The 54,369-nt window shown below is 43.5% G+C and overlaps 1 protein-coding gene and 1 long non-coding RNA gene across 2 annotated transcripts; both read right to left on the bottom strand.

Moving 5' to 3' along the window:
• Positions 1 to 20,385: 20,385 nt before the first annotated feature.
• On the bottom strand, positions 20,386 to 29,753 carry LOC127018060 (uncharacterized). The gene is made up of 4 exons (XR_007766696.1): positions 29,706 to 29,753; positions 22,402 to 22,483; positions 20,972 to 21,056; positions 20,386 to 20,464 (listed from the first exon to the last, which is right to left on the bottom strand). It is a non-coding gene; the product is annotated as an uncharacterized LOC127018060 (long non-coding RNA).
• A 16,293-nt stretch (positions 29,754 to 46,046) lies between these two features.
• On the bottom strand, positions 46,047 to 51,429 carry HHEX (hematopoietically expressed homeobox). The gene is made up of 4 exons (XM_050899077.1): positions 51,048 to 51,429; positions 49,237 to 49,415; positions 48,930 to 48,980; positions 46,047 to 47,292 (listed from the first exon to the last, which is right to left on the bottom strand). The coding sequence occupies exons 1-4, from the start codon at positions 51,427 to 51,429 to the stop codon at positions 47,059 to 47,061; spliced, it is 846 nt and encodes a 281-aa protein (XP_050755034.1). The 3' UTR covers positions 46,047 to 47,058.
• Positions 51,430 to 54,369: the final 2,940 nt, after the last annotated feature.

Below are 54,369 nucleotides of genomic sequence, written 5' to 3'. Positions count from 1 at the left end.
GATCAGGACAAAATGATTTTTCTCAAATATACCATTGAAAGTTTGGAATGGGAAGCTCAGACTAATATAGTGCTCAAGGCTATGCTGCCAAGAATCAGACACCTTTGCCCAAGCAAATATAGCAAGAGTAGCTATGCAGGAACAGATAATTCAGTGTAACCTATGCAGTAATAGCCTATGTACAACATAGGCTGGGCTGAATGGAGTACTTAAGAGAGTATCAGCTTGAGCTGGCAGCAACACATTGAAGACAGCAATCTTTTCTCTATAAAAAGGGACTTCTGGTACTTTTCTAGGCCTCTTCATTCATTATACACAAAAAAATTATTCTTGGAATTTTTCATTTTTTGAGATAAAACCATGCAATTGTATATAAAATAGTTTAAAAATAATTTTAATAAAAGGTACAGTGGTTACCTACTTCTTATGCCTTGATCTTTATAATCTACTGCTTTTTCAGATTAAATACATCTTGGACATATTAATAAATTTGATATTAAACTTTAGAAACTATAAGATAACCTTTCCCAGATTAGGTAGAAGGTCTCTGTGTATGATTCACAGCCATTTGTTGCAAAGGAGTATGCTTTTTAATTGTCCCAAATGAACTTCATTATATTAAGGGTTTGCAGGACAAACTGTACTTTAGGTTATTGCATATAAAATTGTTATTTCTATTTAAAAATAGCATTTATTGTCAGGTATTACATACATACATACACACCATAAGCCAAGGGAAATGTTTTAGGAATTGTTTTAGTGCTCAAAGCACTACCATGAGTAAAAATCTGACTTCCTGAGGACTGAATTGCTACTGTCTCTCTACAATGCATTACTACTAAAACATCTCTTTAGCAAGCATCTGATCAAATGTATTCTTTTAAGGTTGCTGACTTTCCTGATCACTCCGTACTGACAGTATATTACATACCAGCAGGGAAATGACTTTGTTTTTTCAGAGCGTTTAAGTGAATTATGCTTCCTGAATTGTAATCAAAATCTGTAAATACATTGCTTTTTGTTTCAATTACACTGGATTTAAGAATCAGACAGTGTATATAACAATCTTCACCAAAAGACTGAGGAAATAACATTCTATTGCACATTTACACCTGTTATTTTTATAGTAAATTGCTCAAAACAACACACATCTCTCCCATTAGGAGGGCAGCGCATCCCTAACTACTTTCGACATTTTGTTGGCATCTTACAAGTGCCTAAAAATATCAGGAGAGATCCTCAGCTGGTGCTGATGTTATCTTTGTAAAAGTCAATAAAGCCATCGAGACTACTGGCTGAACAGAGCCACTTCTGTCTGGCAGCAGCGGGAATGAGAAGAGAATCACTCTCATCATACGTGTTTATATAATGCTCGGTGCCATTGAGGAACAAGTACTATTTCATTTTCATTGCAACATACAGACCATGAAATAATGCTTAGCCCCAGCTCTGGTCACATGTAAGAAGTAATTAACAGTTCAGACTAAATAAATACATCTACTATATTTTAACTATTTAAATTTCAGATTTGAAGGAGACACTGCTTAATAACATTGGATAACAGCTTACAAAGTAGCTTCTTTATCGTTCTCCAGAACAAAACACTGATGCATAAAAAATTTTCTCTCTGCTTACTAGTGCTTTTAAGGAACAGGCATCGATTAAAACCCTGAGTCAAGGATGTGCCCCAGGAGCCTGAGGTCTTTGCTTCCTTGTAGGCAGTGAGGAGCTGTATTACAGATGCTGCCCTGGAGTACATTGCTTTTCTGGAACAGGAGGGCTTTTTTTCTCCCCGCATTAAGATCATCTAGTCATAGCTAGCTACAGTGTTTAAATTCCTTATGTAACCCAGGAGAACCTTTCTGAGAAAACCAGCCCCTGTTCTAGTCTGGGGTATGAGCGAGTCAGAAATTAAAATTACTTTTGAGGTTAGGACGACTGTATGATGGACATCTGACTGGCTATGGCCAAGTGACCCCAGCTTGGCGAGTTGCTCTGTCAGCTGTGTCAGCACAGTGACTGACAGACACCATGCCCGCTCTGAGCTAGTTTGCCTCACTGCAAACTAAAATGCTTTAATTGAAACCACCACGAACAATACACTCAGAAGTTTGATCATTTTTATCATGGCCTATATTCTTTAAATGCTTTTGGGAAAAAAAAAATCCCTTGTCTGAATATAAGCTTGGATCACTTCAGCTAACAGTTAATTAAACTAAATGTCTCCATAGGCATTTTCAGTCTCTCAGGTTTTTATTTCAGTTTAGTTAGAACTCCACCTAATTGACTTAAGTGAAATAACTCTGCCTTAAAAGAAGGAATATTATCAGATCGCTTTTTGCACCAGTTCTCTGCAGGTCAGGCTTATGCTTCTGCTACATTCTCCACTCGTGCTTCACTGAAGTTTGCAAGAGGCGATAATTAACATTAGCTTACCACTGCGTGATGGTTGGTATTTTAATTATCCTGCTAGTCAGACCTGGCCAGAGGAAATCTTCAGAATTAATTTCGCTGAAAAGCCCATGCCTAACTATTTAGTAGTGTTAACAACAATAAGAAAATTTAGAGGAAGCATCTTGACAATATCTCCTGCTTAGATAACCTGGGTTTTATTACTGTGAAAGATCAAAAAAAAACCCCATTGCCAAACAGTACTATACTTCAACAAAAAAATATTTTTTCCAGTAAATGAATGCAGGAATCATTACTTACAGTATCACACCATACTAGCTGCTTTTTGGTAATATTTCCTAGCTATATTCAATTAACATAGCAGGTTAGACCTTGTAAATCAACACTAATAGCTCTGAAAGGAACTGCTTGCTTTTTGAGAACATTCCAGTCCACAAACACTTTTTCCAGTGAAAACTGAACAATTACAATAAGACTCTGTTTTGGTAAGAAAATAGGAAATGATGCTAAACAAAAGGGAATGTTTATTTAGAAATTCCAAGGCCATTAATTTATATTAAGAAACTGTTTGTGCTCTGAGACTATAATCAAAAGGTGATGTGAATCATTGATCACAAAAGGACTTCATAGATAAGGAGCAAGTGCGGTCCTGGGTGATTGTATTATATATTAACAAGTTTCATGAGCAGCTTTTGCTGATTCATTTGGCAGGAAGTGAGCTGCCAAGAGAGATTTCTAGGGGAGGAACAATCAACAATATTTTCATATAAAATAACCTCCAGTTACTGTATTGTTCTCACAACATTTGATAATGAATGCTTTCCTGTTTAAGAAAAAAAACATAAATCACAAAAACAAAGGCAGATCTGGTTTAGTGTTACATGGCTATAAATACACATGCAGTCTGGCAAAGTAAGGGAAGGGTCTGATCAATTAAAAAATTGGAAAGCTGGTAAGTACTTCTTGTGAAATTGCTGCAGAGTTGGGAATTAAAGATATGGTAACTGCTATTCTTTTTGGAGGAAAAAAAGTCTGTGCCTTTATCTGCCTTCTCAGTAGGAAGCTCACTGGCCGTGGCACGGCTGAGATTTCCCCCAGAAAGCAGTACCTGCCTTCCATTCAGGAGACCAGGACCTCCATGGACACCAAAGCTGAGCCACACTGGGGGCTAGCACCATGCTGGGAAGCTGTTACAAATGATAGGGCAGCTCAATGCTTCAAAAACTGAAACTGAATCACCATAAGCAGATCCAACACAACAGGACAGATCCAACACCCCGGGACACGGATGTCACCAAGCCAGCCCCAAGCCCACCAGCATGCTCCCAGAGCACACACCATGGCACAGTGGCAGCTTGGCCCTACAAGCGAGACAGCTACAACGGCAGCACAGCAAGCCCTGCTGCTCTGCCAGGCTGAGGACAAGTTGGTGGGGTTGCGGTATATATATTGCATTATAGCTAGTCCACAGCGGGTGAACATGGTGAGCCCACAAGTCCGGTGCCATCTCACCCATGCCAAGGATGCTTTGCTCACAATGCCAGCAGGGGTCATTCAGCTTTCTTAAACTCTTTCATTGCTATCACTGGTACAAACAGACCAAAAAAATACAAATGCCTATAACTAATCTTACTTATAACTTGATCTGTGATGGGACTGCCCAAACAACGCATTTGGGAGCATGTGGTGGAGAAAAGAGGATGAGAGAGAGAGCATGTACCAAGGAGCCCGTGAGAGTAAAAGATGCTGCAGTATATCTTACAGGCACTTGTTGTAGGCTCTGCTCTAACTGGATACCAATTAGATGTTCTTTCCGACCAGTTGTGTAGCTCTTTAACACAGACTTTCCTATTATAAAATTTTCTACAGTACTTGTCCTTAAATGTGTAGTAACTAAACAGGGGCAGATTTAGGAAGCAATCTATTAGAATGACTAATAAAGGTTTTGAAGAAATTAAGAAGGAAAAAAACAGAATCCAAATAAGTTAGCAGTCGTGGATTTTCATTCAGCACAGCACCTGGCAGGGTTCTGGTTCAGCATCTTTCTTTTTTTCATTATAAAACACATAGCCCTTCTCTGACTCAGGAAATACTAATTAGGCAACTATGGAAATATACTATTGCAAAGGAAAAGTGCCATGAGATAAAGTGCCATGAAGTTCCACTAATTTAACCGCAAATGACCACCAGAGAAAGTACGGGTTATCAAAATCCTGTCAGTCAAACTTATAAAAAAAGATTCTAAAGAAAGCATTTTGAGATTTTTTTTTTATTAGAAGATCTTGAATTGTTGTGATAAGTCAGCAAAATTAGTTAGCATAACTAGAGCCTGAAATCAAGATACAGCTTGTGTACAGTTCATGTAAATACAGACTTCAGAAAATGGTTTAAAATATCAGACATTGATGCCAAATAAATACTCACACTCTCACTTCTGCTGGTTGATCTCATCCTGAGAACACGGACATCACATCTCTCAATAACAATCCATTATAAGATTTAGGCTGTCCTGATAATATAGCTCATCCGAGTGACAACTTAGCCAACAAGCAACTGTAGTCTGCCCAGCCAGCACTGCAGGAAAGACAAGCTTAAATAATTAATCATGGCAAAACACAGATAGTGGGAACCTCAGAAATTTCTGACTTGAGAATCAGTTGTTAATAACGTAAAATATTTGAAACCATTCACATGCAAATACTGTAACTTGCCAAAACAATGAGGATACCTTAAGCAAAAAAAATTTACAAAATTGCAGAACAACAAATTGCATTCAACAATGTAAACAGGTTTTGGTAACTAACAATCTATTATTTAAACTCCAAATGATGATTTAAATTGTATTTTCCCCTTTGCCTACAGCAATCTACCTGAGATACAGAGAGGCATCAAAAAGATCTCAGGAAATATTATCTATTCAGTGGAATTAATTAATAACAAATGCAGAGATTTAACACAACTTATCTTCAATTACCCAGGAAAGACAATAAAGATATCTGGGTCATGTTAAGAATAAAACCAAAGCATTTGTCATGTCAGGCTTTACATTAGGCAGCAAGAGGGATGCATTGAAAAGGTTACAATGGATTAATTCCTCCATTCATTAGCCAGAGAGGTGCATTTATAAGACAAACCAATAAAAGAGACATGGAAGATGGAATCCATGGAAAACAGGGTAATACTGAACCTTCCTCAGTACTGGGAGGATTCACATTTGCACTGCACATAGCGATTCTAAAGAAGTTAAAAAGCAAACAATTATCTGACTCAGAAGAATTGATAATGATTAAGGATATTTTATTTTCTCTCCTCTTACTTTATTACTAGTAGAAGAAACAGTCCTGCAGCCAGATGGTCCTATTATTTGTTTAAAAAATTGTCAAGATGAAATAAGGAGTGATTTAATATATTTATATGCTCATCTATTTTTATATGTTTATATTTTATAATTTTAGGTAGTTGTCAAATAAACATATATCTCTTTTCTCTCTATTAACAGGCATTAGAGAAATGTTTAACTGTGGTGGGTGTCACTTTATAAAACAAGTCTTGACCTGCTTCATAGATTTCAAGTAAAGGAGAATTGTGCCTTCCATGATTAATCTTCTCAGTGACTAATTATGCCTGCAGATGCTGTCCCACAAGAAACTTGTATATTAGCCATTGCCTGCCACCCTTCGCCTCTATCTCTCAGTCTAATGTAAGCTTTACTTTCACGGTTCCCTTTTCCTCTTAAAGGTCACATGTCATTTTCAGAGGTTATGAGCCCAGCAGTGTAAATACTGTCACCTGAAATGTAGCGTATAACATTGTCTCCCATGTCTTCTTCAAAACTGTAGGGGAAACTTTGCTCAATAAAGACACAAAGTAATTAAGGCTTCAGCTTTTTTTTTTTTTTTTTTTTTTTTAATGCTCTGACTACAAACTTGCTTTCAAAAGGCACACAGGTGTTTTCCTTGCCCAAGACAATCTACCAACAGACTCAGAGCCCACCACAGACCACTGCCCAGGCACAATGGGAAGGAAAACCAGCCTTAACTCTAAATTTTGCTATGTGTTTAAATCAAATGCTTAATGATTTTTTTTTTTTTTTTTAAATGTAGGACTTGAGTTTGAATAGTACTTTAAGCACTAAACTGTCTCCTTAATGTTTGGAGGGGATTAAGTTCAGAGTTCATTGTGTTGTCTGTCATTTTAAAAAGATTAGATAGTTTAGTTCGGCTCCTACTGGCAATGTAAAAGTCTCTGTATTTATTGACTGTCTGGAGTCATTATCAAAGCTTCTAAAACCAATCGACACCTTGTAAACAAAAGTCCCATTATTTTAGCGATCCTGATAAGATTTACATGGTATCGACATTTTTGTTATGATTGATTAAACTGTTAGAGATATTCATACTGTAACAGGTTATGTGATAAATGATTACAAATTCAATTAGCAAATTAAGCTTTACACTGGTTTGGAAAACATGAATGAATGTAACCCATCCTAGTCTATGTCAGATATAACTTGTAGTTTTGGGTTTGGCTCAGGAAAATTCTGAAAGGTTTCAAATATTCTTCCAGGAAAAAAAGATCCTTTCAAAGGGAGGAAATGATATTTTAAACGTGGGGATTTTTCTAGTGACTATTAGTAAACTGAAAAACAATATCATGTGGAAGAGTTTGACTTACGAAAATAGTAGATTATGGTCATGTACTAGGAAAGCTGTACACCACTAGACTACTACTACATAATTGTTAAATTTATGAACTATTTATTTTTCAAATACTCATACAAAAATCAAGTCGAATTAGAGGCCCAGACTCTGAAGAATCATTCTCAAGAAATGACTGAAGGGTTTTTAGTTGGTTTATAAGGTGGCAAAGCTAAATTACAGGGCTGTCAACTGAACAATCACATTGTAAATATTACCGACATAAGCAGTCCTGTTGACAATGCCCCAGGACTTGCATTTGTAAGTCAGATGCTATAAACACAGCAATGCATTGCAGTGTATTTCTGAAATAGAATGATGCATTTCACTGTAATTATTTAGAAGAAGATGGATTATTAAATTATAAAGCATAACTGACAGACTAAGCAAGTTCAATTTGATTTGAGAATTTTGGCATAATTTTTATAACCATACTGTCACAGCAATGTTCTTTTCACCATGATCATCTAAGGAGGTAAGTTAAGGTACTCCAGGAGAGGTAAGAGCTTTTCTTAGACCTGATGACATAATCGGTTAAAAAAACCCCAAATTTTCTGAACACCCAAGTTATTCTGAGCACATCATGTAGGGCTCTGACATAAACTGGTTTTAAGGAAAGCCTGTTCCTATTGAACTTCAGCTCACATTGTGCAACAAGTCATTTTTTGTGGTGATCCTTCTGCTGAACTTTTGTTTGCTGACGTTTGATAAATACTTGCTACTGCAGATGTTAATCAAATGGTGTTAATAAATCAAATCCGTTTGTTAAAACCTCGTGTGTTGGCAGTGCCAAGGTATCCTGTAATCTATGACAAAAGGATCAATAGAAGCACATGAAAACATTACCACTCTGGGACAATATTGATTTTTGTCTTAGAAATACTTACTTAGCTCCTGAACCAAATCATTAAAATCAATGGAAAGTCTCCCATTGACTTCACTGGGCTTTGGGTCAGGTTTTTAGACTGACAATTCTTGATTCAGGTACTGCTTTTTAAGTTTTCAGGTGTAGAGCAGAATGAGGTCCTGATCCTTAATGCGAGTTCCAGGCATGCCTGTGATGCAAATAACAAGAAGTATCCCTGGGGACGGTTCCATTGCATGGTTTCTTAGGAAATAAAAGTTTAGAAGGTTTGTATGCTAGGCAAAAATTTAATCTCCCTCCATTATTACTACTACAGTTTGTGTGACTTGGTTTTTCAAACTTAAAGCATCCCCTTTTTCATCATATTTAAACACAATGCTTTAAGTAATGCCCCTTCCCATTAGAATAATTTCTCAAAGAATTTATAGCCTTCAAGGTAAAGGTCTGTGTAATGGGATTATAACCATAACAACTACACAATAGCATCATTAAGGGTACTTCAGTTCCATTTACTTTCCCAGTGCTTGAATTTATTGCTACACTGTAAAGTCTCTATTCAGAAGAAAATACATTTAGCTCAATTTATAGAGCTGCCCTTGCCTGAGAGAGATTAGAACGAAAATGATTTGAGATAGAATCAAAGAATTCCATCTTTTTAATTAGTCTGTTAAAGGCAGGAGCACCTAATACAAATATTTAACTCTGTTGTTGAACACTGCTGCCAAAGTCATGAAGAGGAAATTTATAGGGAGCTCTAAAGTCACTTGACAATTATTTTCTTGGGTTATGACTTCTCAAATTGCTGTTTATTGCCAATAGCACTACATTTCGACATAAATAGGATTCATGGGATTAGTGCACTGTCCTGGTAAAGATGTTTAATCTTCACTTTAAATGAGATATGGTAATTGAACCCCTTTCTTGTTGTGTAAGAAGTGCCTTTAAACAAGGTTAGCTATTTTTATACACACAAATGAATCCGTAGCTAAAAAACTTTTTTGGTCAGATGCCAGGCTTGCCTTGTTACCTGCTGTTCTCAGTAAATATAAAGCATAAGGTGAAGAGGGGGAAGACGAAAGGAAATTACTACTTAATGTTCTAATAAGAAAGAAGACATGAACCAATACTGCTTACAATACTTCAGCATCAATGGGATTAAAAATGAGAAAGAAAAAAAATCCCTTGGCCACTAAGTAGCTAGTTCAAATCCAGCCAGTTTAGTGTTTAAAAAAGTCATTTGAACATTTTGGTTTTTTTTTTTTTTTTAATAAGTTTGATAAACTCCCTATTTTTTTGTGACTGGACTGAAGCACAGCAAACTTTAGCAGAGAGCTAGAGACAGGATTACCTCTCAGTTTTAGGAGGAGCCCTCTCAAGCAGCGTTAAAGAATGCTCATGATTCACAATGGGATTTGCTTTGTCAGAGCCCAAACAATTCCAAAACTTCCAGAAAAATAAGGGACCCAGGCTCCTTGCCTGTTACTTCATCATTCCTACTGGTTGCAAGACAGCAGGCGTTTTAAGATCACTTCAAATAGTTGAGTACAACACAGAGCTGCTTATTGTTGGAGTCTTTTAAAATCCCATGCCATAGGCAGTCAACATCTTTGATATAGTCTCAGGAGCACTCTTTACTGAGCCTTTCAATTCTCCTTCCTTAGCTACAGGGGTTATTCCAGCACCATTTGCAGGATGAACATACCATACCTGGGCATTCCCAGCACAAATTTTCCATTTAGGTAGGTATACATTTGTGGGGGGAGACACACATGGTGGTGTTTTAACATTTGCTGGTTTCAGCTAGTGAATTATGGCACCCTATTTTTGCCTCTGGCTTCCCTCACTGTCAGGGTACAGTTGACTTCTATTTCTATAAGGCATCAGAGGCTGCACTTAGGCTAGGAAACTAATCAGGGTTGGGACCTCTTCTGTGGCTCTGTGGGCAAATGGCACAGCACAGCGCCCATCCATGCGTCTAGAAAATCTCCCACTGTACAACAGTATGGCCTCATTCTTTCTGACTGCTAGGAACCAAGTAGTGGCTTCTGCCATGCCCTGAGACATGCCTGGGCATTGCAATGAGGAAAGCTGGTTGTTGCAGGTGACAACTGCCAATAAAACAAAACATCACAGGCCTGTGCCCTGTCCCAGTGTTCACCCATATGGATGCAGCCAGACAGATGACCATGGGCTCTGTGATCCACCCTGAGACCCAACTGCACCCAGGATAGCAGTGTGACCACTGTCCCCCACAAATACAAATTTTCAAAGGGTCAGAAAGTCAGAAATCCATTGACAGGCACCATTTCCCAAAGGGTGAAGCGGGAAGGATTCGCTGAGGATGCACCCTCACAACCCCAGGCCCTAAATATCCCACCGGGTCAAGAACTTTCCCAGGGTCCCAGCACAAAGTAACTGGGTTCTCCTCCCTCAAAAACATTGCAGAGTCCAGCCACGCAAAAAAAGAAAAGATTTGCCCAACAATAGTTAAAATCCCCCCTCCCCACAGTGAGAGATGCCTGTGAGGCAGGGGCAGGAAAGGGAAGTGGCAGCAGAAGCGCAGCCCCCTCCCGTGCAGTGGAGAAGCCAAACCTCCAAGGTGGCCACCCATGACACATCGCTGCGGCCTGGGCAGGAGGTGCCTTGGAGCTGGATTTGGGGATCGTGTGGTTTTCCCAGGCTGAAGGACTCAGCAATACAGAAAGCACTCTCCCTGCTGGGTCTCTTCCTAGACATTCTCATTTTGTACATAAGGACAAGCTCTTGTTTTTCATACTGAAAAAATGAATTTTTGGTCACTTCTGATTTCTGTCATGAGGAACAATGATGTAATGCCTTCTGATTTTGTGTGACTGCCAGGAAGCTGCTAAATGACTTCTCGGTGCCTTAGAAGCGTGCCTTCTCACGTCTGATGTTCCCAAAAGTTAACATGCAAATTCATCAATGTTATTAGGGCACCAAATGCAAAGAAACATATTCATCATCTGGCCCTTCTTTTGGAGAATGATCTCATCTGCTTCTCCCTTTTTTAACTTAGATTTTGAGACAGTGGAATTCACATTTGTAGGCCACTGGTATGTTCTGGTTAATTCTTATTAATGTTAATTCTTAAATTTCTTAGGAGGGCAACATAGAAGCACTTTGTCAAATTCAGAAATGCCTGGTTAAGAAAGTAGAAACGTCATATTTCTCCTCTCCACTCCCGCTATGCTCCCTTGTGAGAGCCCCAACTATATTAGACTGTAGCTGTGATCTTCTTTGCCAAAACAATGTAGCAACATTTCCAAAAACTGGTGAACAATTGTTAAAATTCATCCAAATTGTTAAAATTCATTTTGCAAATACAGAAATAATTTCAAGATAAAACATTCAGCTTGCATTAATAATATAACTAGTATCAAACACTATTCTTCACCTATTTTAACTGTCTTTTTTGTATAAAAATTCTTTAAAAAAATTAGAAGTCGTCCTATCTAGTTTTATGACGCCTGAATCAGTGATGTCCTAGCAACAATTCATGCAACAATGAAGTCATGCCAGCAGATCCCATATTTTTCAGGATTCTTCAAATCATTCTTTCTGCACATGGAGTTTTCATCATTCTTCCTCCCCTATATACCACAGTGTATGGAACGATGAATCACAAACTCCAAAAATTAAAGTTCATACATGTTTTCAAATGTACTAAGGCACCTGTCATTAAAAATGAAGATGTTCAACTCTCTACAGGTTAGAAGGCAGTGGAGTTTAGCAAACAGGCTAGCGTATGTACATAGAGCTGACATCTTTTAGACAAGACCAGAACTATTCCACTCTGCTAAAGTCCCTTACAGGTAACCCCTGAGCATATTTTAATTAGATTATTTTGATGTCATACTTGAGCACAGTTGTGCAAGGGGACACAGCTGGTATCTCATAGCTGGAGGGAAAAAATAAAGTCCTACATGGAATATAATGAAGTATAGCAAAAGACAATTACATCATTCTGGCCGGTGCACTTGTATTTACCTTCTGCTAATGGCACGGTACAGCAGACCTGGTGAGATATTCCTCATTGCACTTGCTGGTTAGTTTAAGAGTCAATCACTCATTGACTAGTGCCAAGAATTCAGAGTTGAGGATCGTGAGTTGTCTCTCCCTATGGCATTTATGTGGTTAACCGAGGCCTATAGCCATATGTTCAGCCACCAGTTGTTAAATTGCTAAGAGGTCACTAGACACTCCCAATTTCTAGAAGTCTAGACAGGCTGTAAAGAAGGCAGCATTTAGCAGAGTCCTGACTTTTATAGACTCAGGAGCATCCCAGTCACAAGCTGAAAGTAGAGAGATCTACTCCAACATGAGAAGAACCCTCAAAAACCAAACCAACCTCCCATCCCAATCCCTCAAAACAGCTTTACAAGAAGATTTTGAAACAATGATTGGTGTGAAGAACATTTGTGTGTTACTCGAAGAAACTCTTAACATAAACACCCACATTTTCATAAATCAGATTCTACACAACCATACAGACATAGGTCTCCTTCTTTCTATCAGTCCTTTAAAACAGAACTGGCCTATGTAAATCAAATACACAGTTTACCAGGGAAGGACTTAAAGACATGAACTTACTCAGATAAGGACTACTGTCAAGTTCTTTAAAACTGTGCAACTAATTTTCAACTCCTTAAAGTTGGTTTATATTCAATATTGAATCCAATCTTAGAACCTCATCCACTACTTTGTTAATCCAGTGCAACTGTTCAGAAAACTGTGCCAACATAACATATCCAATCATACCCCAAACCAGCTTGCATATGTTTTCAAAAGTCTTGTGTCAATTATATACAATGACATGTGTCCTGGTTCCGGCTAGGATAGAGTTAATTTTCTTCCTAGTAGCTGGTATAGTGCTGTGTTTTGGATTTAGTAGGAAAATAATGTTGATAACACACTGATGTTTTTAGTTGTTGCTAAGTAGTGTTTATACTAAGTCAAGGATTTTTCAGCTTCTCATACCCAGCCAGCAAGAAGGCTGGAGGGGCACAAGAAGCTGGGAGGGGACACAGCCAGGACAGCTGACCCAAACTGGCCAAAGGAATATTCCATACCATATGACCTCATGGCCAGTATATACACTGGGGGTAGCTGGCTGGGAGGGGTGCATCACTGCTCAGGAACTGACTGGGCATCGGTCAGTGAGTGGTGAGCAATTGAATTGTGCATCACTTGTTTTGTATATTCTAATTCTTTTAGTATTATTAGTGTCATTCATTATTATCATTATTTTCTTCCTTTCTGTCCTATTAAACTGTCTTTATCTCAACCCACGAGTTCCCCCCACACACACACCCCCGATTCTCTCCCCCATCCCACTGGGTGGGGGGAGTGAGTGAGCAGCTGTGTGATGCTTAGCTGCTGGCTGGGGTTAAACCACCACACATAACACCACAGTAACCAATAACCATACCTGTCTTTAGCAAACATTCATCCAAGAACGATAAATGTGGAAACACTGAAAGCTACATCTTCTTACTCTTACTTACTCAGCTTCCGGATTTTTTAGTACTTCTGAAGCAGCTACCAACAATTCGAGTTTCCAGTTTTTGCATCTATAACAAAAGATACTTAATTTTGGATGTCCAATTGACCTCAAGTTCGAAGTAATCTTTCATTCATCCTTAAAGCATACTGCAATGAAGATGCCTTTGAGTTCAACTTCAGTCTATCTAAACTCACATGTGCATACAGATGTTCTTTCTGATTGTAGATAGTCTTTTCAAAGACCACTTAATATAAAAGCAGAAAATACTATAAAAATTAAAAATAGAATAGCATAGTATCTGTATCATGGTAATATATTTACATAGGTATATAGCTATGATTCAAAAGACAGCTTACTCATTGTGTAATGGCAAAGACAAATGACTATCTGAGTACAGCAGCTACTTAATAAAGAGCTTAGTCATTTGCTTGAGAATAATTTTAAAAGTCTGTGTTCCTATTAAGCACAATGGAAAAGCCAGTATGTAAACCATTACTCAGTAATATTGTAATAAACTTTAATACTTGTCTTTTTTGAACTGGCATCTGACAGCTGCTGAGGCAGCTGTGATGAAACTTTTCCTGCAAATCTAATTACTTGTAAGGCTTTCTTTTGCAATGTGTTTTGCTGAGTAGTTTGCTGCAAATAGTTTTGTTTGTATGGTTTGCATTTCTAACTAATGGCACATACGCCAAATCCAGGATTAAATATTTTAATTTTTGTACTTATTTAACCCCTTCAAAAAATTGACTCGCAGTATATTCAAAGTGCTAAGTCATCAAAAGGGGTAATATGTTAATAATTCGTTATTCATACCTACTATCTATAATGATATGGTAAGCTACATCATTGCCTCCTAATATCTTTTGAGCAAAGAAGGACCATGGGACTTGATGTGGTCTTAATGTAATAGCTGAGGATTCTTGTAGCATTGAAGATCCTTGTCAACACCTGGCTCTGTGCTACACTTATTCTATCCATTTTTGTAAATAAAGGATCTAGAGAGCAAAAAATCCTTCATTAAAACTGGCAAGCGAATTGATTCACCATTCCCCAGCCTAACAAGCATAACCTTCAGATCATTAACTGGAGCCAAGGTTGGTTAGACCCGTGGCTACCCTTCAGATAAAGTCATTTATGTCCCATCTTTCAAATGCACCATCCTCTTGTGCATCTGCGAATACAGTTCTCTGTGCAGAAGAGTCAGAGTGGGTCATCAGAAACTGAGTATGTGAGATGCTGAGTTGATTTACAGAGCCAGGATCTCTAAGCTTAGGGTCAAATCCTTCCCTCCCTGCTTAAATACAGAGCCAGACATATAATATATACATGCACTGCCCAGTAAGTCACACTGCTAGATAAAAGCATGACTATGCTTATTGCTCAAGATTTGCTAACCTTTAGGTCTCAAAAGACAAAACCCATTTTATGAATGCCTTACTGAAAATAGTACGTCTTCAGTAACTCCCTATAAGAGCCGCGCTGAAGATGGGCTGACTAGCACATCTCATTCCAGGTTAGCTGGCTGGGAGTGACACTGCCACAACAGACACACACAGAGCTGCTTAGGACTGGGATAACATATGTCTCCAGAAACAAACACAACAGCTTGTTCTCCAGCAGGTTAAAACAAGATAAAAATAATGTTCTGGGAAACAAAAACAAATCCTATGTTTATTTAAATGTGAGAGCATTTTGTTGTTATTCTAAAAGAGCCTCTCTGGGCTCACAAATGGCTCTAATCACCACAGCATCAGAGCATCGCAGCACCACAAATGAACTTATTGTGCTCCTTTGAGGTAAGGAGATACCAGCTGTTTCACAGATGGGAGTCTGAAGCGTAGACTGATTTTACTAAAAAACTTACCCAACATTAAACTGCAAATGAGTGGCAAAGCAGAAAATTGAATCCAGATTTCCCAAATCCCAGCCCAGGACCTTCAGCGCAAGATGACCTATGCTTTGCAAAAATGGGTGCCTCTGGTTTATTTCTGGTACTTCTAGGTTCTGATGGGGCTGGAAGTATTCCAGCAAAAGAAGGAAGTGGAGAAGAGTGTGACAAATGAAACAAATACAAGCATAACCAAATTTTTTTGCAACCTCAAGCTGGGTTTAAGTTGAGGACAAATCTTAGGAATTTTTTTTCCAAAGAAAATCAATCTCTCAAAGTCAATCTGTGACTTGTGATCTGAATTTCCTTTTAGATCAGGTTAATAACTGTACCTAAAAATACAAAAGAGAATAAAGCAATTTAGAAAGTCAGACATTTGAGGTTCAATCTTAACTTACTGCTGAACATAGTGTTATGGAGCATTGTTGCCCCAGAGGTTGGATCTGCTGCCCAGGATACAAGTTTCCTGACCTCTCCCCAAACTGGATCAAGGAATGAGAATGGCAGAAAATAAACTGGTTTTCTGATAGAATTAGTTTTCTTCTCGTTTGGCTCTCTTAACTGGCTGACTGCCAGGTCAGACAACCACTGCTCCTGGTGCAAGAAAAGGGGCAGAAAACTATGGCACAGAGAGAGAAGTGGGACTGTGCTTTTCAGCAACAGAGAGCTGCCACAGCAAAGCTAATCTAACACCAAACCACATTAAGTGAGGAAAATTTGGTCACAGATTAAGGTAGCCATTTATTTTGGACTGAGAGGAAGAAGGGCCTCTCTCCTTTGCTCTTACTTGCTTGGAGTACTTTTCCAGACTGTTACCACCATGACTGTGCAAATGTTGTGGTCTTCTGAGCAGCTAAAACTTCAAGGGGATAGAGAAACCCATCTCTGACAGTCTTTGATGCAAAACAGACACAAACTGAGGTTGTGGATCCACTATTAGACTATCTTTTAGAATAAGTTCAGACCTGATCAGGCATGAAAAACATGATCACGTACATCTTCATTAATCAGCTTTGTTTAACCTTTTAAAAAAAAAAAAATCAAACAAAAAAAATAAAAAATTTACAGAAAGACTGTCTGCTGTCCTTTATGTCATGGAGCCCTACATTTCTAATCAGGTACAAGGTTACCTAAAACCAGATTTATCATCTATTGGAACCACAGCCAAAAATTTACACACATTGTATAGAAGCTTGTCTGCATGTTACACTAATTGCTTCAGCTTCCAGGAGGCAACAAATTGCTAAGATAGGTGTTGTTTTTCAGTTTAGGACCAGGATCCCAACAAGATGAAAACAGCTTGTGGTAAATATAATAGCTAGCAGCCTGAACAATAGCAATTAGGACAACAGCCTAAATCCTATGGTGTCTCTGGAAAATGTGTGAACGGTCTTGCTAGTGTAGTGATAAGGAGTTTAAATTAACATGCATTAGCATCCCTGGGAGTCCTACACCAGCCCCAAGCCAAGAAATCATTAAGCTGGTGCTTCTTCATCCTGGTTGACCTTGGTTGATTTAAGCAGAACTTTAAAGTTGACACCATCTTACACGCCTTTTCTGAGCAGAGACACAAGGGCACTGAATCAGGACCAAAGAAGAAAAAAGAAAAAAAAGCCACACACAAAAAACCCCAAAACAAAACAGAAGGAATTCTATTTAAAAGCATCACCTTAACTGGAAAAGTAAATCTAGTAATTCAGTTGATTAGACTTTTCATGCCTACTAGAGTCCACAAGGCATAGACCTTCAGGAGAGGTGGACCCTCTAGACATCCTCAGTGAGACATAGGGTACCATCATCTACTTGAACATTTAAGACTTTATACAAAACCAAAAAAAGTATTACATTAATCAATATAGACAACAGCAACATCTATAATTACAAACATCAAGATGAGATCAACATTATCAAGACAGTAACTGCCAACACCTCGTTGTAATTCCCCCCTTAAAAAAAAAGGGGGGGGGGAGCAGTTGAGTTGTAGAGTGCAGTTTTAGGGTGATGTGAGGTTCCACAAAGCAGAACTACACAAAACTTCCAGTTTTCACTGTGCAAATGTGTGCAGGCAAAAAGCTATACAGCCGATTAGTACATGTAAACTTGATGCACAGCACTGATTATCCATATTGACTAACAAAAGCAGGGGTTTGTCCCCCCATAGTGAAAATGGAAGTATTCTTCACGAGGCAACAGCATGCATTTGCTTCCTGCAAAGTATTGTTATTTTCAAAGTAAAACTATTTTGGAGCAGCAGAACAGTTTTTGAGGTGGGATCCTGACTTTCACTTTTGCTATATAATCAAACTGAAAGAGAAGGGGAGGAAAGTTCAGCTTCTTTAAAAAAAAAAATCCTTGGTTTTAAGCGCTTTCCTGTTTTCCGGCCAGCAGTGAGTTTGTTCCCCACAAAGGCCTGACAATGCTCAAAATTACAGCACAAAGCAGTATGTCCTACACCTTTCAAAATTTTCCTTAGCTCCACTGAGTGATTGCTAGGGCCCACACCACCCCTCCTGTGGAAAAAGTGGTGGGAGGCAGCAGTTGAAGGCAGGAAGACACAATGAAGTGCCTCTCAGGGTTTCCTTGGCATAGCAAGGCAGAGTGGAAAACAGTGGAATTAGAAAACTGGATTGTTTCCCAGCTCGGTCTCAAGGATTGACAGGAAAGAGCCTGCCAGGAGCTCAAGTCATCCCTACAGGTTTGGACTCTGGGGCCCCTTCCTTCAGGTGGGATAGCTCTGCTCAGGTCACATCGCTGACTGGCTCCCCCAGCAGCTGCTTGATGGTATTTGAAGTAATCTCTTAATCATGTTCATCAATCCATATAGCAGTTAAAATAATGAGGAAAAAGAAGAAAAAACCCTCAACCAGTTTCTGTCCATGTTCTATTAACAAAATCTTTTTTCACAAGTAAGAAGAGAGACATCAAGAGAGACTAGACTTTTACTTTGTCTTTTACTGCTGAGTAATTTAAACTTTTTTTTTTTCCTTTTTATAGTACTAGCAGATTTTAGTAAACAGAGAGCATGTTACATCATGGATCTGAGGGTGGATACCAGCTTAACTTCATAGTCCCAGTTTTGCATCTATCACATGGTTAAAACACGCACCAGAAGCATGTGGGAAGGAGCAGAAACGGACCCGAAGCTGCAGCTTCCCAGACTGGCAAGTGGGTATCAGGCTCTGCAACGGCCAGGCACTTAACAGCTGACATGAAACCAACTTGTGTTGAGTAAAAGGGCCAATACAGTTAAGTAAGATACTGCAAGGGGCGTGGGAGAGGGTGGTATTAAAAACCAGAGTCAGCGTAGAGGAGCTGTTGCTTAGAGCAGAAGTATTGCTACACAGTTTGAATAGGCTTCCTGTGGCTGCCCAGAAAGACTAACATCTGGCAATGCAGCCTGCTATACTGAAGAGGGAACTCCTTTATCAAGGGTACAGAAAATAGAAACATAACCACAAAGGTGGGAGAGCAGGTTCATAAGCTGTAGCCAACCTCCTACAGTAACTGTTGTTGTTGTTTGTTGTAGTCTCGTTAAGCTTATTTGACACATAGTTGTCTAGATAACCATCTACCATTTCAGATTTGCTGGAACAATAGCCAGCCGAAAACACATGGATTCAAAATTTTAGAGTGTTTTTGTAACGTAAGCAGGCAGCGCAGCAGTGTACACGAAGTGAATCCCAGCTGGGTTTGGCTTTTTGGTTTTTTTGATTGTACAAGTAGTATTTTGGTTTTCATCGTAGTTTACATAGTATAAACAGGCAAACCATGTCACTTTTTAAAAAAAAGTGATAAATTTAAAAAGAAGAAGTGAAACAGCACAGATACCTGAAACTACACCAATTCTGCTAGCTTTGCTACACTACCAACAGAAATAGTCCTGTCCTGTTTAGATAGACTTTGTTTTGCTACATGACTGCATATGCAGCAAAGTGATATCAAGTCCTGAGGGTCCACTCCTTTGATGAGTTAAGCACACAAAGGCCCACATTTTGATGCAATCTGATATCATATATTTAAGTCCTAGACAAACTGCAACTGTGAGGAAGTGATAAACAGAACTTCCTGCACAAAGCTGCCTGAGATAACACTTTCCATGGACTGGAAAAAAAGAGACATGATTGCTACAGAACTAAAAGGGAACTGTTCTGCTCTTAATAAATAACCCTTTCTTTTTCACGTGGCTATTGCAAAAGCCGAAGCACAAGTGACTAAGATTCGGTATGCTGCGGAGCAGTTCTACTCACATTTCTGAAATGATTCTTTGAGGAACTATACTTAATTCTTAGCTTCAGCTCCATATTCTCCTGAAGGCTCCTGTGCTGCAGCTGGAGCCCTGCAACTCAGAAACCTCCCAGCTAATATTTTTACTTACATTTTAAAGAAAGTTCTAAAGAAAGCTAAACTAAAAAGTTTAGTCAAATGGAGGAATAAGGAGGGATTGTTTAAAGAATAAGGCTAGATTGTCTCCAACAAGGGAAAAATCCTATAGGAAACATGATTAATTCCTTCTCATGGAATTTCCTCTCAATTTTGCATCAATGTCACCTCAAACTCCAAGATATTAAATATATTTATTATTACTTTGAGTTCACTTTGTGAATATTTGAGCAGCCAAGTTTTCCTCACACTGGAAGTCGTGGGGGAAATGAGCTTCAAATGTGAGTACTTAACATGCACCAAAAGGTTTTTTTGAATTAGAATTTAGAAAATGTTTGAAATATGGAGGTATTTCTTCATATACAAACTGACTAGAACACAAAATAAAAATCCATGGAACTTAAAGGTCCAAAGCACATGCAATTTCTGATGCAAAATATCAAGAATTCATAATAAACTGTTCACCAGTTCTTAAGGGGCGGAGGGGGGAAGTAACACTTGCAAAACAGACTTACTCATTGTCAAAAGCACAGGCAAATCACTGAAGCCTGGAAGAGATTCCACAGGTAATTCTACAACTTACTTACTATGCAGACATCTACTCTAACCTCACAAGGTGATGTCCTAGAACCAGCCCCGATGTCAGGTCCTCCTTCTGAGACACCAGAAGCACTCCACACTCAGGACATTACAACCTGTTATGATATAAAGAAAGGGATTTTGTTAACTTTTGCCTGTTCTGTGCATTTCTTTTTATACTTTCTGTTTATATTTTTTTGAGAAGCTCAGACTGTGTAACGAGTCAGGAGAGAAGCAACTGCAGTATATTAAAACGCAATCGAATGCTACACATCATTGAAGAGTTTTAAAACTTCTGCTCCTGTTGCAAGTTTGTGAAGTAAGAGGGGAAACACCGTGATTGATTAATGTGACAGCTCTGTGGTGATATTCCCAGAGATTTGCCCTGTACAGTGTTTCTTGACACAAAGAGCTGTAATATCAGCATTTCTTCTGGTCCCTTTTGGACCCCACACCTTGCAGGTCAGACCTAAGCCTTACCATGAGCCATGCAGTGAGCTATGATCAGAGCAGTGTTGAAGATGCCATTAGCCCAACTGTGCTGAGCCCAGGCAAACCAAGCCAGAGCTACACAGTGCTCTCGGTCTGTGAAATACCAATTTATTAAAACAAAAACAAAACACCTTTTCAGCAGTCTTTAACTGGATCATTTCAGAAGGCTGGGTTAGAGCACAGCCACAGCAACGGGGAAGCAGCCACAGCAGTAATCTGTGTGTCAGGCAGAAAGGAGAAGAGGAGAATCAGATTTGACTCTGAAGAAATTGTAAATGGAAACACAGCCCAGTGATTGCTGACGACTCTGCAGTTAGAGTAACAGGCTGCAGAAAATACCAGGCCTAAAACTGTCATCTTTCACACACTCAATAGATTCGGTATAGCAGGAGCTAACAATGATTATTTTTCTGATAGCCTCTTAGCCATACACTCGGGCAAAGAACCAAATGCTATGGATGACTATAGGTTTCTTCTGATTTAAGAGACAGTAACTACCATGGTAGCAGCAACAGGTAAGAGGTTTTTAAATAAGTGATACAAATACGCAAATGCTTGTCAATTTTGGCCTATTTCCATTGTTTCTACAATATATTACAAATAAGCAAGTTTCCATATTTGCAATCTAGTTCAAAATTGATTGCTTTCCCTTTAATCTTACACATTTGCCAATTTTATTCTGAGCTTTTGTACATTCCCTCCCCTAGAGGGATTCCTCTTGCAGATAAATTAATATAATCAGTTAGATAGCGATTTGAATTTTTCAGGTGCAAGATGTTATGGAATAACAATTAATGAAATTACTTTTCTTCATGAACTCAAGGGCTGCTTGTTCACTTGGGAATTATGGTAGAAATTATTGAACAAACATTTTTATCATCATCAAAACAAGTTTCATTTTCATTATACTAAATTATCTTGAAAGCAATATTTAGTATAACACTTGAGTGACTAGTTTATTGTTACTTAGATAGCCTGGTGATAGGCACCTTAAAAAACGAAAATAGGTACTAGACCGAACTATAAGTAGCAAACGCTCTCAGTCTCCTCCTCTTTTAGTATGAATACAACTGAAAGTCTTCACAGTGGTGGTAATCTCTTAATGGGCTTGAGCTCTTTATCTTGGCTATGAATGAATTATTGATTTTTCAATTGCAAAAAAAGTCTGCCAAGCAGACACTTGTGACTACAGAAAGAGTGCTCATCTGATGTGAATCAGTGGACAGAAGTCTTGTGCGTCAGCAACTGATTCTTAAAACAAACAAAATGCCACTTAAATATTGTAGAAACAACAAACAAAAAACATTTCATTTTTAGTGTTGCAAATGGGACACTGTGCCAACTTTGCTCTGCATAACAAGTCTCAAGAAGCTCTCCTGGGAATGTTTATATTGTGTTTCTATCCAGGCCTCATATTTGCTTTGAATTGTGACAACAGTTTGACTGTTTTCATGTTAAAAGCTTCCTGCCTTTGTCAAGAAAGCAGCTTTTCATCAATATCTATAGACAACAGTCAAAACAGGAATTCAGGAATACTGCTGCAAACTTTATGAGCACCTACCTGGAAGTGCTTGCGCCCCAGTACCACCCCTATGTCCCCTCTCAGTCCACGTCTTCAGCAAGTGCCAGTACCTTAAACCGTCCTGAAAGCAAAGCAGAGGGCAGTCGGGCCCAAAGCCCCCTATTGCTGCCCATCTGGGAGGAGGCAAGGGCCGAGCAGCAGGCACTGAATGAGTCTGGAAGTGGAAGGACAAAGAGAGATGGGGAGGAGACGAGAGCATGGAGAGGGACTCTGGGTGCAAGGATGGCAGGAGAAGGGCTCTGCTAGGATGTCTCTTGGAAATGCTGTCTCACACCCCAGCCCGTTTTGGTCAGCATTTACGGTTGTAAAGGTTCTTTCAAATATAACCTGACAGAGGATTTCAGAATGGACTGCAAGATCTGTCCTGCTAACCTTAATTGCACATTTCAGAGCGCCTGGAAATGCAGGAGAAATGCTGATAATATAAAGCTAGCTATGCTATCAGTTGCAAAAGATATGTATGCATTTAAAACTTTTCGGAAAAGTGTTATTCATTTTCTCTTCTAGTACGATAGAATAAGAACTTTGACAAGTGTGCTCAGATCCTACTACAGCGTGAAAAGTAACCAGTACAAAACATTTTAAAGAGGTTTTTATGTACATGCACACACATACACTTGTATCTGTGTGTATATATATGAGAAAATTTTGGATATGAAAAATTCATATACATACTCATGTATCAGTTTGAGTTTTGATTTTTTATATTTAAAACTGCAGAGCAGCTTACTGTTTCCACCACTCCCAAGTCAAATAAACTATTCACATCCCAGTATCTTGGAATATATTGACTTCCACCTACGGGAAATTCTACTTGAAAGATAAGACTATGCACAAGACTGAAATAATAACAAGTGATCAGACAGAAGTCACAGTGTCTTTCCCTGGAAGAATTAGTTACCTCAAAACTTCAGCGCAATGAAGAGAAATCGGAAAGTATGATTCACCTTTTAAATTGTTTTAGTTGAGTAACGAATAGACTGAACTTCCTTTTTTCAGAGTGTAGTCAAATAGCGATTATGCAAAGTGTACAATTCTAAACAGCTAATTAAACAGCAACCCCAAATCTTTACAGCTGAATAAGCTGCTTTAAAAAAAAGCCAGAAAACCTGTGCCTTGTGTACAAGTTTAAAAAAAAAAAAAATCAGCTACTCTACTGATTCATCTCTCCACACATTTTTACCTGTGCAAAAAACAACCATCTACAGGATTTAGTGTATTTTTCTATCAGAGCACTTTCTGTCTGCAGCTCCCAGGGGAGACACTATTTCCTAATCAAGAAAGTAAACCATCAAGAAAGTAAAAGAATAATGCAAACAACTGTGATACCACCTGGCTCTCCAGTATCTTCATTCAGGACTAAAACCTAACCTAACTACATCATACCAAAGAAACAAGAGCATCTTAGACTTTTCCAAAGGTCATTTTAAGATGACCTTTGAGTTGGGTGTACTTTCTTTCCATCAGATATGTACAGAAAAGGGAACAAAATATTATAAAAATAAGTTTAAGTAGGATTCACATACTTTGGGAGACATGGCAGGATCTCCTGATAACTACAAAGTAAAGACAATTTTTGAACTTCTTCCTTGAAGTAAGCTAGACATCTGGGACCATGTAATTCCAGTGGTTTTAGAGAACTATTCAGCACAGTGGAAAAGCATACTCCAAAATTGATGTATTTGTCTACACTTCCTAAGCAGCGACTTTGATCATGTTACTACAGGCTTACTCTGGTAAAGCCAGAAGTAGCAGCATGGTTTGCTTTTAATGCCTACTTGAAAAGTTCTGGGATTCTCTGGACATTGATCAGTCGAGTGTAATTTCTTTAAACTTCAGTGAAAAGCTACCAACTGTTGCTGTAAGAGTCATCTTCTAGTACTTTTTACTTCTTTTTTTGAAACCTGAAGAGAACCTGAAGTAAATCAATTCTTGGTCAAGCACCACATTAGTCCCGTCACAGAAGGTTAGCCCCTCAACAATGTAATTGAGTGCCTTTAGCTGTTCCTTATGCACACTAATGGACACACTTAGCTATGAAAACAGCCATCACTACCCAGGAACTGTTTTAGTAGGAACAGCATCTGCAGTAGTTTTTTTACTCAGACATGGAACTGTTTCTTTCCAGCTCCCATTATTGTAGGTAGTTGTATTCAGAGCTGTATGCTGAACAAAAACTAGCAAGCATCACACAAACAGGCACCTAAAGGATATATGACTCATTTGGAACAAAAAACCCCTTAGCACTCTCTCTTACTTTACTAGGGAATGTTCATTAACATCTTATTTGGATTAGGACACTTACTTATTAAACCCATCATATCAATTTCATTTTCAGAAACCTCTTAGCATTTGTTTAAATTTTTTCTCCACATTTACATATGTTTAATGGTGCATTACTTTATGATGCAGATTGCCCATTGCTGTTGGGATATATACTTTTAAACAAACAAACAAAAAATCTGAAAGCATAAGATACTTCAGTAATAAATTAGACAATTTAATGCTTTTCCCATCTTTTATGACAGAAATACCACTTTGTGTAATGGGCACTATTACTAGATTTTTACTTTAGCAGCCAGGAATGCTGACTCAAGTACTTAGCTTATATTACCCTGTTATCTGGGAGTGGGGTCCTCAACAGTAGAGAAAACTATGTGAGACATTCTTGATACTCTGTTTAACTTACTTTACTATGTCTCCGAGGTGCTAAGTGAAGTCTGTCACTATCCCAGAAAAGTTCCTTAACTCTGTGGCTTTCACAAACTTATATATCCCATTTATCTTCCAGTTCACCTGGGGATTACAGAAGACCTCAGCTGAGTTGTAGCTTTTAATGAGCTTACGCAGAGCACAGGGCTGAGATACCAGGCTTGCTCCTCCCCTGGAAGGCCACAGCTCAGGCAGGGATACAAAGACAACTGTGTCAGAGCACAAGCTAGGCATGCTTCCCTTCTACTACCTCTAGCCAGATAGCCAGGAAAAGGCTGACTACATGAGTTCTGTAAATCATTGTTTCCTGAACATGGTGGGTCACTGAATTTCAGCTAACCCATAACATTGAATTTTTATCTGTGCTAAGGCTTAAGATGCATGGTTAACTGAAACATTGTGAGGTTACCTACCATTACCCGGAGAAGCTTTGCTGCAACTTGGGTTTCCCAATAAATAAAGCTAATCTAAATGCATGCTGTGACTGAAAGAGACAGACCTGCCCCTACTCAGATGCATGTTCTTACTGTCTCTCTTCTCTGAGCATGAGCGGTCATGAAACTATGTGGCCAGTTAGATCAGGGAACTTCTGCTGAAAATTAACCTGAAAAAAATACAAATAAAGTGGTTAGTTTTCACTAGCGTGAGTTTTCACAAAGTGTATGGGAACACTGACTGGGGAGAGAAGGGCCAGAAAAACCCTTTTGGCTTCAACTTCCTAAAGCAATGGTGAAACCATCAGGAGGGGACTGCGAGCTACCATGGGGCTAGCAGGAGGTTTTTGCAACGATTTAAAACTGGGTTGTTTTGAAATAGTACGTTGGCCATATGCTTCTATGCTGCCTCCTGCTGAGGATGCTAAAGAGCTCAGCAAAGTTCACAAACAGCTCCTTGGTAGGTATTATCAGTCCTGTTTTTACAGGAATGAGGATGCGGACAGAGCTTGGATCGTTTACCTGAAGCAAAAAGCAAGTTAGTGGAAGACAGACGGAAAAACAAAACCATTGATCCTTGATTCCCACCACTATGTTAATTAATAAATCAATTGTGACCAACACGCAGAACATTAAGAAATGCCCCCTGAGCATTTGCTAGCGAGTTAGGCAAATGAGCAGCTGTGTAGCCACACCAGTGCTTGCTCGGCTGCACAGGCAGAGAACAGCAGAGCGCACAGGACCAGCACCCGTGGGGCCATGCGCTCTACCGGAGGCGGTGGCCTGTAAGTCTGGTGAGAACAAACAAGGGTAGGCAACCCAGGAAAGACACAAGATAGGATTTAGACATGGATACAAAACCAGCAGATTTTAACAGCAGGCTCTTGAGGGTGCAGGGTGTTGGCTGGTTTTGGCCCTGTCCTGTCTGTGGTGGGGCTCTGCACCCTGCACAGGATCTTGCCCATCATGAGATACAGGAGGGAGCCACTATTTTGTCATCCCTAGCAAGTCAAGAAGAGTGTGTGTAGCCCCACATGCCTGTTGTTAGGTTATACCACTCCCAGCTGGGAAAAGCACCCAACTATAATGCTACTGAAGGAGGAGGAGATATTTTGTTTTCTTCACATTACATAGGGGTAGAAAAATCTTTGTCATTGCTTCAGAGCCTTTATGAAGCCATGCAAAAATATATATTGCAGCCTCCAGTGTTCCTTTGAGCCTTATGGAGAAAGCAATGCTTTACTTCACTGTATGGAGTAGTAAAAATCAGATTAACACTCAATTTAGCATAGTTTCTGATCCTGCACTTCTGACTTTCTTTTGCACCACTTTGTATTAACATGAATGATGGCACACACTGTGGGGTAATGGATATTCAGATCTCACCTGTTCACAAGGCAGTTGCTAGTTGGCTGTTAAGTATTTTTATCTTGTGGTTTTATAGCCTCCACTACAACAAGTGAACAAGATGCCTCTGCCCTTGAAACCATGAAGATTGCAGAGTTAACACGGGCCTTTGAGGTGGCATCAGAGAGGTAGCAAGAGCTGATGGCCACAAAGCAACTGGGTCCACCAAGTAAGATTTGGTGTGTACTGACTCATTTTCACCTGTCTTAAGTATTAATAATGGTGCTTATAAGTATTTTCTTTTTGGAGAAGTCATCTTAACCTAGAGTGTATTAAATTCTGTTTTCACCTCCCAAAAATTTCCAGCTATTTATAACATATCCAGTTATTTATAACATATGCTTAATTTTAAGCAAGGTCCAAACTCTTCCTTCAGCAAGCTCCAAATAAGCCAGGTTTCATTCCTCCAGACTTTGGGCAATGTCTACTCTTCATTTTTGAAACACATCATGTCCAAGAAAGGCTTGGGCAGAACTGAGGCATCTAAATCTAAAAATGGGTAATCCAGCTCCTTCCCCTAACACTGGGAGCAGATTTAATTTCCCTGGCATTTACCCTTTGCTGCACGTACGAGTGGGCAGGCCTTCCCCAATGTGACCACTATTGCCTGCCTCAACATATCTTAGATATCTGGTCTCATCAGTTGTCTAGCTGATGCTATGCAAAGGCTTACTTTTTTTTTCCTCCCCAGAAGCATTTCTAACCACTAATAGAGGAGCTGTTCTATTGAGCCAGGAAGTCAAGAGACTCATCAGAATCAGGTATTTTGGCTGCGAGGATGACGCAGCAGAACAATAGCGATGGCAGCCGCGGAGGACAGGGACGCTGCCACATGACAGACCCGCAGGCTTTGGTGAAGCATTGCTTCAGGTCTCTGTGTTCAGCTCATTCGGAGGGGCATGCATCTCTGCGGTCGTTCTTGTTCTGCCTCGGCAGAAGCCCTGGGGTGGGAGCAGTGACAAGGATGGGACAGAAGTTTTTTGGAGGAGAAGGGTAACCTGTGGCCTGGGCAGACATCAGTTCAGTTCTTCACCGCTTTCCAGACTCCAGGGGAACACCAGTCTGGAGATCCTAATCAAGGAAGCATCTGGATGTCCAATTTTAATGCTAGACAGCCTTTCCCAACCAGCTGCCATGCCAAGTGCTTCCTCTCAGTTCCTATACCAGGACGTGCATGAAACTGACCCATGACATTTAGACAAAATAAAGCCATAAAAGGGAGCTAAGCGATGTTAAAGCCATTCACCGGGCATGGATTTCCATTGGAAGTGATGTATGTTAGGAGGGCTTTTCCCAGACAGGAACAGGAGCTGGAAATGTAGGCTCCAACATCTCATCAGTGCCACAGGGTTTAGCAGCTGCTCTCTTTCTTTAAGCTTCCCGCTGCATATACCCCAGGCACAGGGGCTAGCAAACATAATGAGAGAAGTCACAATAATTAAAAAAAAAAAAAATCTCTATTAATCATGGAACCTTATAAAATAAAATATAAAATAAACACTGTAAGAGTAATAATTTCCTATGTGATTTTATCCTCTGAACTTTCCAGAGTTGGTTGAACTGGAATTTTTACAGATATTTGCTACAGCTTGATTTCAGATGCATTAGCACAAATTCAGAATAAACAGCCTAGAAACAATGGAGGAGCTTTGTGCTTCCACTCCCATGACCAAGAGCAGAACATAACCCACTGAAGAACATCCTGAGGCCAGACTTGGGGAATGTTTAGAAGATCCAACACAACCAAACTCTTTCAGGCAGGAGTGCCTCCTCCATACCATAAACAATATATTAAAGGCAACTTCCTTAAATCTTTTCTGGAAAGCAATTTATGTCATAGTTACAGGCATTTCCCCCAACATTTTCATCTTTGTTGTTTCAATCTTTGATAGTGCGGGAAGGAAATCAGACAACTTGTGGATATTGCTGCTACCCTTTAATTCTACTGATAATAGTTGTGGAAACATACACATAAGAATAACTTCCTGAATGAAACAATATTTAGCACGTATAGAAGCTTTTGTTCTTGTTGCCTAGAGGACATATAGTTTTACACAATTATAGTGACTTTTAAATGACCATAAAGAATACCACTAGGATATGTGAATGCTCTCTTTGAAAAAAGAAAACCAGCCAAATCAGGTGGGGGTTTTTCCAGACAGAAGGGACAAACAGATACGTGCCAGCTCCATTTTTCTTAAGCCAGTTGTATCATAACAGGAAGTGTTACTCATGCTAAATTTGATGTTGAATTATTTTACAAAAAACTATGATGAGCAGTGGACAGAACTTTCCCCTTTTTATTTCATAACCTTGAACAGAGTTTTCAGAAGAAGCCAATGTGTCATCAGCTGAAACACATTCAGTCACAGGACTGAAGACACAGGGCTTTGATTTTCCCACCCCCAAAATTATAGAGAATCTACATCATTTTTTTTGACTCAAGCATAAAAAGAAGAGAAACTCCTGAGGAATACATCTGTCTCAGCAAGACGATAAAAAATACAAAGCAGTTAAGTTTCCCCAAGTGATTAGACTTTATACTCTTGTAAGACAGTAATAACTTGGGAACATAAAAATAGCCATATTGGGTCAGACCGTAAGACCACATAAGCGAATATCCTCCAGCAGTTACCTACTGTGCTGGATAATTAAGGAAGAGAGCAAGAAGAAAACAATGAATAAAAACCAGAGCAAGTTGAAACAGCCTCTTACAACGTATACACTTACCTATTTATTTCATCAGACATGCTACAGGACAAGAAGGACCTAACTGCTGCTGCTCCTCCCAGGTCCCCAGAAGGAAGGCAAGGGAGCAGACTGGACCAGAGGAAGTAAATAAAGAACAAAGAGACAACAGGTGTTTCTTATTTTCGTTCATGGTAGGTGAGTAGTAGGCTTGTCATTTCCTGAGGCAGAATTCAGACCGTGATTTCTAAGAAATCATGGGGTTTGTAACTTTATTAAGCTTAGTTTTTCCTTCCTTTATGCTGGAACATGAAGAGATTATTAGATGCTCATACTTCACCTGCACTGTATATTTAGCAATTTTATTTTCTAGGGTACATGGTTGTGACCTTGCATATATATTGCAAAGTGCTATCATTACGCCTTTCTAATTTTAAATCAATACAAAATTGGCAGTTCTGATGTTACATAATGGGTTAAAACCCACAGCATTTTCCCCTTCCAAGCCAGTGTTTAACATAGTTATCCAATGCTTCTGAACAGGATTAATTCAGTCTGACATTGAATGGAAATAAAGCACGCTCATCGTTTTCCCAGAATTTTAGTGTATGTATGTAGTATTTAAAATTAAGCTTATTTTATTCACTGTAGTAGAACAGTTATTTCCACTCTGGCTGGCAAGGTTGAGAGAAGTCTTTGGCATCTTATATCAGACATGACAAATTTGAAGTACAAAGATCATAATTCCCATCACTCTGCACACCTTGATAGTTATTCACCCTAATTCTAGGTCTGAATTAGTAGCATCTGATATTTAAAAAAATAAATACAGCAGAAATTAGGCCTGCAGATTTCAACCTACAGTGTTTTGAGGTACTTTATGCCATATCAGAGGACCATACTAGACCTCACCATGTAACAAAACCAATGTGTTTTATTTCATTTATTTCAGCCTAAGCTGACAAGGATGTAATTGTATCTGTTTCTCAGTCCTTTCAGGTGCCTGGGTAAACAGTAAGCATTTACAAGATCGAGGCACGTGGGGAGCAGTGTCTCTCACTGTTGAATTAGAAAAGCAAAGTAAAAATAACTCTTCTGCATTAAACAGATTGGCTTTAAATTTTGAACAAATCTGAGTGTTTTTTTAATTGAAATCTGTAAAACAGCCTGATGACTCCTCCTTTACTCTTTCTGAGTATGCCTGAGATTATAACCTTAATCTAGGTTTATAACTTTAATCTAAATCTTAATCTAAGAATGTCTCTTCCTTCGATTTTCTGACTGGAAGACTGAGCTGTGTTATAACAGGGATGAGACATCGCTGACAGTCACATTTCCAGGAGCAGGCCAGGATGGCTTTGTCCGCCACTGAGACAGGGAAGGATTTTATTCTGAAATTCAGTGGATGCAGTTAGGTCAATGCCAAATACTTTTGAAAATCTCATCCTAGTCAGGGTATTTCATCTTCTGTTTTGCTATATTAGGTATTATATATTATATAATATAGGTATTCTGTATTAAACGTAGAGATTTGTTTTTTGGTGCTGCACTTACGCCATCTAAATGGCAGTTATGTAAATAATACACTGGCCAACCAACATGCTGGCCTGTCCACTAATAAGTATGCCACCAGCAGCAGGCGTTGTGTGGGAAATGAAAAGGGACAAGGAGTGGAAAAAGAAGCTGTGACTTTAGTGCAGTTCCTTTTACCCCCTCCAGTGATCTCTTTAAGGAGAACATGATGCCTGTGAGAACAGAAGACTAAATTTGATGAGTTAGGAGAGTTCTTCCTGCCCTTGGTTTTTGGGTTTTTTGGGTGCCTCCACCCACACCATCGTGCCATTAAAGCTGTGGCCAGGGCAACCCTGAGAACTGTGCATGTGAACAGGAGCATCTTCAGCAAGTTAGAGGATTTCAAAGCACAACCTTCACCATCTCTGTTAGCAACATTAAAACTATGAGTTCCCCCGCTCCAGAAAAGTCAGAAAATAGAGACAAGCACATTTGTTCTACACATCACATAGGTTCTTATTTGCATTCAGAGTCTTCTAGTCCTTTAGCTGCACATTTTCTAATTTTTCTTTGACAATTTCACAGTTACAGGGTCTTTGGATTTTTTTTTTTAATGAAAGCTCAGCTTATCGCACAACAGCAAGAACTGAGGCTGAAAATGAACTCTAAAACCTGGTGCAATAAACAGTGCATTATGAAGAGTGGGCGACACATCTGTTGTGCGACCCTGGGCAAGTCCATGTCTCTTTGCTCCCTTTCCACTGAGTAAATAGATGCCAGAGGGGCAACTCTCTGTGTACCAACCTCACACATGAAAGCTGCTGAGACAGTGAGATCACAGAGACCTTTGCTTTGGTGTCATCATCCTGGAAAGACAGAAGTACTGAATCAAAGGCGTCAGGTCTTTCATGTGAATAAAGTGCTGATCCCACAAGCTCGGAGGCCTCTGCTGACTGGCACTGCCGAGCACAGAAGAGCTGCCTTCACGCCTGGTCAGCAAACAAAAGGTGCTGTTCCAGTGGTCCCAGAGGCTGATGCCACCTCTGCAGGTTCCCATGAGAATATGAATCTCTACGCTAGCACAAGTGCTAACCTCAACCCACCACGCAGGTAATTTTGCCTTGATAACGACCCAGCAACATGAGTTATATTAGAGAATTGGTAGCTCCAACTGGTAGACCTGGGGCACAGGAACAAGGCAGCTACCTAGACTTGTCAAACATATACCATGCAAGTTGGTGTAGGTAGGAGGGAAGCTCTTTTTATCGCTTTTAGATGCACAGATGATGCCTTTTCCTAGCCGGAGGAGGACTGCAGGACCGCTCCCCACCCCCCGAACATCTTTTCCCCTCCTCCCAGGCCCTGCAGGGAGGAAGGGCTCCCTGCCACCACTCCCCCCCCAGCTGCCACTGCATCCAGCTAGGGCAGAGCCTCTGCACCCCTGGGGACAGCGCAGAGGGCGGAAGGGTGGGCCCAGGGAAGGAAAGAGTGGGTGGACTGCAAGTAGGCACAAATACGTATGACTCTCCTCCCACCTTCTAGTGGGTCTTACTGGGGAAATTGCTTTATTTCCCTATCTTCTGCTCTCCCCAAAGCAGAGGGAGAAATTAAAGCCCTGTCGCTGAAATCGCCACTGGTCGAAGGGAAGGATTATCGTACCCTCGGGCTGGTGATGGCTGAACACTATCAGCAAGGACAGGACTGGCCAGGAACAGAGATAAGTGGCAACCGAAGTTCTTAAAACAGATTATGTCCTCAGGTTTTTGACATCTTCATAGAATATGAGCTGTCAGTGCTGGAATTGTTTTTCCTTCTGTTTTGGTGGGGGAAAAATTCATTTATGCCTATAAAATAAAAAGCATTGTTTTCAATCTCCTGAGCAGCTGATTTCCCACTTACTTTCCCTACCAAAAGCCAGTCGCCAAAGGTAAATGCTTGTTTTACCTATGCAGATGCTGACATTGGCTTCAACAGGATCAACCGAAAAAAAAGGAAAGAGAATGGGCAGGATGAGTTGTGCTCTTTCCAAGTCAGTGGCGTGATTGTCCTTGCACTTCTGGAGACAGGACAAAGTTCAGGTTTGACTGGAAATTCTGCAATTCATTTCATTTAGATAATTGTAAAAATGTGCCAGACTTCCTAAATAGACACACATTTCGTATTTCTAATGGAGTTACTACACTGAACACAGAGTCTGTTGTGCAACTAACTCACTAATTATCCAACAGAGCTTCAGCCAGTCCTGCAGGAAGCCATTCACCTGCCAGTGTGGGTGAGGGACCAAGCACTGCATGTTAGAGTAGCCCTTCTTACTGGTATTGCCTTTGTCTTTTTATTACTATTTTACCGATTTTGATAAAACTAGTAAAGCTCTCATTCTGTAAGCAGAGCCTGATGAAGTGAAAGGTATCACAGGAGAAACAGAAATCCCTAGCTCTTTTTTAACTCCTCGGGCAGTCACAGCTATCCCAGCAGTGCTGCAGCCTTGTCAGCGGGTCAGTGATACACTATCCACTTCTAAAATCAAGAAGAAAGAAGGAGGTGAATTAGAAATTAATGGTAAATAGTTTTGCTGCATTTATAACAAGACTTGATGTAATGTGGACTTTACAAGAGGAGTGTAGCACAGCATTTGTATAACTTGAGAATCGGCCCTGTTCCAGAGGAATGGTTGGAGCCATTTTGTACCTGGGCTTCCATCATCTCAGACAATGGAGGTGGCTTTCATCGTCTCCAACACATTTATAGCTGGGCCTGTGAGTACATCAGCTCTTCCCAGTGGAAATGGCAAGTAATACAATAGAAGTCAGTAGGACTAATGACATTCCCAATGCAGATCTTCTGAGCCCAGGGTACTTGGCACTGGCTTACCCACGTTGTCTGTAAGAGTTGGGGTGCAGGGTAATGTGTTGCCCATTCTCACAACCTCACCTGGGTAATAGCACACACCTGGAGAGGGTTTTAGAGCTAGAGGATCCTCTGGAATCATCTTATCTGGTCAGCAGAGGCCATATAATTTGGTCCATTTCAGCTTTGCCATTTTGTGTGGAAAACCTTTTTTCTTGCTACCTGTTCACAAAAAAAAAAAAAAAAAAGTCCAAGCAAAAAAGAAAAAAAAATCCCTACAGAGAAGAAACTGAAAATAAGGGAAGAAATGGAAGTCCAGCGGTACTTTTAACTCCAGCTTCAGCTACGTTGACAGAAAGAGTGCAGTATTTAGATAACTTTTGGCCACTCGGTCAATTTAAGCTATTTTTGTACCATCAAAACCTGATTTATAGTCTGGAACTTATCTACTGTAATACAGCCAAATGAACTTTAAAGATCAACCTGTTATAAGATGACCAAAACCAAAGGTTTTAAGGAAATGACAACTGACCCCTCTCCATAGCAGCACAGTGCTACAAGAGGCAGCTGTAATGGCATAAATGGACGGTTTATCAGCTTTCTGCCAGGGACTGACAAAATCATGTCAAATGAGGCATTAAAGCCCTAGTTTTGAAAACTGTGATAAATACCAGCTAATCTACTGACATAATATATAGTGAGTCAAATATTTAGTTTTGCATTAAATCTAAATCCAACATTAGAGCATTTCCTCTTGATTAAAAAGGATAAAATGTAGATGTTATTTTATGCTCCAGTTCCCATGTCTAATTAATGCTCAACATTCAGAGCCATTTCTGACATTACAAATGTATTAGCAAACATGCCAAGGAAAGGGGGGAGGCACAAGGGAAACAAGTGCAAAATCTATATGCTTAATTCATATTCCTCCATTTGCAGTGGCGAATACGTTATTGCAGAGACTATTTGCAGACACTTGCCCTGCCAGTGAACAGCTAACTTCCCTGATTGCTTGTATAAACAGTCTTCTAGATCTGGAGACAGACATTGTAAGAGAGCACATAGCTAATTTAATTTTAGTATCATTAGGAATTAAAAGCAGGACATTAATAGACTCACAGTAAATGTTGGCTAGGCAATATAAGCATTGAATGATATGACTATTAAAAGCCTTAATATTTGTGACTGATCATATGAAAAGGTTTGTCAGAAAGTTTATTATCTTGGGAATAAGATGTACCTAATTAGAGAAAAGATTACTGCTGAGATAAAATAAAACACTTCAGTGTTTTTGTATCATATATTACTGATCTTAATGGGCATGAGGAAATTCTGCTTTTAAATGTATATATATTTATAGGCTAGTTAATTACCTACTCATATCTAGAAATACAATGAGACAAATCTTCACAAATCACTGAAATATCTTCATTCATTATGCATTATATTACCAGCATTATGCTTTAGCTTACTCTTGGAAGGCAGAAGTTTGAGAAATGTGTTTTATTGCCAAATACTATGACTTCAGACTCTTGTAGTTTCAAAATACACTGCACTGTAATTGCTCCTTTTCTAGAGAACATGTTTTAGAAAGCTTAAATGCAATCCAGTGCTGTGTAAGACAGCATGAGCTCAACTCAAATGAAAAAGGAATAAAAGACACAAAATAAGTAATCACCTACCACTTTCATTTTAGCAAATGTGTTGATTTATTGATTAGGAAAAAGGTCTCTCTAGGCTGACATTCCTAGGTAAGTCTGCCACATAAATATTAAGTGCAACCTGCGGGATTTGGTATAGCTCATGCTACCAGAGAAATAGTCCTTCATACTCTGAAAATAAAGTGAAAAATCACTGAAAATAAACACAGAAGAAAAAAAAATAAAACACAAAACTAAGGAGAGCTTAAAAAGATGGACTTCAGAATTAAATACTTATTATATTGAAGAAAATTACACCCTGATTCTTCTCCATCATTCTATTCTGCAAAGGATTCTTGTAAATGTATAGCCATGTATCAGCATGTGTCCTTCAGGGTGCAGGTTAGAAGATATTTGACATTTAAGAAGCTGCATGAACTTTAATGCCAGTCAAACGCCTCAAAAGTTGTTTACCAACAGCAGCAAGACAGCCTCCTCCAGTGCATGGGTCTGTAAGGGGGAGGAGATTGCACACAGAAGTGGTATTCTTATACAACTCACTCTTTTGGTGGGTAGTTGCTTTTATTCAGTTTCCTCAGTTTCTTATTTCAAAACCACAAAGACCTTAAGCAGAATGATAGTTCAGAACAGTTCTGCAAATACTTGGCCCTGGGCACCTTCCTGAGCTGGCTACTCCCAGAGCTTCTCTCTGCAGGACTTCCTACCATACAGGGCTCTGCTCAGAGGAGAGCTCCCAGGCTCCCATTTCCACCAGGATGGCTCTCCTGGCCTGCTTAGGAAGTAGGAAGTCAACCCACTGTTGATAGGAGCTATCACCAAGAAATGCCTTTGAATCAGTGTTTAAAATGGCTTAATTGTTCCTGTAAACAAATCACAGCCAAATTTGCTATCATTCCAGAAACTGCAATGGTAAACCAAGTTACACCAGCTCTACCCCTTCCGAAAATGGGTTTGTGCTATTCAAGCCTAAGAATGGTTTCAGCACCATTTTGGACAGACGGGTTGATGACAATAACACTGGCATAACAAGACTTGTCTGGCTTGACAGTACGAGTGAGTTATGGAGTAGCTCTACACAGCTCCTACTCTTTCTGCCCAATTCCACAGTCAATACAGAGCGGTGCAGGACTGAGACATCCCCCTCCCCAAACCCTAAAAAGGCAATAGCCAGTCTAAAAGAAACGGGGGGGGGGGCGGGGGGACGGGGACGACAACCCGGACCCTGAGTAGTTTTGCAGTCTGAAAGATGTAAATCGACGTTGTCTTACTGAAAAGTGGTTTTTGTCTTTTTCATGCCACTGTTTGTATTACCACATAAAATACCTTCTGGCACTTACCATAACATTAAGGAAGACTCCCTGTGAATGCCCTAGAATTTGGGGTTGATCTCATAATTTATATCAATGCCTCATGCAGAATCCGTTTGCCAATTTACATAACCTCACAATGCAACACTAGCGGTTTCATTTGCATTGCATTTTGCACTTCAATTCAGGTACCTAAAAACCTAAGTAACAGGCATACAGGTAGTTTGGGAGCTACTGATGTATGGGAACTTAAAGTTATAATAGAAAACTATTGGAAGGTAATAATTATATTTCCTGAGAAGTTTGGATGCATGTGCTCTAAGGTTGGGGAACTGGCATCTTTCTTCATCAGTGCTACGTGCTTTTGTTCCTTCTTCATATTTGGACAGTCATCTTTGACTTCAAAGAGACTGTAAGTGGTACACAGATTGGCACAGAACGAGAAACAGCCATCAGTGGGAATAAGCCCGAAACCTGGGAAGCCCTGGTGTTACTGAAATTTGTTCTAAATTATTTCTCAACTACTAATATCTACCATTACCCCTTTGTGAAGGGGGCGGGGGGGGGGGGGGGGGGGGGGGAAGCAATTCTTCCTTTATCTCTCATTCTGGAACTTGATTCATAACCTCTTGTTACATCTTTGCACTGAGAGGAAAACATGTCTAGCTCCTTTCGAGAGTTCATCAAGTTCTTGTGACTGAAGTCACATTGCTCGCAAGAACGAAGAAATTCATCCCAGACTCCTTCTTCTGCAAGGAAACCAGCTGTCTTTCTATGAACTGGTCTAAAAACAAAACAAACAAACAAAAGTACGCAAGGAAGCAGAACTTTTGCCACGTAGATTTTGGAAAGGGCTTCTCACATTACTGTATAACCACTGACTGATCACCTACCTTTTCTGGTACAGTCATCCTGCAAAATGAAGATGTGTTCACCTGGAAGAATGTGTTCATGTGATGTTTGGAAACATAAAATGTCACACGTTACTAGCAGTGCTTATGTCAGTAGTGCGCGCACGCGCAGGGTGGCATATAGAATCTGGGAGGTGCTATGCAAAGCCCTCTATCAGCAGCTTCCAAAATAACGAGGCCAGGCACAGGACGAGTCATCCTTGCTGCTCTGGCGTCTCCAGAGCACGGTTGCCTTGTGCTGCCATGTTGGCGTCTATAGCATCTTCACAGCATGGGGCTTCTTCCTCCACAGGGATGCCAAATGCTGTCTTGGTTTACATTTATCCTTAAAACAATCTCTGTTTTGTGCCAGGCACTGAACAACTTCTTACATTTATATTTGAAACAGCTTTAATGTCAAGAAATTGTGATTTTCTTCTTCCATCTTCCACTCTGTTGATAAGGTTTGAATATTTAGACGAAGCCTTAAAATATTTAGAAGTTTACAGTTCATTTAAGCAAACATAAAAACACATTTCATATCCTTCTTCGTCTTTACATACCTGGTGCATGGTAGTCATTCAAGATCTCTCACATGGAGAAAGCTTACTCGGATGCTAAAAATATCACATGTTTACACTTGTAAATCACCATTAGCAAATGATTTTCCTAATGCTTTAGACAATATAGTAGCAAAGTGCAGCTGCTTCAGCCAGAATGGTATTTTAGTGATTTTTAAGAACTTAATGAGATCAGGTAATTGACTAGTGAAGCTAAAAATTTTACCTTCAATTAAACAATCAACAGCTCCGTACATCAACATAATCATCTTCGCCCCTCCACCTCTCTGTTATCAAATCAATATGTGGGTAGCAGTTGTCTAAGAAACCACTTCCTCTGTGCTTCTAAACCAGTGTTCAGGACCCATTTTAAAGCATTTATTCAATCAGTCTGGTGTAATTTGCAAATAATGGAAAGTATGTAGTAATGCAGATTCCATAAGCAACTAAGGAAAAATAAGGCCTTAATTCATTTGTTATTTAATGGCATTATTTATCCTACATTTGTTCGGGTGCAACCAACAAATAACTTAATACTCTACATCTTAAAATATCGTCATGTGTGCTTCAGTTGGCAGTGCTAGATGTATTGATTATATATATAGGAAATAAGATTGTACAGGTCATGTTGATGAATCATGCGATTGATAGTTCAGGAGACAGTCATGAGGCAAAAGCATTATATTTGAAAATAAAAATGCACAAGAACATACAAGAATTTTGTCAGGAAACCCCTTCCAAAGGCTATATTACAACACAGCAATCTCATTTTGGAGTGGTTGATAATGAATCAATATAAACCTCCCTCCCCACCCACAACTGTGAGTGTAAAAGATATTTATTACTTGACGCATAGGGAGCTTCTGCTGTCTAGCAAACGATTCTGAAATGGAGCAGTCGTATCCCACTGCACATTACATTCAGAGGAGTTCTGGTGTCGTGTCACCCGCAGGCATCTGTAGCATAATTCTCTTCTCTAGCAAAAACGTTTGTTTCCATCTGCAGGTAGCATATATTTTGTTACAGCAAAAATACCAGGCAATGGTTAAAAAGGGAGAAAAACTGCAGTGCAACGTGGAGATGTTAACAGGTAAATTAGTGACTTTCCAGTGTAAGGTTTTTTTAATTAAGGCATAAATATATTCTAATATATGCTGATATTCACCACCTGCACTTCCTGCGAGTACGCCCTGACCGCCCAGACACTCCCAAAGGTTTGAGGGGGAGGAGGTAGCTGGTGGAGCAAACCAGTGCCGAGCATGAGCAATATTCATTATGAGAGTAGCACTGGCAGAAAATGGGTGTCTTTTATTCAGCTATTGCAGCGTCAGCATTGTCTTCTCGTACCACAGTATGGGAAACTGTGAACAACATGAAGACTACCTGCATGCAGCTCTGACCGAGATTTTCAAAAGTGACTAGTGATCTGATTGGCTTCAATCCTCAGCTTCCCAAAAAGAGTTACCATAAAGGGGCATGATTTTGGGGAAGTCCTGTACCTCTCCTGCCTGCTCACAGAGGCGAGATCCAGGTGGCAGAGCCTGCCAAGAGCGGCCGTCTCTGCCGCTGCCGCTGTCGCTGCTGCTCCACTGAATGAAATTAGGCTGCTTCACTTGGGGCAAGATGCTCATAAACCTGGGGGGGAGGGGAGCATTGCACCAAGGAGACAATATTGTACCAGGCGCAATACCGGTGACTGAGTCAACGCTGCCTGTGTCAGCCTCCGGGGCCAAAGCCAGAGAAATGGGCTTAGCTTGGCAGGGCAGACCCCATCTGTCTCCTGGGGGGGGTGCTGACCACTAGGTTATCCAAAAATCTTACCGGGGTGGAAAGCTACAATCTGGTCCCTGCCAGACTGCCAGGGCAGTCTTTACCAAAACAAACTTTACCCAAGCCAATCATTTGGCAAATTTGTCTTTGTCATTTGACAAACTTCAGAAGAAATTCCTGGTTTGCTCCACTGCCTGCACCAGGATGCCACAGGGGCTTCAGAGCCACCGTCCCATCCCGCTCTCTTTGCCTCTGAGCCCCTGAAGCCTCTTTTACTCACAGCACAGCTCCTCTTCGGCTGTTCCCACCCTGAATTATACAGCTCTGTGTTTGTTTTCAGCCAACAGAGCAACTCATTCACAGTTCCTGCCCACATCTAACTGGCACTGACATGCTCAGAGCCAAATTTAATCCGCTGTCTTACTAGCCAAGGAGCCCAGAACCAACCAACTCAACTCCCTCAATTTGCAAAACTTTCTCCGACATACCAGCAGAGCTCCGACACCCATCAGTCAAAATGAACCAAGTTAGTGCAGACCTTTTCTTTAAAGTGTTACCATCCTTTAAACTGCTTACATTAACTTGGGCTATTTTCATTCAAGGTAGGTTTGGAAACGGCTCCCCTCGCAGAACCAAAGGGGTCTGGTGACGACTGGGAGGCCAAGTCCCTGGAGAGCAACCTCGGCCACTGGCCCAGCCTTTTGCAGAACTGGGTCTTTCTATACCTTAGGTCTACAACAGGTCTGAGCTGCTCTCTGATTGACTCTGTGTGCTAGATTAGGTTTTTGGCTGGGTAAGAGGGTTCCTTCTTACATAGAGAAGGAAGTGGAAGAACTGATGTGTATAAAGCAAAGTTACTTCTTCCCCTTTTAACCTGTGATCTTTATCCTGATAGCTGCAGTAAGTCATTGAGACACAATTGCATGGTAGCGGACAGTCCTGACTCATTTTAAAACGGCTGTACCCTCATGTGGGTGTATCCCAGGACAAGTACTCTCTTTCAGTACGTCTAGACTAGGATAAAAGTTGTGTTTTTAACGATATTAACTAACGCAGCTTGACTAACACGTTTTGAAACCTTGCATAGATAGGACAAGTCAAATGCTAAAAGGTGTTAAAAAGTGTTTTCTAAGTCATTCTAAAAATACAACTTTTATACCTGTCTAGACAATGACAGAATACTTTTTAAAATGACATGCCATGCTCATGGGAAGTCCCACTGCAACTGTCAAGCAGAATTATAGCATAGGAAATTATCAATAAGAAGTTTCTCCACATAGGTCTTCAAAGCAATGGCACAGATTGACATGCGGGGAAAGCCTCAAGGCCTTGTCTAGACTACAAGAGAAAAAGATCCTTTTTTCAGTAGATTTAGTTCAGTCAGGCCCTCTTTTTTCAAAAGCAAAACTTACTAGAAGTCTACTAAGATCATCATCTGCTCACTTTTAGCAGGTCATTGTCTGGGCTCCTGGCTGACTGTAACTCAGCCTGCTAAAATCATGTTAAAGGTATGGAGCTCTATGTGTTTGTCAGATGGGATTTTTAGTCCTTAAATAAGCTTGATTCAATTAGGTCTCCTGGAAATGGCCCCTTCCCTAAGGCTGATGAGATGGCAGCTCATTTTCCATGCCCATTCAATCTTTTAACCCAAATAATTTGCCTACATTGTACCAGCAAACGCAAAGTTCAATCTATCTTTAGCATTAGTATTTCTAGCTGTGAGCACCGACTCATTTCCTACAGGCCACCAGACTGCAATTGGTTTTGACTTTGACTTTGTTTTTACTGAAAGGTACTCAGACAAAACCCTCGATTCCAATCTACTCCTTTAAACAGCTACTTGAAAATGTCTAGCCCACATGCATGCACACATACCCATTGTAATAACTGTCATCTTCTACAAAGCCAGCAGATAAATTCTTACTCGTTAATACATATCCTTACACTGTTTTGCTTCTACCAAACTGACTGGAGAGTGGACAAGTTAGAGTAACCGTTTCCCAGAATTGTACTAGCATCTTTGACATCTTAAACAATACTTTCAGGAAAGAAAAAAAAAAAAAATTAAAAAAGGGAACAAGTCACTACCACAATGGAAGAACAAGCATGAGCCCAGCCTGTCTGACCATTTAATATCAGGCCCTTTTTTATATGGAAAAAAAAATACTATTCTATTTATTATTAAGGCTTAATGACATGGGTGGGTATCAGTCTGGTAGGAAAAAAATCTACATCTCAATTAGTCCCATTAGAGATTATGTCTTTATGACATGGGTGGGTATCTGACATTCAGGGGAAAATTCGCAAGTCATCAACTCAATCGAAAGAGTCCACCAAATAATAATTTGCTGGTATAAGTCCAAGTGACCAAAATAACAGTCTGGACTTGCTTGAGATTCCCTGGGTTTAGTAGTCACTTGTCAATAGCTCTCAAACAATGGAGTTGTGAAATAGAGCCATTTAAGTTATCATGATGAGGCTTTTTCACGATTGTGTCAAGTTTTTTTGGCCTTGGCATGCACCACCTGAAATATTTTAGAAATACACATTGATTTCCTGTTTTGAATAAATAAGAAGAAAACAAATCTCCTATGCTCGTGAGGCCTGCAGCCAACAAAGTCCATAAATCAGAATAAGACAGAGATTCCACAGTCAGCGAAGGCTCTTTGGTAAGCAGTTGTTGTCACCTACAGACCTGGACAAAATCTTTCGGTCCTTGCTAGGCCCAAACCACCATTAAACGTTAACGGGAAGTTGATCTGAATCAGATCAGCGTGCTCTGACTTGCTGTTGACGCTTATTTCAGGTTTTCAGCACTATCTTGAAACTTTCTCATGTGCTAAAATAATGTCTTTAAAATCTTTTTTTTTAATATATACATAGCTGAAAGACAATAATACCCACGCACAGATTTTTTGTCTGTCTCATTTTTTTGTCCTGTGAGAAGACATCTAATAGCAGCTTTCTTCAGGGCCTAATATCATTTATCGTTGTCCACTAAACTGAGCGGTAAACCCTCCACTTACCCGATATGACCAGAGGAAGGTCCTTTTCAGTGAAAGCAAACAATTAGGAGCCCTAAGTTATTATTTCCTATTATTGTGCAATAAAAGAGGCTCAGGCCATTTCAGTGTGAAGGATTAAAGTGTCCAGGACTGCAAACATCGTGCAACCACTTTCCTCCTCCCCCCGCCCCCGTACACCGCGGAAGCACTCGAGGCTCCCTCGGCGAGCGCGAACAAGCTGCCCCACGCGTGTCCCAGCCGCGGGGGTGGACTCGCCCTGCCCCGCGCGTGGGCGGCCTCCGTGGACCAAGGCGGCGCCCGCCCGCTTCCACGGGTGACCCTGGCCGCCACTTTTGGGACGGGGCCTCGGCCGCAGCTCCCCCCCCCGCCCGGATCAGCCCGGGCATCCTGCGGGGCAGGCGGCTGTGCCCGCTCCGGGCCACGGCGGCCCCCGCGGGCCGGGGAGCCGCGCTGTGCGAGGAGTCAAAGTACATAGGCGGCTGGGTCGATATCCTAGTAGGCTAGAAAGAGTTCTGCATATCAAAGGCCGACGAACCTAATGACTAAAAATATAAGTACCTGACCCGGAGGATTAATCACACACTGTCAAGCTGAAATTGGTGCAATTCTTCCAATCATTAACGTTTTGCTTACAAAAATGTGCTTTTCTGTTTGTTTTTCTGCTAAATGATAACCATTTTCAAGTTGAATCGGCTGATAAAAAAGTCGAAAACAAGACGGGAGTTGTGCTGGAAAGGTCATACGTGCTAGTTCGGCATGAAATAGCCAACAGGCAAACAAATAGGAAAAAGCAAGGGGGCACGGAAGGGGCTCGAAGATTTTACCGAACGGTGTAAAGTGCTTTGGCTGTTTTTCTCCTGCCGAGGAGAAGAGACTGCCCGGGGAGAGCCGCTCGGCCGGCCCCGCCGTGGGCATCCCCGCGCGGGGCTCCCCCGCTGTGGAAACGGGCTTTTGGCGTTAGGCACGGCTGCTGGGGGGGCTATTTCTGACCGGCAGCTCAGCCCGCCCCCACCGGTGTGTTTTGCCCAGGTGCCGCGAAGCGGCGAGCCCCCCTACCCGGGTGGGTGGGCGAGCAAGGCCATTTTCACAGCCGAGCCTGGGTGACAGCGCTGTTGTCACCTGTCCCGACACCCTGGGAATCCACATCCTCGGCCCGGCGGCTGCAGGCGATGCATCTGCGCTCCCCACCTGCAGGGAGCCGCCAAATCCCCTGCTTTCCCGCTGGGAAAGCGCCTGGGTATCCCGAGCCCGGCTTTCCGGGACCACGTTACACCGGCTGGGACACAAACCCGAGCTGTGCCTCGGGCAGAGCCCCCACCCGTGCCATCGCATCGGGCCGTGCAAGTCTTTAAGCGCGGCTGGCTCCCGGCTTGTCCCGGCCGCGGGATGCCGGCATCGCCCCGCGTGGAAACGGGGTTTACCGGAGTTCACCCAAAGCCCCGCACCCCCAGGCTGCCGCCTGTCGCCCACCCGTCGCGGGGCTCTGCCCCACGCGTGTTCCCGTCCCCGCACGAAAACACAGCCGTAACACGAAGCCGCCCTGAAGAGGTAACGCCCGTTTCGTGCTCCCTGATCTCGGTCGGGAGAAACAGACGAGCAGGAAAAATGGAAGGGCAAGGGCCGGGACGCCCCTTCCCGAGCGCCCCGCGCCCTGCTCCCGGCACCCCGCCGCGGCTCCCGCGGCTCAGCCCCGGAGACTCACGGCGGGCTGTTCCCGCCCCCGTCCCCGTCGGGACCCTGGCTGAGACCCGCTTCAGAAACACTGAGCGAGGGGGAAATGCGAAGGATGGTAAAGCGTTTTCCTCCTCAGCGGAGCGCCGCTGGACGCTTTCTGCTGCCGACGGCGATTTCCTCGCCTTGCGCGCACCGGGGCTTGCGGGGCCGAGGCGTCGGCCACAGGCTTCTGCCTTTTCCCAGCGTGCACGAACAGGTGGCAACGGAACCTCCCCGTTTACTTTGTTTTCGGGCCCCGTTCACGAAGGCAGTTTTAAAAGAAAAAGGCAGAGCTAAAGCCATTCAATTGTTCAGAAGACTCAGCTGCTGTTTCTCGAAGCATTAACCCGCTCATACGCGACGCACCGGCTGCCCTAAGGGCCGTCCCCCCTCGCCAGTGAAAATGGTCATTTGTTGCTCCCTAAAATCCTTTCCTGGCACTAAAAGCCTCCGTGGCACCCGGCCGCGGGCAGGTCCCTGTCCCCTGGGCGCTCGCCGCGGCGCCCGGGCGGGACTGAAGACGCCGGACGGTGCGGGCTGGCCCGCGCGGGTGCCCACCCCCGGGATGCCCGGTCCCGGGGGCATTTCCCCGCACCCCCGGGTTCCGCGCTCCTTCCCCGCGCCCCCGGGCCGGCATCATTTCGGAGAAAGGCCGATGAGTAACCACTGTTGACTCAGGCGGGTCAGCGGCTGCCCCGGCTGGGGTCGATGCCCGTCCCCGAGCAGGCACCGCCGGCACCGCTCCTCCTCCAGCCCAGGCCCTCTCGCCCCCCGCCCCCCCGCCCCCGGGTCGGGGCGACTCGGGGGTAAACAGCTAGGCTTCCACCAGGCTGTCCTCCTCCCGCCCCAGAGCCCTTTCCCGGGCGGGCAGGGGTACAGGCAAAACCGAAACGCGGGATATCAGGCTGAAAAACAGCAAAAAAATAAGCAATGAACCCACGCGAGATCCCCGCAACGCGAGGGCGCCCAGAGGGCTGCAGGGTGGCCGGTGACCTGCACGGGACCGGAGGGAAAAGCCCGATTACAACACGCCTGGGGCACTGCTGGCGGGGGGGAGGTTTGGGATTTCTCCTGCCAGTAACTGGATGGCCAGCATGGCGGGTGGTGCAGAGCTTAGTTTTATTTCACAGACAAGTCCATCAAAAATTAAATACCAGGTTTTGCCTTTTTTTTTTCTAAACATCGAACAAATATGTACAAAATATGAACAACGTGAGGTATAAAACCGCAACACCTTTAAAGAAAACTAGTATGTACAGAAGCAGATACGTATGCAATAGGCATTATCTTCCCACGGCCGTGTGCCTCACTTATCCCCCACAGCTGATGCCAGTTTCTCTCCTGCAGCAGGGCCCTATCACTCCCCGCATTTTCTTCTCAAATACGAAATCTGTAAAAAACAGCGCTAGAGATTTTCAAGGAGAAAAATATGGGTTTTTTTTCCTGCAAATGGAATCATCCAGATTGCAAGGCAAAGTCCTCAAAAACCTGAGAAGGCACATTTCATCTCATGCAAGAGTAAAAATTAATCAGCCCAAAGACTCTACCTGATGAACGGAGGGATGTCTCGGTGGAGAGCACCACGGCAGGTAAAACGGTGTGAGCACAAGGCACTTGTCGGGATGGTCAAATCCCTCCCTGTTTCACAGAATGTGTTTCTCTGCTTGCAAAGGGCGTTTAAATTAATCTATTTAAACTACATTTGTTTACACATACAAAGGGCTTAGTCCTGCAATCCATACTCACTTCCACACTAGCTAGAAAGGAGTTTTGCCTGATCACCAACGGCAGCTGATTCAGACCCCCCATGAGTAAGGACAGGTTGCAGTATTATATTCCAGTTAGAACATCGATTAATGTACAAATATATCTTACAAATAATTAAATACAAACCATGTTCCTTTAACCAAATTAGAGATCTGCCAAAAATGGACTGTTTGCGGAAAATACATCTTTCTTTCTCTGCTTATTATAAAATGAGTCTACTTGGTGTTGTTTTTTTTTCTTTCAGTGGAACGGTGAAAGTTTTCTCCTGTAGCATAATATTCTTCCAAACCAGCCCCTGGTAAAGTGCAAGCCGAGTTAGGGTCCACTCTCCGCATGGGGCCGTTAGTGGGTAGGATTGTAATAGCCTTTATCGCCTTCAATGTCCACTTCTTGATCGGAGTCGTCGGAGACGTCTGACTCCAGGTCCTCCTGTGAGGCTGGCGAGGGGGTGTACTGCGAGCCATCCAGGGAGACCTCCTTACCCTTCTGCTCGGGGGTCAGGCAGCTCTCCGGCCTTTGGTCACCGTGACTGTCAGCACCTTCCACTTCTTCTTTTTTGGTGGCCTGGGGGTTCTCCTGCAAGGAAAGAAGCCTGCTTTATGCAGAAATACGGGCCGTGGAGCCAGGAGGCCTGGGAATTCCAGCTGCGCTGGGTGGGAAAACTGCCTTGGGTTTCTTGCAGGAAAAGGCAGGTGTCCTGCTACCTCCCCGGGCCTCCTGCCGATAAACCTGCCTGAGTGGGCCGGGGCCGGGTGAGGGCTCAGCCCCACGCAGGGGCTCGGCTCTGGTCCCACTCCCCGGCAGCCACAGGGGCCGCTGCTGTGAATAAGGCTCCTTGGCGATGGTTATCGCAGCCACTTCAAAAGAGTCAGGAGCTGCCAGAGCCCAGGAACCTCTGAACTTTTGTCTTTAGCAAAGCAAATGTTTATTATGAGTCTACAAACACCGACACACAGCTTCCTCCTGCCCTGATCTTTCTTTAATTACACCCAACAGCAAAAGGAGGGAGGCCGAATCCATCAGTGGCCCAAAAGCAAATGTGAAAAAATTACTAATTAAGCTAAAACTCAACATTAAAACACTCACCATTAAAAACAAACCAAAACAAAACAAAACCCCGTTTCCAAAGGCAGGAGTAGCCCTGTATCAGAAGCCGTCTGGGGAGCCCAGTTCTCTAAGGGGGCATGAAACGATACTCTTAAGAGAAAGCAGGCAGAGACACGTACCCATGATATAACCGTGCAGCCTCGGAGAAATGGATGCGACTGAATGAAAAGGAGGAAATGACTTAAAATGGCCGAGATCCCAAGCGAGCTCTCTGGACACCGCGGCATGGGTCGGGCCCCGCCGAGGAGGCACTGCCAGGGACCCAGCCTGCCTCTTGCCGGAGTAAAGGGATTTTATTAAAAAATCAACCGAAGCACGGGTTAAACCCGGTGAAAGGTCACAGAACAAATATATCTAGAGCGTGGCACTGTGATTAGTTTTATTATTTTTATATTAAAGGCTGATTTACCAGTAAAACTCGGCCATCCATGTCACACTTACTGAAGCCGGACTCGGGCCACAAAGCAGGGATTTTTCACAAATCTTTGAGCCAAGGGGCCTCAATCTGGCCGAGCCGGGCAGGATCAGGCCAAAAACCAGATTGATCTGCTTGAGCACAATTTCTAAGGGAAGGGAAACCGCTTCAACCTCGCAGCCTCATACACTGTAACTATTTGTAAACGAAAAGTAAAAGCTACTCAATTTTCCATGCGGCTCCTCAAAACAAGCAAGGCATTTGTACCTGCCTCTCCCAACGTTTGCAGAATAAATCGACTTGTGCTTATTAAGAGAGGGCGATTTAAAAGACCAGTAAATATTCTTCTCCAAAACAACTGCCTAAGTAATTTACTGACAATTACTTATCTTCTCCACGTTAATTGGCTAAACAACATATGGGTTTACAAAACAATTAGCGTGGAGTTTTAATAGGCGGTGTGTGAAAGCCAGGCATAATTGATATAGGAACTACATTAGGAGCTTTTAACGTTAGTGCTGCCTGAACGAGCCCTCATGGATTCCAGCATGACTATTTGTCTTTTTAATCAAGGTGAAGAGGTTAAACAGCCTTTCAGATGACTTCTGCATACAACCTGGAATAGGCGAGCACGGCGTAAGATAAGACAATTAAAATACTTATTTCTATAGAAACGGAAACATCCCCGTACCTGCTTTAGACGCCTCCATTTGGCTCTGCGATTCTGAAACCACGTTTTGACCTGAGCAACGACAACGAGAGAATGCACGGGGTAGTCTCGGAGCCGGTAAGCGCCCGGAGCCTTACCCGAGCCCCAAACAGAAAGCAAGAGCCATACCCCACCCCCCCGCCCCCCACCTCTCCGAGCCGGCCGGGTCCCCGGGAGCGGTGCGCCCACAGCAGCCGCACGGCGGGGGCCGGAGCGGGGCCGGTACCGCCGGCCCCGGGGGCTGCCCGGGGATGGGGTGCGGTTCCCCGGGGCGCGGGCAGGGCCTCACCTGCCTCTCGCTGAGCTGCAGCATCTTGGCCAGGCGCTTCCTCTCCGGCGGGGAGAGGTATTTCTGCGTCTCGAACTTCTTCTCCAGCTCGATGGTCTGGTCGTTGGAGAAGCGGACCTGCCCCCCTTTCCTCTTGTGCAGCGGCCGCTGGATGAAGGGGCTCCACAGCAGCGGCTTCCCTTCAAAGAGAGGCACAGCGCCGAGAGTCACCGGCCGGCCGGGGACACGCGTGCCCGTGGAGCCCCGGCCCCTGCCCGAGCCCGGGCCTGGAGGCGCGCCGGGTCCTGGGCCCTCTAATTTCCTTCGCCTGATTTTATTTCCCCCAGTTCCTAGTCTGATCTTTCGCCTCCTCTGATTTTTCACCTCCGCCGAACAGAGAGACCAGTTAAAGCCACTCTACGGGCTTTGGCAACATTTCCGTCAATGTGTTTCCTGTTGGTCTATCTCGCAAAGAAAAGACAGAAAAAAAAAAAAAAAGAAAAGACCTTTGCTTCCTTCTGCTCCTTCACTGCGATGCCCCAAAGAAACCGTCTCCTTTTCTCTGCACCAGTGCCCGGGTCCCCGCAGAGAGCGGGGACATTGCGGGGCTGGGCAGGGGGGATGCGCCGACACGAGGGCACGGGGCCCCCACTCGCTTCGGGCAAGAAGCGCCCCAAGCCCCCCACCCCCGGCCGGGGGCTTGCCCGCCCGTGGCCGCGGGGTGCCCGCCAGGCTCAGCCCCGGGCCCGGGGCAGCGGTGCGGGGCGAGGCGGTGCAGGCAGCGACACGTCGGGGAGCCAGCCCCGCTGCGGAGCGGCAGCCCTGTCCCGGGGCCGGAGGCTCTGGCCAGTGCCACTGAGTCACTCTGTTTGTCTTTCTGTCTTGCTGCCTGCACCCTTTGAAATTTGCTGCATTGTTTTTCAAGATTTTGCTTGCGTCAGGCTTTAGTAATTCTGGTGCAAAACACACTCAAAAAATAGGAAGCAACTGGTTATTTTAGCTGTCATAAAGTCACATCCCACACAGAGGAAATGAACAATATCAGAAAAACGGATCCCGGCTATCAGAAGTCGAGTGTTTCCTGAATTTGTCTGTATTGAGGATGTCGATAAAGTAATCAGCAATGTGCACGACTCCCGGGGAAGAGCCTGCTTCAGGCGGCCAGGAAAACACTTAACAGCTTCTGAAACCAGATTTACTCCTATCGAGAGCTCAAGGTTTCCTGTATGAACGGAAAGGGTCAGCCTCTTTCACTGCACAAATGTGGTGAGTCAGGTCCAGTTTTGCAATCACTAAGAACAAGTGCTGCAGCCCGGGCGCGGGGCTCAGCCCCCGCAGCGGGGACGCTTCCCCCGGCCGCGGGCGAGAAGGGGCCGCCGGGGCCCCGCCCCGCCCCGCCGGGGAGCCGCCGGGGCCCCGGCGAGCGGAGCCGGCCTCCCGACTGTTTTTCAAGTCATCCGCAGGAAAAGGCTGAGATCTGCCATGCGATCTCCCAGCACAATTAAAACTCCCCACCAAAACCACACGCGACATTACTAAGGACACTCTCAGAGTCACTTGGTTGAAGGAAAACAAATCTGAGTCACCGCGGCCGCGCACTGTGGTCTCGCTGCCAGCGCCGGAGCGCGGCGCGTCTTTAATTTACTGTAAATCAGACGGGGGCCGGAGGGAGACAGGGGGAGCGCAGAGAGGCGGCGGGGCAGGCGGGAAAGGGGGGCAGATTTCAGTCACTTCCCATTCCCCCCCAGCCCCCGACGGCGGGACGGGGTCGGGATGGGAGCGGCGCGGCGGCACCGGGGAGGGCGGCGGGGGGTGGGGGGGGCATGGCTTACCCAGGGGGTCCTGACGGATCAGGGCGTGCGCGTAGTCGCCGACGGCGCGGGGGAAAGAGTAGAGGGGCCCGGCGTAGGCGCCGGTGCCGTAGGTGGCGGCGAGGTGGTGGGAGAAGGCCGGGTGGATGGGGGTCGGCTCGTAGATGGGAGTCCGGTACGGGGACACCAAGCTGGTGAAGGAGGAGTTGGGCGACGGCAGCGTCGGCGGCGGCGGGGCGGGCAGGGAGTGGGGGGCCGGGGCGGCGGCGGGGCCGCGGCCCAGGATGTCCTCGATGTAGAAGGGCGTGGGGTGCGCGGGCTGGAGCAGCGGCGTGGGCGCGTACAGCGGGACGCCGACGCCCAGGGCCGCCGCCGGCGCCGCGCCCGGCGGCTGGTACTGCATGGCGCGGCCGCCGCCCGCGCACCCCCCCCCCGCGCCCCCGGCCGCCCCTGCGGAAAGCCGGCCCCGACCGCGGCGGCTGGGTGCTGGCACCGCCGCCGCGGGTTTCTCTGGGCTCGGGTTACCCTTCGATAGGTTTCTATTGGCGCGGGGCGGAGCCCGCGTGGTCCCTGTCCCCTTCCTGCCACGGCTCCGTCTAGCCAATGAGCCCGGCCAGGGAAGGGGGAAACCACCCCCCGCCGGCGAACGCTCCCCCCGCCTCCCCGAGCAAACTCCCCGCGGCGCCAATCAACCACCGCCGCAGCCCGGGGGAGCGCCGGCAGCGGGGCGGGAGCCGCAGCCCGCCCGGGCCCCGACGGCACCGCGCGGGGGTGGGCACGGCGGCACCGCGCCGGGGGAAAGGGGGGGGGCGCTGAGGGTACGGAGCGGGGGTCCGACGGCAGCGGGCAGGGGGCCCGGCGCTGCCCCCACCGGCTCGCGCTCCTCTACCCGCGCAAGGCACAGCGTCCCCCGGATTTCGGGCTTCCCCACGGGGGAGAGCGCTGGCCGCCCGCGGCGTGGCCCGGCCCGGGACTGAGGGAAGAGGCGGAAAAGTGGGTGCGCGGCCCCCTCCCCTCTTCCCCCCCCCCTCCCCGGGAGCTCGCCGTGCTCCGCGGGCCTTTGGAAGGGCCCCCGCGGGCGTTCCGCCTGGCTGTGCGGACCGGGAAAAGGGCGGGGGAGCGCGGCCGCGGAGCGGGGGCCGCGCGTGGGCGGAGGGCGACGGGGCGCTCAGGCTCGTGCCCCGTCCCTCAGGACAGGGCCGAAAGCCCGGCGGGGCGCGGAGCAGCGCGGTGCGATTTCCTGCTCCGCGCCTCGCCGGGCACCGACGGCTGGCGCTGGCCGGTAAACAGGGGCGGCGGCGGCGCGGGGGCGGCCGCCCCCAGACGGGCAGTGCGCGGCGCTGGGGACCCGCTCCCCGAGAGCCCCGCAGGGGAAGGCGGCGCCGCGGCTCGAGCTGCGCCGCCGGGGCACCATCAATTTAATTTTTAAAAACCCGCCGCGTGTTTCCTCCTGCCCCGCTGCCCCCGGGGAGGGACGTGCGCTCCGTCCGGGCGCCGCCGGCTCCTGCTCCCGGCCCCGCGCCGGGGCTGCCGCTCGCCGAGTGCCGCTGCCGGCCGGGGGGGGGGGGGGGGGGGCGACGGGAGGGGGCAGCGACCCCTGCTCTCCCCGCGCCCCGTCACCTACCCGGGGACTCGCCCCGACGGCAGCGGGTGGCGCCGCCTTCTCCCCCTCCGTGGGAGCGGAGGCGGCAGGTGCCCCCTGAGTGTCCGCGGACCCCGCCGGGTCGGCAGTCCCCCGTCTCCCTCACACGCCCCCGAGCTGACGGCGAGCACGGAAAGCTGTTAAGGAATAGCAGGTGCTGGTTTAACTTACCTTTTTTTTTTAAAAAAAAAAAGGTCTCCAGTTCAAACCCACGAAGATCTTAATAACTAAGAGGCTCAGAGCAAGACGAAAGGGTGTTAGTGACATGGAAATATATATATTTTTAATAATACAGGGAGGTTGGGGGGTTTTTTTCTTTACATTGTTAACAAATGCCAAAACTCACCTTTAAAACGTGGTCTTGTGTCTTGTAAATATCAGGTACACGTAAAGCGAGCTGACAGTTTTGATTATTTTTTCTCTCTGTGTTCAGTCTCCCAGGCATTGCTCTTTCCAAGGGGTTTAGCTAATGTTTTCATCTGGAAGTGTTGGATTTGCAGCTTGATTTACTTAATAAATGTACAGTAAACCGATGACCCGTTGCCCTCTGGAATAACGACGTGCATGATACGAGGCAGCAGTATGGAGGGCCCCCACAATATTTTACAAGCTGTCGATTCAAAATCCTGAGAACAAGTTTAAGCGAAAGGAAAAAAACATGTTTTGCTATATTACTGGAAAACAAATAAATAGAGGAAGAGATTATTCTTTTCTGACTTTTATACAAGCAATAGGCCTTGTTAAAAGGAAGTTTTAATGGCACAGTTATTACATTCCACTACCACTGCATAATCCCTAACAAGAAAAATGAAGCACTTAATTTTGCAGTTCTACAGCACCGCCCCTTTCAAATTCAATTGTTAGACCTTAGCCTTCCTCCTTCCACGGGTTAGAGACTATTAAATCCGCATTCATGAAATGTCACATTTATTGAACTACATAATTTTTTAATATCACTAGTGCAGGTTTTATAGTTGATTTTATTGTTTTTATGGCCATTCGGGGCTCTAAAACCCGGATTTTTTCAATGTTGTCCTTATAATTTTTTTCACACAGTCAGAACTAATAAAATAGAACAGTTGTGACTTTTTAATGCAAGGGGTCTCGGAGTTTCAATATTTTCACTCTGCTGGATACTAAAACCAATAAAAATACATGAGATTTTAATTATTTTCTGGATTAAATAAAACCTTTTCCCTTTCTTTTGGAACATACATTTTGTTTGTAGTTTCTGTTGTGAGGGAGATAATGCAGCTTCGGATAAAATACGTTATTGCCAATATTGCTGCGATGGATACAGTTTTGACTGGATTTTACAGTCTAACGGGTATTTAAAGTAAGGTGCTGTAGACACCACAAGATCAGTGCAACCAAGACAGTGCTTTAATATTGCTATTATTTCTTCTCCGGGTTCCCTCTGGAAAGCACTGCAATTTATCTGAAAAACCTCGGGGGAGAGAGAGAGAGAGAAAATACACTCCTTTCCCGATTAAAAAAAAAACAACTTTCGCATTAATTTTCTTGGAATGCACTTGAAACACCCCCAAGTTTTCTCGCTAATCTGGGGATTTCTGGAGGGCGGCGGGGCGGGATGTGTGCATCCCCGCACTGGCACAAGCTCAGCCCGAAGGGATCGGCTGGAGAACTCATTACTTTGTGTAATAACTTCGGGGCCCTGTCCTCCCCTTCACTTTTTGTGAA

This window comes from Gymnogyps californianus, chromosome 6, assembly GCF_018139145.2.
Source record: "Gymnogyps californianus isolate 813 chromosome 6, ASM1813914v2, whole genome shotgun sequence".
NCBI lineage: Eukaryota > Metazoa > Chordata > Aves > Accipitriformes > Cathartidae > Gymnogyps > Gymnogyps californianus.
The sequence above is the reverse complement of the archived record's forward strand: the minus strand, read 5'-3'. Positions and strand labels throughout refer to the sequence as shown.

What these genes read in the sequence shown, in the direction of transcription:
- HHEX (XM_050899077.1), bottom strand. Translation starts at nt 51,429, where the DNA reads ATGCAGTACCAGCCGCCGGGCGCGGCGCCGGCGGCGGCCCTGGGCGTC. An exon ending in TGCAGCTCAGCGAGAGGCAG is followed by an intron (nt 48,981 to 49,236) that starts GTGAGGCCCTGC and finishes GTCGTTGCTCAG; the next exon opens with GTCAAAACGTGGTTTCAGAA. An exon ending in AATGGAGGCGTCTAAAGCAG is followed by an intron (nt 47,293 to 48,929) that starts GTACGGGGATGT and finishes CTTTCCTTGCAG; the next exon opens with GAGAACCCCCAGGCCACCAA.